General features: G+C 37.7%; 5 protein-coding genes, 1 long non-coding RNA gene and 1 other non-coding gene across 9 annotated transcripts; 4 read left to right on the forward strand and 3 right to left on the reverse strand.

The window, feature by feature from the left end:
- Positions 1-3,024: 3,024 nt before the first annotated feature.
- LOC125494960 (uncharacterized) lies at positions 3,025-5,153 on the forward strand. 3 transcript variants are annotated; one of them, XM_048638952.2, is made up of 5 exons: positions 3,025-3,308; positions 3,420-3,467; positions 3,568-3,650; positions 3,735-4,000; positions 4,142-5,153. In XM_048638952.2, exons 1-5 carry the CDS (start codon positions 3,290-3,292, stop codon positions 4,335-4,337), a joined length of 612 nt encoding a protein of 203 aa, XP_048494909.1. In that variant the 5' UTR covers positions 3,025-3,289; the 3' UTR covers positions 4,338-5,153. The 3 variants fall into 3 exon arrangements, 1 of the variants encoding a protein (XP_048494909.1); XR_007271240.2 differs by lacking the exon at positions 3,025-3,308 and having other exon boundaries at positions 3,316-3,467; positions 3,568-3,842; positions 3,925-4,000; XR_007271241.2 differs by lacking the exon at positions 3,025-3,308 and having other exon boundaries at positions 3,316-3,467; positions 3,925-4,000.
- Positions 5,154-7,454: 2,301 nt separating this feature from the next.
- Positions 7,455-8,861, forward strand: LOC125494961 (uncharacterized). The gene is made up of 2 exons (XM_057392588.1): positions 7,455-8,441; positions 8,533-8,861. The coding sequence occupies exons 1-2, from the start codon at positions 8,148-8,150 to the stop codon at positions 8,638-8,640; spliced, it is 402 nt and encodes a 133-aa protein (XP_057248571.1). The 5' UTR covers positions 7,455-8,147; the 3' UTR covers positions 8,641-8,861.
- Positions 8,862-18,526: 9,665 nt separating this feature from the next.
- Positions 18,527-20,137, reverse strand: LOC130590367 (uncharacterized). The gene is made up of 2 exons (XR_008968061.1): positions 20,016-20,137; positions 18,527-18,842 (listed from the first exon to the last, which is right to left on the reverse strand). It is a non-coding gene; the product is annotated as an uncharacterized LOC130590367 (long non-coding RNA).
- Positions 20,138-24,720: 4,583 nt separating this feature from the next.
- LOC130590494 (uncharacterized) lies at positions 24,721-25,360 on the reverse strand. The gene is made up of 2 exons (XM_057392954.1): positions 24,831-25,360; positions 24,721-24,742 (listed from the first exon to the last, which is right to left on the reverse strand). Exons 1-2 carry the CDS (start codon positions 25,358-25,360, stop codon positions 24,721-24,723), a joined length of 552 nt encoding a protein of 183 aa, XP_057248937.1.
- Positions 25,361-25,936: 576 nt separating this feature from the next.
- Positions 25,937-26,043, forward strand: LOC125495405 (small nucleolar RNA R71). The gene has a single exon (XR_007272042.2). It is a non-coding gene; the product is annotated as a small nucleolar RNA R71 (small nucleolar RNA).
- Positions 26,044-31,141: 5,098 nt separating this feature from the next.
- Positions 31,142-44,911, forward strand: LOC104886918 (chalcone--flavanone isomerase). Its single transcript, XM_010671471.3, has 4 exons — positions 31,142-31,303; positions 40,608-40,772; positions 44,138-44,361; positions 44,478-44,911. The coding sequence occupies exons 1-4, from the start codon at positions 31,207-31,209 to the stop codon at positions 44,688-44,690; spliced, it is 699 nt and encodes a 232-aa protein (XP_010669773.2). The 5' UTR covers positions 31,142-31,206; the 3' UTR covers positions 44,691-44,911.
- A 7,216-nt stretch (positions 44,912-52,127) lies between these two features.
- On the reverse strand, positions 52,128-55,495 carry LOC125494810 (uncharacterized). The gene is made up of 6 exons (XM_048638632.1): positions 54,187-55,495; positions 53,964-54,076; positions 53,649-53,858; positions 53,157-53,282; positions 52,944-53,021; positions 52,128-52,829 (listed from the first exon to the last, which is right to left on the reverse strand). The coding sequence occupies exons 1-6, from the start codon at positions 55,493-55,495 to the stop codon at positions 52,128-52,130; spliced, it is 2,538 nt and encodes an 845-aa protein (XP_048494589.1).
- Between the last annotated feature and the right edge of the window lie 16,361 nt (positions 55,496-71,856).

Here is a 71,856-nt window from a genome sequence, read left to right on the forward strand (position 1 = left end):
AATATTGAATCACCCAATGTCAAGAATCAAGATTCCATCATGTAAGTATGACGGCAGCTCAGACCTAGACGATTATATCGCAGCCTATCAAGGGCACATGTTCAGGTAGATGTATCTGGTGCAAGGTAGTCCCATCCACTATGACTGGGATTGCTCAGATATGGTTCAAGAGTTTGAAGCCGGGTTTTATTACAACTTTCTCTCAATTATCTTCTACCTTCAGCACTCATTTCGTAAGCAACATACGCCGTGACCGCACTACAGGTGAACTGCTCTCTGTTAAGCAAGGAGAAACCGAAAGTCTTCGCGACTTCATTGGTCGCTTTAATGTGGAAGCAGTATCCATCCCAAAGCTTCAACAGGATGTGGCAGTCTTAGCCTTGATGACAGGACTAAGAGAGGGATCTCCCTTTCGGAGCTATTTGGGTCGTAAAAGCTTCACGTCCCTAGGGCCTGTGCTGGGAAAGGCAAATGACTTCATCAAGGGCGAGGAATTCGACAAGGCCGCGAGCAGTCAGCATCGCGAGTCTGAGAAGAAAAAAGAGGAAAAGGAGAGAAAAGAGAAGGGCCGCGAGAGTGACCGCGTCCGAGACGAAAGAAGACAGGAAATAAATGTGGTTCAGAGAGGTTGTGACTGCGAAAGAACTGATTGGGAAAATAGAGATTATGAAAGATATGATCGTGAAAGAGGCAATGACCGCGAGAGAAACGCTCGGGAAAAGAATGAGTGCAGGGAGAAATTTGATGCGTAAACTCAATTGACAAATGGCAGCGACCAAAGCAAATGTTCCACAAGAACCGCGACAAGACCAAGTGGTGTGATTTTCATGGAGATCACGGACATTTGACTGAAGATTGTCGGCATCTGAAGGATAATTTGGAGGACTTACTGAGAAGAGGATATTTCAGCCAGTATAAGGCTCAGACGCGGAATGAAGATCTGGTCAAGCCAACTAACCAGAACGTTTAATCGAGGATCAGCGAGATCCATGTGATAAGTGGCGGTCCCATTCATGGGGGAAGTGTGAACGGAGCAAAGGCAAGCTTGAAAGAATTCAGGCATCAGATTAATTTTAACGAAGGTATGCAGTGGAGGAGACCGCCAACAATGCCAGCAATGTCCTTTACTGTAGAGGACGCGGAGCATGTTGTTTATCCCCATGATGACCCTCTGGTGGTCACATTAAAAGTATCAAAGTGCTTGATTCATAGGATCCTGGTTGAAAGAGGAAGTTCCGCAAACATATTGTACTTATCAACCTTTGAGAAGCTGATGATAGGACAGGAACATTTGAAGCCCGTCCGGTACCCAGTGATAGGTTTCACAGGAGCATCTGTGACTCACGAGGGCTTGGTAACCTAGCTTGTTGGACCGAGTTGGAGACAATGCTGAAGCCCGAAATGTAATGACGGAGTTCCTAGTGGTTGATGTATCGGGAGCCTGTAACGCAATCATTGGGCATCCTTTCATTCACGACGTACAGGGAGTCGTCTCTACATATCACCTAACTATGTTGTACGTCTCTAATTTGGGGACGACAGCAAAGTTGAGGGGGAAATCAGGAAGCAGCAAAATTATGCTACTTAACAACACTTAAGAAACCAGAAAAAAGAATGCCAGTGGAAGAAATGAACCCACCAACAAGAAAGCAAAGGCGGACGCAGAGGAGAGCTTCGGCAAATGAAGCAGAGACCGAAAAGGAAGAAGAAATGATGGTATTTCTACGGAAGAGTTGGAGGCCAGGCCTGAGGATACGCCAAGGCCCTAACCAGACAGAGAAACAAAGCAGGAGATGCTTGCGGAAGATCCAACGAGAACAGTGGTTGTCGAAACAGACATGGACCCAAAGGTCAGGGTCAACCTGGTGACTCTCCTAAGAGAAAACGCGGACGTCTTTGCGTTTTTGGCGGATGAGATGCCAGGGATAGATCCGGATGTGATGGTACATCGCCTGAATGTGGACGACATTATGCGCCCTATCAAGCAAAAGAAGAGAAATTTATCTGCTGAAAAGAACAAAGTCGTGAAGGAAGAAGTAGATAAACTGCTGGCAGCAGACTTCATTGATCCCTGCGATTACCTGGAAAGATTGGCCAATGTGGTCATGGTAAGAAAGGTTAACGGATAATAGAGGATGCATGTAGACTTCACGGATCTCAACAGAGCGTTCCCAAAAGATTGCTATCCATTACGGAGAATAGACCAGATAGTAGATTCTACTAGCGGTCATGCATTATTGAGCTTTATGGACGATTCTTGGGCTATCATCAGATAAGCCTATTAGAGGCCGATAGGAAGAAAACAACATTTATCATAGACTGTGGAGTATACAATTACAAGGCGATGCTATTTGGACTTTGCAATGTTGGGGCAACGTACCAGAAGTTGGTAGATAAAGTGTTCGCGGATCAGAGGGGGAGAAACATCGAAGCTTATGTTGACGACTCCATTGTCAAAAGGAAATATCAGATGAAACTAAACCCTAAGAAGTGCGTCTTTGGGGAAAAGGCAGGAAAATTCTTAGGCCTCCTTGTAAGCAAAAGAGCGATTGACACAAATCTAGAAAAAATTCAAGCTATTATAAGCCTACCTGACCCAAGGAGTGTTAAAGACATTCAAAGGCTGATAGAGAGGATGGCATCCCTCACTTGATTCATTTCTAAATCAGCCAATAAGGCCCTGCCCTTCTTCGCATTATTAAGAAGAAATAGGAAATTTGAGTGGGGGAGAGGAGCACACTAGTGTAAAAAACAGCTTTTGCTACTTATCAAATGTTTTGGTTGAATAATCAACCCGAGCATTTGTGATAATTTTAGTAAAAAAAATTCACAAATGCTCGTGTTGATTAATCAACCAGAGCATTTGATGTCAAATGCTCTGGTTGACTAATCAACACGAGCATTTGTACATAAATGCTCCGGTTAGTCAACGGAGCACATAGATTGTTAAGCGCGACTTTTTTTTGTTGACATTTCCCCGCTAATTTAATCAAATATTAGTCGACCCTATAGATCAGTTTTAGTCCCTACTCCCTCCCTCAGTCCCTCTCCTAAGTCGCCCGCTCTCTCACTCACTCAGCCGTCCTCCGTCCGTCTTCCCTCCCTCTCTCCCAAGTCCTTCGCTTTCTCCGCCACTCAGCCGTCCTCCGTTTTCCACCATTTCTGTTTGGTCGACATATTAGGGCTCAAAATCTTCTGTTTGGTCGACATATTAGGGCTCAAGTCGACTTCTGTTGGGTCGATAAATTAGGGTTCCATCGTCGACTTCTGTTCGGTTAATGCTTGTTGGATGATTCGTTATCATTTCGGTTTCTGTTTCTTCTCTTTTGGATGATTGATTTTCGATTGTTGAATCTTCAAAATCGGAGGTAAGAAGAATGCTAAATGAAACTTTTTTGTTGATTTTTGTGGTTGCACAGAATATGCTTGGAATTGCGCGCAGAAAAGTTGTTCGTGGTGGTGTCTCAGTAATTTCGACTAAATCTCTCAACTTTCGCGTTGATTGATTGTATTATGTGTATGTGAAATGACATTGATGAATCATTTTTGTTGCTATTTTTCGTTCAGGTGTTAGGTCACCAAATTTGAAGGAATTCAGGAGCATCTGCAGCTCTTTTGGATCTAATGTTTATGCGACAACTGGAAAAGAGGTAATTTTTAGCTACTAAGTTTCTTCGGCTACCCTCAATTCTCTCTCCTCCTCCTCCACTGACGCCTCACGCCGCCAACCGAAGAATGTTGACATCGGAGCTCGCGCGCGCCATCTGTGCTCTCACCTTGTCCGGCGTCGCTGGATCCGTAACTTACTCCTTAACAATTTCCAAGTTCAGCTCGTTTTCTATGTAACTCCTTCCGAAGCCCTACAAAAGTTCAATTTTAATCCTTCTCCTATTAAGTTTCAATTAGGTGGTTTGGTTCTTGAAGGTAGCGTTCATCAGCCTGCTTCTTCGCCTGAAATGGAGTTCGTCATCACCGATCTTATGACCGATATTCTTGTTAGGTATTTGCTATGCAATTAATTGTGTTTGTTTCATTTTTGCTGCTAATTTTTGTTTCGTAATTTGGCACCTGTTTTTTCGATTGTTGAATGTGAATAAATGTGAATTAATTGTGTTTGTTTCATTTGTTTCCTTTGATGCAGTTGCCGAAGTTCTTCCTGCTCTAGTGCAGCAGCAATTCTTCCTGCTCTAGTGCAGCAGCAGTTCTTTCCTTGGAGATTATCATCCTTCAACTCGCATTGCTTTTCTCGAGTTTGTTATGGTAACTACTGCACCTCTTCTCTTGCTGGTTTTTCCAGTAGCACAGGGAGGCATAATACTAACATCTATGATGCATGAGTGATGATGAAAGCACCGTTGTATGATTATATATCTGCATTTCTAACGATTGTGTTATAGTAGTGTGAGTCACCATCATTGCATTTGTAATGGGCTTAAAGTCTATTAATATATAGCACACTTGTGGGAAACAACCTAACTCAAAGTATGAATCTGAATTCATCATTTTTATTGTTATCGCTAAACCTTTCATCAGTTGCTGTCACTATTGTTTCTGACTTCATGAAGAATGTTTGTTATTAATGTGAACTTGTATATGGTCTAGGAACTTAAAAAAGTATATATAATGTTTCTCAGACGCAAGAAAGTAATCATAGTTCTTTCTACCCATCTCAAAGCTCCACCTCAAATTTGGAGCTTTGAAGTTGGCAAGGGAACCAAGTGCAAAACCTGGAATGCAGAGAAAGCAGAGGGACAACAAGCACAGAGACAACAGGAGATAGGAAAGCAAAGTGAAGCAGGTTTTTACATTGATGGTGTTGGCCAAAAGCTACAAAGGGCCCTTGCACTGTTTATATAATAAACTTCAGGCATAGTAGAAATGAATAATGGCACTACTCCCTTTTATAAAGGTAATAGATATACTAAAATACAAGATGAACAAAAGTTCTAGAAGAGTTTATGATTGGGAAAATTCTAGAAAGAAACAGCTGACAGAACCAAAGCATGTAAACAAAGAAAAGCTGCATCTCTTTCTAAACTGTATAAACCCCAAAAGAGGCATAAATAGGCCCATATTGTAAGTGCTCTCTATATAAACTAACATAATATGCCGAATGTGAACAAGCTTATATATCTTCGCTTCCATCATTGAGAGCCATCAGGAAAAGAATCCAATGCATCTTGCTTCCCATTGAAGTAATACTCGACAACGGCTTTCATTCTTGGCAGTTTGTCAGGATGGTAATTAATATGGATGATCACAGGTTTCAACTTCTTCAGTTAGGGTCTTTTCTTACCGTCCTAAATAAAACTTTACTGTTCATGAAAGAATAGAAATCCATAGTCCTCTTAGAAGCATGAAGCCCTTCATACCCTGGATGTGAAGGATAAAAGAGGAACTCATTAATAACTGCTTGGTCCCATGCTTTTTCCTTGGAAAGCCTATCAGCAACACGATCCAAAAGCTCAATGGAAGGAATTGTTGGTCTCATGTAAAAGAACCCATAACTATAAACCCAAATCCTCATAGTGTGGGCATAGTGAGCCCAATCCATCGCAAGTCACTAATATGTTCAATGATGATGTTTCATTTTTCTGTCAGGCTATAGCGGAGATTGCCAAGGCAGCTAAGCAGAGGCTTATATGTTACCTGTTCAAGCAGAATCCTTTTTGGCATATATTGATTCTAAAGCATCTGATGTGAAAAGCAACTTGGACATCATACTATAAGTGCTGGAGCTGCAGGTATTTGAAAATCTTTCTGCTTTGCCCGGTTCCAGAATATCCGCTGCCTCTCGCCATCCTTCTGAGTTTCATACCTGTGATGCATGTGGCAGAGATTTATGGAATCTTTTCTTTAAATTGATCAAAGAGGACTGCTATTTCGAGTTTTCAATATTTTATTCTGTCAATGGTGTTTATTGCAGATTAACAGTGGGCTTGTCTCTCATCCCAGATTTTTGCATTCCAATGCTACACTAAATCCTCATTTTTCCTTTTCTGGGTAAACTTTTTATTCTTTACACATTTGTAAATTTTAATTGTTTGTTTCCCTTGTTTTTCTTTACATATTTTGATAGCTTGACATTCATTACCATGGCCTTGAGAGGAAGATACTTACACCACTGTTATTAATGGTATGTCATATTTTCTACCGTGATGTGTACCCTGATGGACAACGTGTCCCAATCTCGGGACTAAGGTTATGTTGTTGTTGGTGATTTTCTGTCGTCTTCTCTCTACTACCTCCTCCCCTGCTTTCATATAGGAGTAGGACTATATTATATACACATAAACATACTGCATAAGATAGTCACAGAAACAGAGGCATTCAACGTGGGTAGGAGGTGCTTCTCGCTAATCTCTAGACAAACAAACACTCCTACTTGGTGTTTTTGAGGTTTGAGTTCAAACCAAGCAATACACAAACACAAACACAGAAAGAAAGGTAGAAGAAGGAGGTAAAAAGAAAGTTTATTTTGTTTAGCAAAACCCAATGAAGAAAAAGTTTGGGATTTGAGGCAAATGTTATTTCTACTAGACTAAAAATGATGTTTATTTCGAGGCAAAAATACCATTTTTCATCATCTGTTTATTTTTTGTTGCTCCTCCATTTTTTCGTCCACCACATTTTTCTATCTTCTCCTGCTGCAGCAACCAATGAGGAGGCTACAATCCTCTACTCTTGGGCCCACAATAACCACCATGCACAACCACTGCCACCTGAGTTTTCTGATTGGAACTTAGTGGACCCCACACCATGTAAATGGAGCTTCATTACTTGTTCATCACTTGATAATAACTCTGTTATTGAAATTAACATTCAGTCTGTTTCTCTTCAACTTCCTTTTCCTGCAAATTTGTCTTTTTTTCTTCTCTTCAGAAACTTACTATTTATGGGTGTAACTTAACTGGGTCTATCCCTGATGAAGTTGGGGACATTCTGTCTCTTATTTCCATTGATCTTAGCTCAAATTCCTTATCTGGGTCAATCCCGGTTTCGATATCGAAACTAAAAAATCTTCAAGATCTATCACTGAACTCTAATCAGCTCACTGGGAGAATCCCAGCTGATATTAGTGGGTGTTTAAGTTTAAGAAACTTGTTTCAGTGGTAATTTACCTCCTGAGCTGGGTAAAATTAGTAGTCTTGAAGTGATTAGAGTTGGAGGTAATAAAGACATTGTGGGAAAAATCCCAGATGAATTTGGTGATTTGAGTATTCTTACTGTATTGGGTGTTGCTGATACTGCAGTTTCAGGATCATTACCTTCTAATTTGGCAATAAGCTCTATGGAGAGATTCCAAGCGATTTGTGCAAGATCGAGTCTCTTGAAATTGCACTCAACCTGAGTGGAAATATGCTTTCTGGTCCAATCCCATCACAGTTATCAGCACTAAACAAGCTCTCCGTTTTAGACCTTTCACATAAGCTCAGCGGAGTCCTAAGCCCATTTATTGGCCTGGATAACCTTGTCTCTCTCAATATATCCTATAACAAGTTCACTGGATTCCTCCCCGATAACAAGCTCTTCCGGCAGCTTCCTTTAGCATCTATGGAAGGCAATGAAGGGCTGTGCTCGGTCAGGAAAGACTCGTGTTTCACGAGCAGTGGTGTTGGCTCGGAACTTTCAGATTCCAAGAATGAAGTAAAGAAAGCTAGAATTCTTAAAATAGCCATTGCTTTGCTTATTGTTATGACAGTTGCAATGGTGATAATGGGGATTTTTGCTGTGGTTCGAGCACGAAGAACCGTAAAGGATGAACAGGATTTGGAGTTGGGTCATATTTTCGCCCGAGATTGAGACACATTGTCCCCTTTCCCCCTCCTGAGATAGGAGATAATCACCACCAACAACATAACCTTAGTCCCACCTTGTTTCGGGGTCACCTATAATGAATTGTCAAAAGAATTTGTCTCCGTAACAAATGAAACATGAAAAGTAAAAAAATAAGTCATAGAAGTAAACAAAGAAAAATTATATTTTCTTTGTTTCAATTGGCTTTTTTATTTTGTTTTTGGTTTTTTTAGTATTTGTTGTTCTACTGTTCTCATTCTTCCTTTTTGCTGGCCACCGTTTTGTTTTGTAAATGGTAATTTGTTATGTAGCTGAACTTCTGCTCTTGCCTATAGTATTCAGATAAGGGCATGAAGTCGGTTAATAAAAGTCGACATTTTCAAATTAATGCTTTCCAGCAGCAGCTTGGGCAATTGGTCAGGATTTCAGAACATTCTTCTTCAAGTATTGATATTAGAAGAGATGGAGATGATTCAGCAGTGTCATCTGTACAGGCTCCTGAAACTATCAAGATCAACTCGCTAACCAAATATAGAAGTAGGCGTAAAGTGGACAAATCTCATATTCAAAGGTCGAACTTTTTTGGTAATGAACAATCTAACGCATCTGGGCTGCTATACCATGATAAAACAGTTTACCTCAAGGTGTAGCATTCTTCCTAAAAAACCTTTACCAAATAGCCTATTCTTTGGAACATCAGAGCTGTTGACAGAGCGATCTTTTATATGATTGCAGGAAAGGCTTTGTAGTTGCGTAATTAATGACTACATGATGCATGAATTGCTGTGCTATTCTCTGAATTATGTAGTATATATTGGATGTACTCTAGGTGTGGAGGTGTAGAAGATGCTCGAAAAATTATAAAGAAATCTGGGATATCCAATCTCAATGTGATAGCATTCACAGCTTTGATGGATGGCTATGTGAAGCTTGGTGATGTTAGTCCTGCAAGAGAGATATTTGACTCGTTAAAAGACCGCGATGTGGTTGCTTGGACAGCAATTATAGTAGGCTATGAGTAGAATTAGGGGCTGCAATTATTAGCTAGTTGTTTATACTTGTGTAATGGCATATTAATTTTTTATTTGATTAATAAAATTTCACTTTATATCCTTTTTATTTGTTCTTTTGATTTTTATAAAAGTAGTTTTAGGGGCTGCCACACTAAAAGCTACTTGTACTAAGTACCTGCTAGAGCCGTACAATTTTTTTTTAGAAAAAAAAACTATCAAATGCTCCGGTTGTTAAGAAAAAACCGAAGCATTTGACAAACAAATGCCCAGGTTTTTCCTAAACAACCGGAGCATTTGACTGTCAAATGCTCCGGTTTTTTAAACAACCGGAGCATTTGAGTTACAAAATGCTCCGGGGAAAACCGGAGCATTTGTAAAATGCTCAAATGCTCGTATGGCGTTTGCTACGCGCTAAATACGGAGCATTTAATGGGTTTTCAACCGGAGCATTTGATGTTTTTTCTACTAGTGGCAAAGCAAAGCATTCCTGACCGTGAAAGAGCACTTAAAGAGCTTGCTCACCATCACGAGGCCAGAAACTGGAGACACATTGCAAATATACATCTCGGCCTCGCCAAGGACGGTCACGACCGTCTTGTTGGTAGGAAAGTAAAAAAGACAACAGCCAATATATTTCATCAGCCACATTCTTAACGGTCCTGAGAGCCGTTACCAGGTGGTGGAAAAAATGTCTTTGGCCGTAATTATCGCTGCCAGGAAGCTCAGACCGTATTTCGACTGCCATCCCATCCAATTCCTTACAAATCAGCCGCTGGAGAAGGCTTTGCAGAAGATGGATAGCTTGGGTGCCTATTAAAATGGGCCGTCGAGCTATCTGAGTATGATATACAGTACAAGCCCAGGTCCGCCATCAAGGCACAGGCCCTCGCAGACTTTATTGTAGAGGCTTCATAGGAAGAAGCAGAGCAAAAGAAGAGCTGACTGCTAGAGGTAGATGGATCCTCCGCTGTTAGCGGATCCGGAACAGGAATTGTAATGACTAGTCCAGAAGGGAACATCTACCAGTACGCCATCAAGTTCGCATTCTCAGCATCGAACAATGAAGCAATCGCTGGTTTAAGAATGTGTCTGGCAGCAGGCGTAAAAAACGTACTCTTGAAGACAGATTCACAGTTGGTCAATGGCCAGTTAAAAGGAGAATTTGAAGTCCGAGAGGTCAACATGGTGAAATACGTGGAGAAGGCTAAAGAACTGATTGCCCAGCTAAATCACTTTGAAGTACAGGCGATACCACGAGCTGAGAACACAAAAGCGGACGCTCTGTCTAAGCTGGCCAGTTCTGACTCGTTCAGCATAGAAAAAACGGTCACGATAGATGTACTAAAAGAGAAAAGCATCGCGGAACATCCTATGGCCGTCAATACCATACACCAGCAAGGGGAATGGTTCACAGAGATAGTTAAATACAAGCTGACGAGATTGCTTCCGGATGACCAGAGGGCCGCTAAAAAATTGCAAAGGCAGGCAAACTGGTATGTGATATAACAAAACGAATTATACAAAAAATCCTTTAGCTTGCCATTTCTGTTTCCCATTCCCATTTCCATCTCTCAATATCGAAAACATTCTTTCTTGAAATTTACGGGTCCACAACATTGTTGTTCAGGACAGGTCGCGAGATCATAACTTGGGAACGTCCAACAAAGAGACAACAAGGTCGACCTACTCCTGGACTCGTTAAACTCATCCTCACCTTTTCAGACGAATCCTCTAACTCTTCTGAATCATCATCTGAAATGGGGGACAATAATGAATAGATCAGTGCCATTATGGCTCAACTTCAACTGATGAACTCTCGTCTTGAGGAACAAGACAAAGGGATTAAGCCACTAAGAGATAATCTAACTGAAGACGAAGAACATGGCGACACTCCACCACCACCACCTCAAATCAAGTCTGAGACGAATTTAAGGTCTGAAAACTCGAGCAATTGATCTAGTCAATTTCTACACTCGAGAGTCAGGCTCATGGCCATGACACCATTGATCCTGAACTGAGGAAAAAGCTCCCTGAAAAGATACCATTAGGCGACCTTCCAGAATTCAAGGGGGTTGAAGACCCAAATGATCATTTGAGAGATTTCTCCATCTCTATGGTTCTCAATGGCATGAGCAAGGACCTATTTCCACTACTACAAATACACCCTATGGAGTCACCCTTTTAGAGTCGCCTTATAATAACAGGCGACACGTAAGGTTTTGGAGTCACCTATTAAAACACGGGCAACACATAAGGTTCAATTTAGATAAGCATAAAAAACAAAAAGAATTTATATAGTAGGTTTCTCGTGTCGCTTTCTATATAATATTCCACACGGTAGGTTTATGTGTCCCACATTTAATAGCAGGCGAGATCTTAGGTGATTTGTCGAAAATGAAAATTTGTTGAACGCAGTACCTATCGTGTCACTTAATAACTAAGAGGCGACGTGATAGGTTTTGGTCTCGAATTTTAAATAAGAGGCGACTCTATAAGTTGTAATATGAAATTTTTTCGAAAACCCGCTCACTTAAATTATGCGAGCCCACATAATTACATTGTATTTTTTAGAAGTTACATTGTATTTTTTTATTGATGTAAAAGAATAAACAATAAAGGGGAGTAACCAAAAAACAAGTAGTAAAGAAAAAAAAGATATAACTAGTAAAGTAAATACCCCAATTCCCTAAAAAAGTAAATAATAATCCAATCTTGTTCAAACTCCTCCAACTCATCTTCTTCGAGCTCTTAGAGCATCCTTAGTGATGATTTGGAAAAAAGATCAAGGGATGACTGGGGGAAAAAATGCATGGGGTGAGTGAAAAGATGATCAGGCATGGGAGTGGGACCCACTGCATGATCATCATTTTTTATATTTCTTTTGGTTCTCTGCGCAGGAAAATGCAGCATTTTGCGGCGCAGAAAACAAAAAAAATTGGTTTATGACATGCTGCAGCTGGTAGCTCATACACGTATCAGCGCCAGTTGCAACGTTACATTTGTCATCCTTTACACGTGTTTTATTCCTATTGGGCAATTAAAATATCACCGTTGTAAAATTTGCAACGGTTATATTTTTAAAAATATAAATAAATAAAAATATTACAAACGACTCTATTTTTTCGAGATCTATAAATAGAGGCCCATTTTGCTATATTTTGGACACACTTAATTTTCTCCATCTTCACTAATTTCTTCTATTTGCTCTAATTTAATTCATTAACTCTTTTTCCATTGCTCTTTATTGTCAAATTCTTATAATTATGGATCCTAATCATCCAAATTATATAAGGAATCAACCCCAAAACTGCTCAAAAAACCAAAATGCCTAGGCAACAAAATCGCCTAATTAGCCCTCAAAATCAGTCAAATTATCGCCAACCCTCTCAAAATCAGCCAAATTATCGTCAACCCTCTTAGATAAATATCAATCAAAGGGGTGAAAATTCTTAAAATTATTCTCCTCAATATGATAACCTTTACCATGAATCTCCATCTGAAAATGCCAACCTTTCATATCATCAACCTGATCCTAATTATGGATTTTCTCAACACCAAGAAGATTCATCTCCAAACAATGATGTTGATGATGATGATGGTCAATACCAATTACCAAGAAGGTCATGATGGTGACGGTGTTGGTCAATTCCAAGAAGATGATGATGCTGATGGTTTTGATGACTTTGTTCAGCCAACTCGATCATTTTCGCAATTACTATCAGCTAACCAATCTCAGCAACCACCGCAAACACAACCCGCTCAATCACAAAACTCAGTTATCCCAGAAGCAATTTATGGTGGTAAGAGGGTTTAGGATCATGTTGAAGATGAAAATCTTATCTTCGCATTTAGGAACACTTCTCTTGATAAGGTGAATGGGACGAGCCAAAAGAAGGTGCCTTATGGGTAAAAGTTTGGGAAGCTTTCATGGTAGGAAGAATAGCAACCCAACATAAATTGCTCCAAGAAATGTGGATATGGTAAAAGGTCATTGGAGTAGACTTGCTCCACAGGTTTTAAGGTGGGCCGCATTTTATGATGAAGTTCTTGCAAGAAAGAAGAGTGGTCAAAACAATAATGATGTTCTGAGAGAAGCTCATTTATTGCATAATAGGAAACATGGTAGGTTCATCCTCGAATATGCTTGGAAATTTTTGAGGAAGTTTCGGAAATAGAGGTCAATAGTTATAAAATCAATGGAAACTCCACATGGTCGCCCAAATAATCCACAAGAAATGTGGATTCATCTGGAAGCAGAAGTAGCAGTAAAAGGCCGAGAGTTGATGGAAGAGACTTAATGCCTGACACACCTACCAGTGGTGAAGGAGGTGCAGTGGACCCACGTTCCTTTCGTGTTAAGAAAGCGAAAAGTCTAAGCTCAAAGGGGTGTCTGATCAGACAATTATACTAAGTGTTTTAATTCATTTAATGAACGATTTCGGATCCATTCAGAGGGTAGGGGTGCAAACGTTGAAAGAGAAGACAAAAGGTTGGAGGTTCAAATAAGGAAGGTTGCTGCAAAGGAACAAGAAATAAAAGCGTTGCAAACTAGGATGTTTGAGTTTAGTTTATGCTTAGTTTAGTTTATGTTTACATTCCAATTTAGTTTATGTTTAAATTTAAATTTGAGTTGATGTTTATGTTTATGTAAAAGTCAACATTTGTATGTTTAAGTTTAATTAATAAAAAAAAGTTTAAAAATGTACTTGTGTAAATTTTAAGCTTTACTTTATTATGTGAATTGACATCTGAATACAGCTTTTTACATAATTGTAAAGCTTTTTACATTATTGTACTGCTTTTGACACTATTGTTTTGCTTTTTACATGATTGTACTATTTTTAACATTATTCACTAGTACATAATCGATAATTTGCGTTGTATGCGAGGCGCCCATTTGCGTCGGACATGGGTCCGATGCCACAGGCCTCGACGCAAATTAAAAGAGATGATCTGCATCGGACTAAGACTCGACGTAGATCGTAAGACATTTGTGTCGGACATAAGTGATGTGCGACGTAGATGACCCTTGAGCCAAAGCACCACCAGCTGCATTTGCATCGCACTGTATGCAATGTGCGACGCAAATCAACTAAAAAAATAGAATCTGCGTCGCACGGTATCTAATGTGCGACGCAAATTGTTAATTTTATTACAACAAAAATCTCGTATCCAAATTAAAAATGAAATACACAGTACATACAAACAAGAAATACAAGAACAAAACCATGAATGCATTAATCTGAGTCGAAACAACGAAAGAAGTACAAGAATGAAATGAGGAACGCCAATTTGAATCAAAATTACAATATCTTTCTAACTAAATCAAATTAAGGAACGAAATATGAAAAATTCAAGAACGTTCTAACTGAATCGAAATAATGAAACAAGTAGAAGAACGTTCTAACGCAAACCACGAATGCTGAAATGAATTAAATCCAAAATTACACAAAATCAAAATGAGGAAATTAAAAAGAAAATCATAAAAAAAGATATAAAATACTCGCTCGCTGTTCACTGTGATTCCATCGACGTTTTCATGGCTTCACCGGAAAAAATTCGCTTCGAAAATTCCGAATCTGGGAATGAAAAAAAATAAACAAAAATAAATTAGATCTAAAAAATGAAAACAAAAACACCGAACATATATTAAACATTCATAAAATCGTAATTTTCAAGTAGGTAAACAAAGAAAAAAGCAAAAATTCAAAAGTGAGATAAAAAATAAAAAATTAACAAAAACGATTACTCTTCGATGTTCGTTGTTTATGGCTCCGCACATAATCTCTTCGCTTAACTCTTGAACTTATCGCAGGTGAACGATTTCTCCCCCTTAGCGAAACGAAAACAACACGAAAATAAATCAAAACGAAAATTATCGCAGGCGAACGAAAAACAGTAGAGAAGAGTTGGAGAGAGAGAGAGAGATAGGAGATAAACGGCGGCTGATGAGAGAATAACAAAATTTGGTTTGAGAGAGAGGAGATAAAACACGGGGAAATTAAAAGTGGGTTGGGCTTGTAATTTGCGTCACACCATGGGCTTCATGTGACGCGCATAGCTTCTGTTATGTGTGTCGCACCATGGGCTTCATGCGACGATCATAGATTTCTTGCGTCGCACGCTAGTTAGATACGACGCACATAGGTCGTCTTTTGCGTCGATTCCCTGTTACGTTCGACGCAACTGAGTCTTCTATGACGTTTTTCATGTTGTGCGACGCAGATGTGAGACGCAAATCGTCTGTTTTCTACTAGTGATTGTTCTGCTTTTAACATTATGGTACTGTTTTTTACATTATTGTTCCGCTTTTAACATTATTGTACTTTTTTTTACATTATTGTTCTGCTTTAAACATTATTGTACTGTTTTTTACATTATTGTTTTGTTTTTTACATTATTGTTCTGTTTTCAACATTATTGTTCTGCTTTTTACATTATTGTACTACTTTTTACATTATTGTTCTGCTTTTAACATTATTGTACTGCTTTTTACATTATTGTTCTGCTTTTATGTATTATTGTACTGCTTTTTACATTATTGTACTTCCATTTACATTATTTTCTGCTATATAACTCAAGCATCCTTGTTCATCATTTTCTCACACCGAACCCAAACACAATATTATTCACCATTTTGTCACACCAAATCTAAACACAAGAATGAACTCCTTCAACTTAAACTTCCCTCCTTCAAGTTCTTTTAATTCCTCTAGTTCTGATAAAAGAAGATCATTGGTAGGTGTGTCGCGCACCTATCAAAAATAATTACCTAACTAACTTCCTAACTATGTAGCAGAGCAAGTCAGGGTCGAATCCACAGGGACAAACGTATCAAACACTAGATATCTTGACTCAATTTAACTAAACGAGTGACAAACAATGATGAAAAGGGTGTTGACTAAGACTAACACTAAACTACGATAATTACTAAGAACACACAAGATATAATCAATTAACTAAAACATCTAGAATTAAGCATCACCACTAGCATGACCAATACATGAATAAATTCCATCCCAAATAACATAATCAAGAATCCAAGAGGAGTAATGCACCCTATAATTACCAAAGATCTCTCCCGAGTACCAATGGCTACTCTAAACAAGCAATCAAACCTATTCCCATAGAATCATGCAAGAAAGAGGCATTAAGCATAGCATCACAATTAAATTCCTAGCAATCCCATCTAACTATTCCCATAGAAGATATTCATACCATTGATTGGATCAACAAAACCATCTAGATTCAATTCCCATTGAAAATAAGATATACGGAGTCAAATCAAAATCACCTATCCCTAGTATGATAATGAGCATAAGAACAATCCAATCAAACAAGAACAATTGATCATATAATTGGGATTAATGGAAGAATTCATATATTAAATCATTGCTAGGGTTTTACTTAACCCTAGATTAATGGACTACTCACACATAATTGAAATAGCAAAACAAATAATGAACAAATTAAAAGACATGATAATAATGAAAGGAAAGAAGAGATTAAGAAAACTTAGTCTTTACTTGAAGGAATCAAAGCGTAGTAATCAATGTTCAACAATGGAGTAAACTCAAAAGCTCTCTAAAAAGTTATAAAATGTATTCTCTAGTAAAAAGGCGTAGTTTTTAACTCTAATAAAATAGTATTTATATGTCTTGCAAATCCGGCGCAACACGCGCTCAAAACAGCCAAAAGATCGTCCCGCCCGACCGGTCGGGCGGATTTCGCCCGTCGGGCGGTCGTCAGGTTATCTTTCCTTCGTCGCGCCTGGCCGGGCGCCTTTCAGCCATATAATCTTCGCCTCGCCCGACCGCCCGGGCGGATTTCGCCCGGTCGGGCCCGCATGTAAAGTTGCCTGGCAGCTCAACTTTCTGAAAATGGCTAAGAAGTTCGCCCGACCGCCCGGGCGGATTTCGCCCGGTCGGGCGCGGGAGCAAATTTCTCTTGGATTCAGCTTCGATTTCTGACTAAGTAAGACTCGCCCGACCACCGGGGCAGATGTCGCCCGGTCGGGCGGTCATCAGGTTTTTAGGCAAATGTGAGATTTTCGCGCGTCCCGACTTCATGTCTCATGTAGCGATGTCAAGGATTAGGAAATGCACCAAAATATGCTTTTCCTACAAATCACTGAAAACACAACACACTACAAGACACACATTAGTACTAAAAAGGGCTCCGAAGAGCGCAATTAATACCAATAATCCATGGGAAATGGGGGTAAAATTCTATATAAAATAGACATATCAAACTCCCCCAAGCTAGACTTTTGCTTGCCCCTAAGCAAAACCTGTCTGAAAATCAACAGTTCAAAGCATCAATAGTAGTTTCACCCCATCATAAAATTCTTGAAATGACAATAGATCGAATCCAAACACACCACAAGTCATAATCGTAAGGTTCGACAAAAACAAATACCAATCAGGGATAAGAATCAATGAGAGGCCACTAAATATGCGCTGCAAATCAATGAGAAGGATCTCACAAGGGGACTCACCACTCATTTGTAAAGCACTCTCCAAGCAGTTAAAATGACTGCTTCTTTCCATCCCCAGTACCCGTCCCTACTCTCACACTCGTGTGTTTGAAGGGTGATATATGGCGCTCAATTGCTCCACTTCACCAAGTTAGTCCATAGGCTTGTATCATCTCTCCACATCAGGTAGTTATACATGCAAACAAATCATATGACTCAATTAAGGTTGTAATGGGGCTTAAGGTGGTAGGTGTGGCAAATATTTGGGAATGTGGTGCTTAAGGTAGTGAAGTATTACTACAACTTTTGAACAAACATCCCACACATCAAATAAATTGCAACACAACTATGACCCATTTTTCTTTCATCTCACCTCCTTTATTCTTCATATAACCCAAGTAATGACTTCCAATATGACATAATTCAAATGAGATCTCTCTCTTAGAATTTTTTTTTTTTTTTTTTTCAATTTGATTTTCATAATTGCTCTTGGAAATCTTACTTGTCATGTTTTTAGGAGTTCTCTACTTTAGCTACTAGCTAATGAGGATAGAGAAGAATTTCTTTTGCACATGTAATCAATCATATTTGTTCTCTTTCTTGCAATCTTTTCATTCATACCAACAACCAATTTCATAATCCACAAGTTAATCAACCAAAAATTCCTAAATACTTCACTACCAATGGTAAAGAGACGTATTTTTGGAAAAATGAGGAGCTCATAATGTAGTTGTCAAAAGAAACAGGCTCAGCTCAGAGTGGTTAACTAGGGGAAATGAATGCAGGGAAGGTTATTTGGTCTTTTGGTGCAAATTCCTACGTGAGTCATAATCATTTTTGTTTAGACATTGTATAACTAATGCATCAATGGAGAGAAAACACAAGTTCTAGCATCCCTCATGAAGTGGGCATACACACAAGAAAAGCATGACGTTAAGGCACAGAAGCTCACAGTTAAGCCTAAACATGCTTGCAGGACATATAGAGTGCCACAATCTTGATTCTTATCATAGATCTAAGTACAGTTATGCCATGCCTTGGTGATCAATCATTGTTTCGTGTCCATCAACAATCCAAAGTCAAAACAGCATTATGATAGCATGGGGCACAGGGAAACAACTATTCAACCTTGACTTTGATTTTTCTCTTTTTTTTTTTTTTTTTTTTTTTTCAGCAGGCTTCACACATCATACATGGTGAAGACAAAACAAACCAAAAAAAAAAAAAAAAAAAAAAAAAAAACACACAAAACACACCAAACACACAAAGAAAACTATGCTAAACTGAACTACAAAAGCTGTAAACTACCTAAGAAGTGATAGAAGATACCATATGTGCAGTGAAGATCCTCCCCCAAGCTGAACTTGGCAATGTCCGCATTGCAACAAGGAGAAGGCAAGGAACACGGCCCTCAGTCGGCCATAGAATCGGAATCAGAATCATCAGCAGCAGGATCCTGAGTACCGGTGCCTGTGCCACTCCCTCCAGCTCCACCATAGGCGGGGTTCCAGGTGTACCAACTGGGGTGGGGACCCGCCTGTGCGATCGTACCAAGCCTGCAATAGTCATCATACATAGGGAACATAGCAAGGCGCTGGTCATCGTAGATGGTGTCTACGCGGCGCTCTAGGCGCTCTAGAGCTTGAGTGTTAGCAGTCATATTCAGTTCCATACGCTGCAACACACTCATCATCCCCTCAAAGTCAGCAGTAGGGGGAGGGGGTTGGGTAGAGGAGGAGGGCATGAAGGAAGAGGAGGGCATGAAGGGGGCGGCCTCTCGCCTACGGTAGACGTGTGGAGGCTCAGGTACGGGACCAGTCTCAGGTGGGTGGGCCGCATCTCCAACAGGAAGGAGATAGGTAGGTAGAGCGGCATTCCCTGTGTGGTCATCCTCTATAAGCGGCTGGGCTAAGGTGGGGTCTGGAAGAAGTATAAGACTGGTTAGCGGCAATCATCCACCTATAATTCCGACCACTAGGGACAATGTACCGGGCAGCATAAGAAGTGGTCAAGGTCAAGGTAAGAAGGCCCCGGAACAGCATTGGCCCGAATCTCAACATGGCCGAAATGACAGGCGATGTGGGTGACTACCCCCAATGACAATAGGTACGGAGGAACGGACACTGCCGTCCTCCTCAAAAGTGGGGTAAGTCGTAGAAATCTTATGCAGATGATGCATAAATGCATACGCAAGATCAAACTGCATAGGCATGGTGACGGGCCACAGATAAGTGCCAAGAGCACTTAGTTCCTCAGTCCTAGAGTGTTGGGTTCCCACCGCCAAAGATAGTACTCCCCAAGAATTTTAACAGGAATCGAATGCTAGGATGATGGACCGACTTAATCTGTAAATGCTGACAGTTGGGTGGTCTAACACCAGTGAGGGCTTCCCAAAGTTGGCCTAGCAGAAATGTCTTCTGGTTTCTTCCTTTCCCCCCTAACGGTCATACCAAATAGTTGGGCAAATTGGCGAGGGTCAGTCCCTATCCACATTGGAAAGCGAAAATACAGGACATGGTCTTTTGAGCGTGTTTTCGAATCTCTAAGGAACTTAGAAATTCTAGGGTCAGGTCCGCATATGTGCCATGGTACAAGGTGAGGAATTGTTCTATTCCCATACCAACAAATAATGTGCGGGTAATTTCAGCAATACCCAAAACATGCAAGAGGTCACTATGAACAAATCGGGTGGGGGCAATCATACGGTGCTTAAGTTTTTGAAAACGCACCTTTTGAGCCTCATCCTTGAAAATTATATGAGGAAAGTCAGGATCTACCTCAATTGCAGTAGGTTGAGAGCCACGTGTACCTCGCGACCCGCCATTAGAGATGATGAAAAACCTGCAAAAACAGAGCAATGGTGGAGAAATTGAGAATTTCACAAAAATTTGAAGGAAATCATCTCATAATGCACCATAAAGTTTGAAAACGCAATTTGCAAGGTTAATCTAGCAAAAATCACCATAAAAATCAAACCTTTACTCAAGAAAAACCCAAAGAGGAGGAGTGAGAAGAAGGAGGAAGAGGAGAGAGAGTGAGGTGGAAAAGTTTGTAAGTAAGATGGGGAATTTGGTGAGGATGAGTGAAAGATTAGAAATTTTGAAGAAATTTGAGAGTGGAGATGGTGAGGAAAGAGAGAATTGGGGTTAGGGTTTTGAGAGGAGAGAGAAAGAGTGAGAGGAAGAAGATGAAGTTAGATGAGGGTTTGAAAGAGAGTGAAGAAAAGAAAAAAATCGTGGGTTTTATCTCGCAAACTGCGTCTCGGCCGACCGGGAGGATTTCGCCCGACCGCCCGGGCGGAAAATTTTCCTTAGAATTTTTCGCGTTCTTGATTTTCTCTTTGGATCTGAGGCTTGCGCGCCCGACCGGGCGGATTTCGCCCGACCGCCCGGGCGGAATTTCTTCCTTAGTCAATTTTCGTGTTTGAATGTCCCAGCTGAAGTTCGCTTGCGCGCCCGCCCGGGCAGATTTCGCCCGACCACCCGGGCGGTGCCCAGTGCAATTATTTTCCGCTTTAGTCCGTTTTTTCTCATGTTCCTGAAGTAGAGTTCCACACTTATGCAAATTTTTCACTCCAAAATCACTCCAAAAAATAAAATAAGAGAAAAATAAAATAAAATAAAATAAAATCAAATTAAAAGAAAAGAAATGAAAAAGTAGGAAATTGGGTTGCCTCCCAATAAGCGCTAGTTTTTAAGGTCATTAGCTCGACCTCCTCTAGTATCACTCAGGTGAAGGGATGGAGAGTATGATGTCAACTTGCTCAGCAATGGGATCTCCAGCTCGGTAATGCTTCAATCGGTGGCCATTGACTTTGAAAGTGTCTCCTTGCCGGTTCCAAAGCTCCACTGAACCTAAGGAAAAACCTTGTAGACCTTGAATGGACCGGACCACCGCGAACGAAGTTTACCAGGAAATAGCTTCAGACGAGAATTAAAAAGAAGAACCAAGTCCCCTTCCTTGAACTCGCGGCGCACAATTCCCTTGTCATGCCATCTCTTAGTCTTCTCCTTGTACAATCTAGAACTCTCATAAGCATCCAGACGAAGCTCATCAAGCTCAGCAAGTTGAAGGAGTCTCTTCTCGCCCACCGTGTGAGAGTCGAAATTGAGGCTCTTAATAGCCCAAAATGCACGATGCTCTAACTCAACAGGGAGATGACATGCTTTCCCATAAACAAGACGATATGGTGTGGTACCTATGGGGGTCTTGAATGCTGTCCTGTAAGCCCATAATGCATCATCAAGTTTAGCAGCCCAATCTTTTCGTGTTCGTGCAACCGTCTTCTCTAGGATAGTTTTGATCTCACGGTTGGAAACCTCCACTTGTCCACTAGTTTGGGGATGATATGAAAGTCCCACTCTATGATGCACCCCATACTTCTTAAGCATAGCTTCAAATTTATTCTCCAGAAAATGCTTACCTCCATCACTAATCAAAACCCGTGGAATGCCAAAGCGAGGAAAAATAGTTTTCTTGAAAAATCTACTAACCACACGAGCATCATTAGTTGGAGAAGCAAGAGCCTCCACCCATTTGGAGACATAGTCCACAGCAACCAGAATATACTTGTTCCCATAAGAAGAAGGGAACGGACCCATGAAGTCTACACCCCACACATCAAAGATCTCCACTTCAAGAATAGCGTTAAGAGGCATCTCATTCCGACGGGAAAGATTTCCCGTTCTTTGACAGCGATCACAAGAATGCACATAATGATGAACATCCTTGAACAAAGTAGGCCAATAAAAACCACATTGAAGAATTTTCGCTGCAGTTTTTAAGTACTAGCATGGCCTCCACAAGGTAAATCATGACAATGAGATATAATAGAGGATACCTCATTTCCAGGAATACACCTTCTAATCACCCCATCTGCGCAAGACTTGTAAAGGAAGGGCTCATCCCAAAAATACCTCCTCACATCCTTAAAGAATTTCTTCTTTTGTTGAGATGAATATCCATGAGGAATAGTGTCACTAGCCAAATAGTTGGCTATATCAGCATACCATGGGATCTCTGCAGTGGCTAAAGCTAGAAGCTGCTCATCAGGAAAAGTATCATCAATTGGAGAGCCTCATCACCCTCAGCATCCATAACAATTCGAGAAAGGTGATCTGCAACAACGTTCTCAACCCCTTCTTGTCTCGAATCTCCAAGTCAAACTCTTGTAACAACAAAATCCACCGAATCAAACGACGGGCTTAGCATCCTTCTTGCTCATCAAATATTTAAGAGCCGCATGATCAGTGTGAATTATCACCTTCGACCCCACCAGATAGGACCGAAATTTCTCCATCGCATACACCACTGCTAACAGTTCCTTCTCAGTTGTGGCATAGTTCATCTGGGCCGGAGTAAGAGTCTTGCTTGTATAGTAGATGGCATGCAGTTTACCATCCTCCCTCTGACCCAATACTGCTCCCACTGCGTAGTCACTAGCATCGCACATAATCTCGAAAGGGAGATTCCAGTCAGGCGATTGAATTATAGGAGCAGAAATAAGAGCCGCTTTTAACCTGTGAAAAGCCTCAGTACAAGCATCAGTAAACACAAAAGGGACATCTTTGCCTAAAAGCTCAGTTAGAGGTCGAGCAATTTTGGAAAAATCTTTTATGAAGCGGCGGTAGAATCCCGCATGACCAAGAAAGCTCCTTACTCCTTTGACAGAGTTAGGAGGTGGTAAACGCTCAATGACCTCTATTTTTGCTTTGTCGACTTCAATGCCCCGATGAGAAACAATATGACCCAAAACAACTCCTTGTTGCACCATAAAATGACATTTTTCCCAGTTGAGAATCAAATTAACTTCTTTGCATCTATGGAGCACCTTTTGTAAATTAGCAAGACAAACGTCAAAAGATGTTCCATAGACGGAGAAGTCATCCATAAATACTTCCATAGAGTTCTCAATAAGACTGGAAAAAATTGCCATCATGCAACGCTGAAAAGTGGCAGGAGCATTACACAGTCCAAATGGCATCCTTCGATATGCAAAGGTGCCATAAGGACATGTGAAGGTAGTCTTTTCCTGGTCACTTGGATGAATAGGAATTTGGAAAAAACCAGAGTATCCATCCAACCAACAGAAAAAGGAGTGTTTTGCCAGTCTTTCTAACATTTGATCAATGAAGGGGAGGGGAAAATGATCCTTGCGGGTGGCCTTATTCAATCGTCTATAATCAATACACATGCGCCACCCTGTCACAGTCCTAGTGGGAACTTGCTCACCCTTATCATTCTTGACAACGGTCATACCTCCTTTCTTAGGGACGACTTGAACAGGGCTAACCCACTTACTATCTGAGATAGGGTAGATTATACCTGCATCAAGCAATTTAAGAACCTCTTTCTTGACTACTTCCATCATATTTGGATTAAGTCTTCGTTGAGATTCTATAGAGGAAGCATGTCGTCCCAAGAATGATTTTGTGCATGCAAAATGAGGGATTAATACCCTTGATATCATCAATGGTGTACCCAATGACATTCTTATATTTCCTTAAAATAACGAGCAATTTTTCAATTTGAATGTCATCAAGCTCAGCATTAACAATAACAGGGTATGTATCATTGGGACCCATGAACACAATTTCAAAGAGAGGGGAGAGGTTTCAGTTCTACCTTAGGAGGCGTAGTACTCTCCTTAGTGTCCTCAGAATGCAGCAATTCCTGGAGAGGCTCTTCAGATTCTTCAGTGGCTCGTGTCTCCTCTAGAAGTCTCTTGTATTCCTTAGTCTCCCAATCTTCCTCATCAGCACTACCCATCAAGACCGTTTGTAGCGAATCATCCAGTTGCAGATTGAAAGCCTCTGCTTCTATCACCTCATCAAGAGCATCCACTCTATAAACAGTTTCTCCCATAGAAGGAGAAGTCATGGAGTTTGTGAGTGTGTACTCCATCTTTTCATCACCTACTTCAAAAGTGATTTTACCCTTCTTCATGTCAATAATGGCTCCAGCAGTGGCCAAAAAGGGTCTTCCAAGAATTATGGGAACTTGTGCATCTTCCTTCATCTCCATGACGACAAAATCACAGGGAATAAAGAATTTACCCACTCGAAGAGGAACATCTTCAAGTATACCAAGTGGAAACTTCACTGTCCTGTCAGCTAGTTGTAGAGAGATGCGTGTGGGTTTTAGTTCGCCCATGTTGAGATAGGCAACGGCGCCAAAATTTGGTAGGCGTGTCGCGCACCTATCAAAAGTAATTACCTAACTAACTTCCTAACTATGTAGCAGAGCAAGTCAGGGTCGAATCCACAGGGACAAACGTATCAAACACTAGCTATCTTGACTCAATTTAACTAAACGAGTGACAAACAATGATGAAAAGGTATTGACTAAGACTAACACTAGCCCCAAGATCACATAGAGCATTCTTGATAGCAATATCTCCAAGCTTGACCGGAATGGAATAGCTGCCCGGATCTCCTAGCTTTTCTGGAAGCGTATTCTGCAAAATAGCACTACACTCAGCAGTTAGTGAAACAGTGACATTTTCTTCAATTTTTCGTTTGTTAGAGAGCATGTCTTTCAAAAACTTAGCGTAAGAAGGCATCTCAGATATGGCATCCAAGAAGGGTATGTTGATGTGTAGCTTCTTCAGGATGTCAAGGAACTTCCCATATTTCTTTTCAAGTTTTGCCTGTGCCAATCTTTGAGGGAACGGAACAGGTGGCTTGTATGGTTTAATAGGAATGACAGTGGGTTCCTCATTCTCAGGCTTCTTAGCTTCATCTTCCAAACCCGTCTTCTCTTGAACTTCCTCACTCAACTCTATAACCTCTTTTGCTGTGTTGTGGTGCTCAGTTGCCCTCCTTGTAGGCTCTTGCAATTCCTTACCGCTCCTCAATGAAATGGCATTGATATGCCCCTTGGGATTTGGTTCAGTTTGCCCAGGAAGTTGGCCTGAAGGTTTAGAGAGGTGGCTTATTTGTTGGGCTAGTTGGGTCATCTGACTCTCCATCAATTTATTATGAGCAGTGATTTGTTGGAGAGAGTTGTTGAAAAATTCATTCTGCTTGGCTTGGTATTCAACTTGCTTAGCCTGAGAGGAAGCTAAATTCTCCATGATATTCTCAAGGTTGGGTCGAGAGGATGATGATGAAGGGTTGAATGGTGGTCTTTGTTGGAAACCAGGTGGCTGGGAGTAGTTGGTGTGTGGAGGTTGAGGTTGGTTATTTTTGTAGGAGAAATTTGGGTGATGCTTCCAACCTGGGTTAAATGTGTTTGAGTATGGGTTGTTTTGTACGTGGCCTTGTATTTGTGTTAAGGAGGGCATTGACATGCTCAGTTCCCGCTCCCGATTATTTATTGACACTCAGTGAAGGAGTGACCTTGCACTTCACAAATCTCACAAATAGGCGCTGCTGGTCCGCTACTCAACTGATCAACTTTAGCTGCCAAAATTGCACAGTGTTAGTTAAAGTAGCAATAGCATCAACCTCATACTTACCTCCCTTTTTAGGGGCTCCACGAGATATACTCCAGTCATTCAGGTAATTGTTGGCAGCCATATCATCCAACAATGTCTTCGCGCGCTTCTGGAGTTTTTGCCATGAAAGTACCGCCAGATGCGGCATCAATAGAACTTCGAACTTCATGCTTCAGACCATTGTAGAATGTCTGAATCAGCAACCACTCAGGAATGCCGTGGTGTGGACACTGCCTTTGCAAAGCCTTGTATCTCTGCCATGCTTCGTAGAGAGACTCCAATTCATGTTGTTGAAAGCCAGATATCTCGTTTCTGAACTTGGAAGTTCTCATAGGAGGGAAGAATTTGTAAAGGAAAGCCTTCTTCAGTTCTGGCCATGTGGCAATCTTCCTCACTTCTTCTTCCTTAAACCATTCCTTTGCTTCGTCCCTGAGAGAAAAAGGAAAAGCACAATACCGAATTAAATCGTCAGAAACATTAGTTAATTTCAAAGTATTGCATTTTTCTAAAAAATTAGCCAAATGATCAGTAGGGCTCTCTTTGGGTGTTCCCGCATAGGAATCCTGTGAGATAAACTGGATGAATTGTGGCTTGAGCTCAAAATGGTTGGCAGCGGTTGTCGGTCTGTTTATGGTGGTGGTGGTCTCATCGGGCATAGCATATTCCCGTAGAGACTTTGGTGGTGCTTCGTCTCCCATTGTTGGTTCTTATTGTTGTTGTCTTCTTCGACTTCCTAATCTCCTTGCTGTAGCTTCGATCTCGCGATCAAGAGTAATCAGATCTTGTGAACCCTTGCTACGAGTGCGCATGCAACAAAAAGACTGAAAGAAAAGAGATCAAACAGCAAATAGAGTGACAATGATCGAACAAAGACAGTTTAGCTAAATAAAATCAAAGATAAACTAATCTAATACCGTTAGTCCCCGGCAACGGCGCCAAAATTTGGTAGGCGTGTCGCGCACCTATCAAAAATAATTACCTAACTAACTTCCTAACTATGTAGCAGAGCAAGTCAGGGTCGAATCCACAGGGACAAACGTATCAAACACTAGATATCTTGACTCAATTTAACTAAACGAGTGACAAACAATGATGAAAAGGGTGTTGAACTAATACTAACGCTAAACTATACATAATTACTAAGAACACACAAGATATAATCAATTAACTAAAACATCTAGAATTAAGCATCACCACTAGCATGACCAATACATGAATAATTTCCATCCCAAATAACATAATCAAGAATCAAGAGGAGTAATGCACCCTATAATTACCAAAGATCTCTCCCGAGTACCAATGGCTACTCTAAACAAGCAATCAAACCTATTCCCATAGAATCATGCAAGAAAGAGGCATTAAGCATAGCATCACAATTAAATTCCTAGCAATCCCATCTAACTATTCCCATAGAAGATATTCATACATTGATTGGATCAACAAAACCATCTAGATTCAATTCCCATTGAAAATAAGATATACGGAGTCAAATCAAAATCACCTATCCCTAGTATGATAATGAGCATAAGAACAATCCAATCAAACAAGAACAATTGATCATATAAATTGGGATTAATGGAAGAATTCATATATTAAATCATTGCTAGGGTTTTACTTAACCCTAGATTAATGGACTACTCACACATAATTGAAATAGCAAAACAAATAATGAACAAATTAAAAGACATGATAATAATGAAAGGAAAGAAGAGATTAAGAAAACTTAGTCTTTACTTGAAGGAATCAAAGCGTAGTAATCAATGTTCAACAATGGAGTAAACTCAAAAGCTTCTAAAAAGTTATAAAATGTATCTCTAGTAAAAAGGCGTAGTTTTTAACTCTAATAAAATAGTATTTATATGTCTTGCAAATCCGGCGCAACACGCGCTCAAAACAGCCAAAAGATCGTCCCGCCCGACCGGTCGGGCGGATTTCACCCGGTCGGGCGGTTGTCAGTTATCATTTTCCTTCGTCGCGCCTGGCCGGGCGCTTTTCAGCATTATAAATCTTCGTCTCGCCCGACCGCCCGGGCGGATGTCGCCCGGTCGGGCCCGCATGTAAAGTTTGCCTGGCAGCTCAACTTTTCTGAAAATGCGCTAAGTAAGGTTCGCCCGACCGCCCGGGCGGATGTCGCCCGGTCGGGCGCGGGAGCAATTTCACTTGGAGTTGCAGCATCCAAATTCTGACTAAGTAAGAATCGCCCGACCACCGGGGCAGATATCGCCCGGTCGGGCGGTCATCCGGTTTTTAGGCAAATGCGAGATTTTCGCGCGTCCCGACTTCATGTCTCATGTAGCGATGTCAAGGATTAGGAATTGCACCAAAATATGCTATTTCCTACAAAAGTCAATCTGAAAACACAACCACACTACAAGACACACATTAGTACTAAAAAGGGCTCCGAAGAGCGCAATTAATACCAATAATCCATGGGAAATGGGGGTAAAATTCTATATAAAATAGACATATCAATCATCCCGAGCAATAATTGATCAAGAAATAATAGATGATTTCTTGACCAATACTGTTCAACCACTTGCTCCAACTCTTATATCAAATGTTACTCCAACACCAAGGAATAGAAGAGCAAAAGTGACTGATGATAATGAGGATCATCAATGGCCTAATCGAGGCAGGGAGGAAGGTCATAAACGATTGTTCAATGATTAATTTGCTGATCAACTAGTCTATTCAGCTCGTTTATTTCGTCGAAGATTTCGAATGCAGCGACATGTCTTTCTTCGAATTATGGAAAGTGTCGTTGCAAGTGATGTATGGTTCACTCAAAAAAGAGATTGTACATGTCAAATAGGTTTATCGCCCCTACAAAAGTGTACTTCTGCTATTCGAATGCTTGCGTACGGGGTGGCGGCGCATTCACTTGACGAGTATGTGCGAATTAGTGAAAGCACTACTCGAATAGCATTGATGAAATTCACAAAGGGTTATCAACCAATTTGGTGCCGAGTAATTGAGACGGCCTACTCAAGACGATTTGGCTAGACTACTTAGATTCGGTGAATAACGCGAATTTCCGGGCATGATCGGCGTCATAGATTGTATGCATTGGGAATGAAAAAGTTATCCGTCGGCATGGAAAGGACAATATCAAGGAAGAGTTGATGTTGCTACTTTAGTTCTTAAAGCTGTTGCTGATCGTGACTTATGGATATGACATTCTTTCTTCGAAATACCAAGTTCGTGCAATGACCTAAATTTTCTTAACCGATCTCCTGTGTTTAAAGATGTTTTAGAAGGTCGAGCACCACCCGTGCAGTTTACGGTTAATGGCAACCAATATGATAAGGGTTATTATCTCACTGATGGTATATATCTGAATTGGGCAACATTCATTCAATCAGTTACATGTCCTCAAACTCGCAAGGACAAGTTTTTTGCTCAACACCAAGAAGGAGCTCGAAAAGATGTAGAGATAGCATTTGGGGTGATGCAATCTTGGATTGCTATAGTTCGTAGACCATCCCTCGCATGGGATGAAGAAACTCTCAATGACATCATGTTGTCTTGCATTATCATGCACAACATGATTGTGGAAGATGAACGAGATATATATGGACACTACACAGATACTACTGAATTCACTACTAACACAAGTAATAATGGGACGAATTTGAATATTATCATGATCAGCTCGTAGATATCAACTGTTATATGACGAATAGAGATACAATTGAAGATCAATATGTGCATCAATCCTTGAAATGTGATTTGGTTGCCAATATATGGCAGAAGTTTGGTCCTAACGCTAATTAAGAGTATTTTATGTATTTCGTTCTTAATTAAGTTTTATGTATTTCGTTCTTAGTTAATTGTACTTTTTCTTAATTAAGTTTGTAATTGTCGCACCAATGTCGCATTTAATGTATTTGGTTCTTAAAATTATATTAAAAATGTTAATTGTGCCTCATAAATTAATTAGTTGATCGTTAATTATGTATGCATAACATAATGGCAGCTAATTTCGTATTCAATTACTTAATAAAAACGCTAATTATGTAGATGACTTAATTATTAAAATGATAATTATAATTTTAAAATTATGAATTTAATAAATTAATAATAAAATATTAATAGTAACACTTATTTCATATCATTAAAAGAGTAAATAATAAAAATATTGTATGATGGTGGTTGGGTGATGAGAGAGAAAAAGTAGTTGGATAGGGTCAAAAAATAAGAGAGGAAAAACTAGTTGGAATGATTTTTTTTTTTGTTCATTGGTGAGAAAATAAGTAGGAAAAGACTGGGATGTTATTTTAATAGAGAGAAAGTTAGGAGTGAAATGATTTTTATTTACTCATCATTAACGGTGCTCTTACGGCTTGTTTAATAGTTGGTAATAAATGGTGGTAATGGGAATGAATTTGTGGGTAAATTTGTGAAAAATATTATTGTCCATTTTCATGGTAATGCTAATTTATCCTAAATTGTTCACTTTCCTTCTTGAATTTTCATTCCCATCCAATACCACCTTGTAGGTGGTAATGAGTGGTAATGAAAATTGCTTCCCTTGGAGACAAAAACACAACTTTATGGGTGAGATTGCTTGCTTATGGAGAAAAAATGCCTCTCCATGGAGATTTTAAGGGTGGTTCGCTAATAAAATTACACTTAAAATTAATTCCTATTACCACAATTTATTAACGACTACCAAACGGGACGTTAGGGTTTGATCTTTGTCTTCTTCAAACTCCCCACTGCATTCGCCGCACCGCAGCGTCGTCTTCACCAGCGAACCTCCGCGTCGTCGTCACACTCACCCAATACACTCGCCGACGCACCATACTCGGGTAAGAAAACCTTTCTTTCGTTCTTTCTCCTCTTCTTCAATGTTGTTGTTGATGAGTCGCTACTGTTGTCTCGGACTAAATTTCTATTAACAAAAACATAGTTGGAGATGTCTTATTGATGCGCCATGCTCGTATTCGCAGCCGGATTCCAAGCGGTCTCGCCTGCGCCTCTAGCGTATCGCCTGCTTCGCTTAGACGCCTTGTCGTTGGAGGCCGAATTCGATTGTGATTTGAGCATCAATGCACCAAATCACCAATAAATCATGAAAGTCATAGCCTCGATCTATTTATGTTAACATTATTCATAATCTATCTATAATTTTCTATATGATGTTAATTTCACAAAAAAACAAATTTTAGAGCTTCTTTGACTTTTGCAAGTATGTAAGTGAATCGGTGATCAGTGATGAGATATTATGGCTTACGTGCATGCAGGACAGAGAGGGTGATAGAGGTAGGTTTGATTGTTGGTTGCTACGAGAAGGTGATAGAGGTAGGTGCAAGAATTTACGTTAGGTAGGTGAGATAACATTACAATTGGAAGTTAGAATTTATTGAGTGAGCTTGCATCTTTAATTATATGTAGGGACTTAATGCTACTTCTTATTTAAAGCTAGTAGTAGTACTCTTGTGAGGTAAAACAAAAGCGTTCAATCAATTGGTCTTTCACGAATGGCTCCTGTGATGGAATTGCGTGTGGAAGATTACGTGTTCCCACCGATGGTCAAGGCTCCCGGATCCGATAAGAACTTCTTTCTCGGAGGCGCAGGTAAGCATCTCTATCCTTGTGCAGTTGTGCTACTATCGACCATGATATGACCTACATCGATCTGATTTTCTTTTTGAACATTTAGTCGTTTACTGTTGTCACTTTGCTATGTAGATAAGAGAGAGGAATGATATACACAAATAAAGATTAATCAAACTTATGGCTTATATTTCTTGCTTCTCAAATGACTTGAAACAAAGGTATTTAAATAAACTAAGCAACAACTACAACTCTTAAACTTGAGCAGTTAATGTTACATGTGTGGGAGATATAACTCCCCCACTACTCTTAACTTAGTGTATCAATACAATGCAAAAACATCCACTAACAATAACTCGTCGTTTTGTCGGAAAGAGCGTTTATGGAAAATCTAGAAAAGCGACGAACCCGAGACGTCGTAACAGGATGACAGCGACGGTGATGATTGTAATGGTCATTGTTGTTGTAGATGTTATGTCGCTCGAAATAGTCAAATAGATTGGATTCTTTGAAGGTGAGTTATGGGGTGATTTGGAATTCATCGAAGAATTTTACGGGGAAGAGAAAGGTGGAAATCAAGAAGAAAGAAAAAAAAAACAAGGATTGCTTTTTTTTTTTTTTTTTTTTTTTTTTTGCTTTTATTTATTTTTAAAAAAATGAATTTATGTTTTCTTGGGTAAGATTTCACTTTTCAGAGGGGGTGAAGAAGGAGAAGAGCAGAGGAATTAGGAAGGAAGAACCGAATAAATGGGATTCTAGTTTATGTTAGTTTTTTTTTTTTTTTGGCAACTTTTTTATATTCGGGTCTTATGTCATTTTTATCCAAATCTATGACAGAACGACATCAAATATGAAATCTATTAGAAATTATATGATATGGATGAAAATTTGATATGAAAATATAAGACAAAATCATATCAAAATATAATTCAAATGACATAAAATAAAAGATCAAACGATATCCAATTCATGAATGTTACTAGTATAGTCTATGTCATTTTTCACTAGTAGAATAAAGGTTAATTGCGGCAATTTTACCAATACGCAACAATAAACATCGTCAAAAGAAAAAGAAAAATCGAAAATTAACCTATTGTTGCGGTTGTGGGTGGAAATCGCAGCAATAACGTGAATTTTTTCAAAATTCATTGATTGATTTGACCAGATCTATTGTTCCGGTTCCAACCCATCATATCCGCAGTAATAGATTAAAATATTATTTTTTTAATAATATTTTAATCTATTGCTGCGATTTCTACAATAAACCGCAACAATAGAGTCATTAGGTTTTTTTTAATCTTTTAGCAATAAGGTATTAGGCGCCGTTTCATTCACTTCACCCCTCATTAATCTGCACCCTCCGCTCACATTATCACGCTAACCCCCTCCCTCCCTCCTCTTTCTCTTCTCTCCCTCTCTAGATCTCATTCATCCTCTATCAGTTCACACTTCGTAGAAGGAGGTCGACCAATTCTTGCCTCACTCTCCTCCTCGAGCTTCCTTCTCTTTATTCATCAGCCTTTCCTCGTCGTTCGTCAGTCTTTCTTCGTCGTTCATCGTCCTTTCTTCGTCGTTCGTTTGTCTTTCATTGTCCCTCTAACCGTCACCAGACGAAGACGATAACTCCATTGTCGTTTGAATCGTCATCGGACGAAGAAGAAGACGACCTTTCTTCGTTCGACCTCGTCACCGGACGTGTTCACCAGTCGAATTATGTTAGATATGATGTTAGTCGTTTCGTATTTCTTAGTTTCTTCATTTTGTTATTTTTGATTTAGATATGCTGTTTAGGATTCGTATTTTTTTGGAAAAATGGAGACTAATATCCTACCTTTACCACTTCTGCTATAAACAATCCCACCTCTTCGAAATTTGGAAACAATCCCTCCCATCTTCTCAAAACAATCATTTTTACCTTTAACTTGTTTAACAGGTTATATACTTTGTTTTATTTTTCTTTTGTCCTTTATTCTCTCTCTTTCCACTTTATCTTTCCACCTTATATCCTTATTTCATGACAACCCCTCGATCACCACCATGGGCACCACCACCACCCCCTGTTGCCTCCATCACCACCATGGCCACCACCACCACCCCCTGCCGCCTCCACACACAATAACACCCACAACAAAAACCCTCATCCACCTCGAAAACCCCCTACCCGAAATCCTCCACCTTGAAACCTCTACCCCGAAAACAACCCCTTCCCCTACCCCGAAAACAACCCCCTCCCCTACCCCGAAAACAACCCCCCTCCCTTATCCCCCACATCAGACGAAATTCGGACCTCTCCTTTTTCCTCTGCCGGTGTTGCCGTTGCCAAATTTACCTTCAAATAAAAACATCACACCCCTAGAGTCCAAAATCCACATCAACAAGTACATTTTGTCAATAAAGCTTCCGAAATTGTATTTAGATAATGTAAACACATTGAAGTAATTGACCTATAATAAGACGATAGCATGCATTGAACACTGAAGCTCAAAAGGACAATATTTATGTTTTTTGATTACAAAAAGTGGAAGCTTTAATTTTACCACAAACCACCAAGGATGGTCGCCACGTGTACCCTTTTGCTGAAAACACATGATCATGAACAATTATAGTTTGAAGATCCAAAAATAATTATAGCAACCACATAATAAACATGATTGTCATTTTCACGTCTCATCAAAAAACCATCAAGTAGCTTGACTTTATGTCAATCAGAATGAATAATTACTCCAATCAAACTCAAGCAAAAGACAATACCAAGTAACACGGTAGAGAGGTGAGGAGAGAAGAGGGGCGAGGGAGGCAAGAGGGGTGCAGGGGCCTGCGGGAGGTGTAGGGAGGAGTGGGGGCTGGCGCGACATGGATGTGGGGAGGTAGGTGGTGTGGTTGGGGGAGGATTACCTGTTAAAAGGGGGGTGAACTTGTTTTTTCCGGTTACTAAATGAAAAAGGCCTGTTTTGAGAAGATGTGGGTCAAAGGTGGGATTGTTTTCAGATTTCAAAGAGGTGTGATTGTTTTCAGCATAAGTGGCAAAGGTGGGATTATTAGTTTCGATTTTTCCATTTTTTTGTTTTTACCTTTTTTTGAACGAATTCTAATCGTGGCTGGGTCGTCATTGGTCGTGGTGGGTCGTCGTGGCTCGTGCCTTGGGTTGTCGTGGCTGTGGCTATTGTAACTTTTTTTATTTGATTTTTTTTTCCAAATTTTTGTATGTAATTAGTTTCAATTTGTCCTTTAGTTAGTTTCATTTCCTCATTCTATTTTCTGATTTCTTTTATTTTATCTTTTGTATATTATAATTGTTTTATTTTCATTATTTATGATTATATACTCAATACATGGATTCAATGTGTTGCGCCAGTGAGTTTTAGTTACTTTATGTTTTTATTGCATTTTAACATTGAAAATAGTATGATTTTTTTTTGGTAAGTAAGATTAATATTAACAAACACCAAAGAACGAAAAACAAGGAATCTAGACAGGCTTAAATACCCATGACTAGACGTGACGAGTTTTTACAAAGAATTTATCCAATCATAATCGGTAGAATTATATGCTTGACTATATACTTAATCTCTTGATGAGTAGCTTTGTTTATGGACATAACCACCTTGTCCTGGTGGGCGGTATTCCCAGTTTACCAAATTCAGTACTCATCAAGAGATTTTCAATATAAGTTTCACCCATCTGCATGTTTGTAGAATCCCTTGCTTTGTTGTACCAAGTAACCCCTAGCCATCTCATGATTTCTTCCATACACATTTTACCGAAATGGTTGTCAAAAATAAATGCTTGAAATTGTCAGGACCCTAGTTACACAGCAAACAAACATCATCATCACAGAGATTCATCATTTTCAGCCTCTGCTCAGTCTTCAGCCTACCTTGCATAGCCATCCAAAGAATAAGTTTATGCTTAGGCTGAGCATATCTATTCCACACAAATCTACTCCAATCAAACATTTCTCTCCTACCCCAATAACAGTTTATAATGCTTGTTGATGTTGTGCAAAGAACTCATCGTCCACTATACACCTTGGAATTTTCTGTTCATCTCATTCTTAGCTTGGCATATGTATTTTCAAGCCACTAGAGGTACCAGGGGCTACATATGTTTCCTAGTTGTCCTCACCAATATGAACACCAATCACCCATCTAACCCAAAGATTTTCCTTCTTTTGAGCCACGACCCAAGCCAACTTCCACACTACGGCTATATTCCGTAGACCTGTATCTTTAAAACCCAATCCACCTACCGACTTAGAGAAACATAATCTACTCTACGCCACAGTCCCAACCTTGCCATCATTATGTGTCCCTGTCCATAAAAAATTGCCATCATTAACCTCCTTGAGAACTCCTTTTGGGATGATGAACAACTGTCCCTAGTAGGTGTGGATGTTCATTAGAACACTGTTGATCAATTGTGTTCTGGCAACAAAGGAATGATTCCTAGTGCTTCAGATTCTGATTATATGCACCATTCTGTCAATCAAAGCTTGACAATAATTAGTTTAGAGTTTTCTATAGATATAGGAACCCCTATGTACCTGAATGGTAGTCTGCCAGCCTTGAATCCACTCACATCATTTACTCTTTGAATCACCTCTTCAAACATGCCTACATAATTTTTATGCTTGTTTACTTCAAGGCCAGAAGCATAAGAGAACATTTGGAACCCTTGGAGTAATGTGTAAATAGAGCTAAAATCAGCATTACAGAATAGTAACAAGTCATCTGAAAAGCAAAGGTGATTCAGCTTCAGCTCTTTGTGCTGTAGCCTAAAATACAATGGCTATAAGTAAGGACACATGGCTCCATCACAACCCTACACGTGGCACTTTGTTGCTGCTAGTAAAGTACATGACCCAAAAAGGTGCATGGCCTAAAGTACACCTTTCTGAATAAAGAGAGTTGTACTAGCCCTCCTTCTGGCCCAATCTGTACTTAGGCCCAGCAATGTCAAAGGACATTTTTATGGAATGGATGATGTGTACTGGAATGATCACCACATGTCATAACACTATTGCTTAGCCAATCAGATGCTCTTAAATTAGGGTGACATCAAGGTAAAGCAGTCATTTCAGACACTATAAATAATCCTTGAAATCAGGGGAAAGGTACATTTTTCAGAGCAGTGTATTGTTATTCTGCCATAAATTCTCTCTCTCTACTTTATCTTTATAAAAGTTTTCCTTTCTAATCTTGATACCTGACTTAATCTTTGGAGGGGGAAATACCACCCAAACCACCAGGGTGGGTCCCTTTTTGTAGGTCTGAAGGAGGATCTCAGGTTCGGGTTTTGGGTCCAGGCATTGTTGCACAAGTCTCTTACTGTAGAACCTACTGTTGGGGATATTAGTATTTATTTAAGAGTTTAGCACTACGTAACATTTTGCATTTCGCATGATATTTGATCCTTCAAGCTCAACAATGTACTTTAAAATTATGTCTAAGTAGTCTATGCCAAGGGAAAAAAGCAAAGGGGACATTGGATCCCCTTGCCCGAGTCCCCTTTGAGATCCAAAAATTCCAGTAGGAGCCCCATTCATCATGACAAAAAATGTAGGGGTTTTAATACAAACCATTATAAGCTCCTTGAACTTCTGAGGAAACCCAACATAATCAAGCATTTGCTCAATAAATTGATTAACAGTATCATAGGCCTTTTTAAGGTCCAGTTTCATCATGCAATTGGTCCTTGTAGACTTCCTCTTGTAGCGTTTAATAAGATCTTGATAGATCATGACATTGTGGAGAATACTTCTCCATGACACAAAAGTCCGCTTACTGGCAGAGACTATATCAGGAAGAACTTGATTCAATCTCTTAATTAACAGCTCTGTAATGCACTTATAAAGAACATTACAGCAGGCTATATGCTATATTCAGATACATTCTCAGGGCATCTCACTTTAGGAATCAGAGTGAGTGTAGTAACATTTACAGCTTTTAGTAATCTGTGTGTTTTAAAGAAATCAAGACTGCATCACACACTTCATCCCCTATCACCTCCCAATAGTGCTTATAAAAGGCGCCCTTAAACCCATCACTCCTTGGGGCCTTGTCATCAGGTATGCTAAAAATTAACTCTTTTTACATCATCCTTTGTGAATTTAGTCTGTAACATGCTCAGCTTGTGACAAACTATTATCCCCTTTGATCAAATGCATAGCATCCTACAAAGCAGCCCTAGTTTTCACAACAACAACTTCAATGTCACCAATGCCCTTTTTATTCAGCTCCTTCAGAGCTTGCTTGACCATCTTCAATTTCTGAAAACTCTGTAAATGGGACAACCCTTGACCTGCTGTCTCCATACATCTCTCACAGTCTTAATCACAGAGCCATGATGGCACCACATGTTGTGAAATTTTAATGATTTTTCACATTGCAATCAGAATAGACACACAAAAGCATAGGGATGTGATCATAATCGCCTTCAAGAAGAAAACTGACCTCAACTAGCTCAAATAAATCCACCCATTCTTGGTTTGCTAACACCCTGTCTATCTTGGAATAGACCTTCCTATCCCCTTCTTATTTATTGTTCCATGTAAATAACCTTCCATTCGCCTTTACATCACTAATTTGACAGTAACTCATGCACTCCAACATAAGGGCAATCTCAGTAATTCTAACAGAAGCAGTACTACTCAAAGCATTAAAATCCCCTAGCAGCACCCAAGGCATATTACTCTCAGCAACAATCATTTACAATCCCTCCCACAACTTGTGCCTATTATGGCTATCATTAAACCCAAAGCAGAAAGTACATCTGAAACTCAATCCAGAACTATAGAAAATAATACAATGAATGTACTGGCTATTCACATGCTTAATGTTCAAAGTAAAAAGCGTTAGGACAGCACCCAATGACTATTCTACCATTTTCATGAGAAGATAAATTGTGAGTGAAGCAGCAATCAAGACAAATTTTAGAGTCAAGTTTGCCTAAATTATGAGCTTTCAGCCTTACTTGTTTCAAAGAGGCTAAATAATTTAACAATATGAGAATGAAGAAAATTCCTCACCTCACCTTGTTTATTACAATTGTTTAAGCCTCTTACATTCCAAGCAAGATTGTTATCCATCATGACTAGGGGATGCTATCGCCTCACCTTTATCCACCATTTACACATGCTCATCAAGCATCCTGGTTCACCCTAGCCATAATGCCACCATCATCCTTACCACTGCCAACTCTATTCTGCCCTAGATCCTCCTGCACCTCAGCCTCATCATTTACCGGAACTGTATCTTCAATTGATATATTGAAAGAGTTATGAACAAGTATTGTAGTTGCTTTCTCAAGAGCAGAAACATTTAGCCCTGCCAACCATCTGAAAACCTTCATTATCCACAACCTTGTTCTTTTGAACCCAAACTTTCTTCACGCCATTCTTCCTGCATTATTCATCAGTATGCCCCAGAGCATTTTGAGCACTTAAATGGTCGCATACTCAAGTACCTTCTCAGTCATACATCCATATTCATTGCAAAACGTGATTGAACCAGGTAATTCATGTTGTATTTCAACTTTAATCAACACCCTGGCAGCAAACTGAAGCTTCTCTTTCTCATTAGTGGCTTGGTTCATCTCCCCCCAATACCTGAAAGGAAGATTAGGAAATTCACCCATATTGGCACCAGTTTAACTACATCCTTATCAATCACCATGTCAAGTTCCCACCATAGTATGAAGATTTTAATTCTAAAGATTTTTGTTTTATAAAAAGTGCACCTCTTGCTGCAATTTTGGCCTAAACCGGAGCAATAGGTGCACCTTTTAAATATTAAGAAAAAAACATATTTTTGTGATTTTGGGAAGAAACCACAACAATAACTTGACGTATTGTTGCGGTTAAAAACCCCAGCAATATGTGTGGCCTAAATTGCGGCGCGGCTAAAACCTCAACAATTGGCCACTTAATGACCGCCACAATAAACAATTATTCTACTAGTGTTTATTGGAGTGCTTGTCATTATATACTTGTTACACACAAGGCGCATACTCATCTATTAATAAAAATTCTTCTCAGCCAAATAACTTTTCAATTTATGAAAATTAAACTCTTGTATTGAAAATTTCAAAATTTCGACTTCAAAATCTCACTAATATATAGGAAAAAAATATAATTATGTTCGATCGTGTTAGATTTGTTACAATATGTATTCTCGAATCAACTTTTCATAATTTTGTTATACATCATTAGAGATATTTATGATGACATGAATGGAAAATTGTGTAAAAAGTTGTCAAATGACCAACTTAAGAAAAAGTTTAAACTGATTGTTAAAGCACCATGAATAGTTTTATACTCTATCACGCTCCCTCACGCGAGAGCAATTGAGCTTGAAGTATGGATGCAACACATACCTCTCCTTCATACCTGGCGCAAGATATTTTTTCTTAGAAAAGAGGACCTGATAAGATCTAAACCCATTACCTTATTGTTATGCTGACTCTGATACCTTGTTAAAAAACCAACTCAACCAAGAGTTTAAACTAATGGTTAAAGTCCCATGGATTGTTTTGTACTCTATCAAAAGCAAACAAGAACAATTTACGAAAACAGAGGAGTATTATTATTACTCATTGTCTTATTTAATTTTAGTTTTTTTTTCTCCTTTATTTATTTGGAATGAGATCATTCATTATTGTTTTCTACTCCATGCAAATTGTATGTCGTAACCTTAAAGTGTTCTATAGTCTTTCTACTGCTTTTAGCGCGCTTATCCTAGATTTCCATATCATGACTACTTTTGCTACTAGTCTAGTCATGTACCAATATGTAGCCTCTTTTGTATCTATTTTCACCCAGTTAGGGTGTATGGTTTAGTAATATAATTTCACTTTGTTATGTTAAAAAAAATACTCCATGCAAATTTTCTTTTCTTTCATATGACACGCTAAATAATTCTTCCTCCTCCATCATGACCATGATCATCATTATTAAATTCAAATCATAAAACATTTCGAAAATATATACATATGTATATATATAAAGATGAATCAAATAGAATCTTGTATAATTATATTTTTTTTATATGAATAAAAGATGATCGAAATAAAGTATTTGAATAATATTTCAAGTCAACTTTTGGTGACTTAGGGATTGTGATTTGAGCACCAATGGCACCAAATCACCAATATATGGTGAAAGCCATAGCCTAGATCTATTTATGTTAACATTATTCGTAATCTATCTATAATTTTCTATATGATGATTTCAAAAACAACAAGTTTTAGAGCTTCTCTGAGACTCTAACTTTTGCAAGTATGTGAGTCGGTGATCAGTGATGAGATATTGTGGCTTACGTGCATGCAGGAGAGAGAGGGCGATCGGACTTAGAAGGGAAGTACGTGAAGTATACGGCAATAGGGGTATATTTGGAGGAAGACAAAGCAACCTCATCATTAGCTGCTAAATGGAAGGGCAAAAGTGCCATTGAGCTAGCAGATTCTGTAGACTTTTTCCGTGACATTATTACAGGTAATAATCTAATCCTCTACGTTACGCACATAATTAAGAAAACCTATATATTTGAATTGCATATTTTCCGTTTTATCTTTATTATATAAGCTAAAAGGGAACTATGGTGTCCTCTAATGAAATGTCTTTTTGATCCTAAATTTATATTTAATTAAATATTTAAATTTTGTATAATTATGTCATTTCCTAATTTAAAGATGGGTCAAATTTTCCAATAATAAACTAAATAAGCATTAACAAATTAACTTGACATAATGAGAAAAATGCTTACTCAATAAAAAAATTACAAGTTTAATTTGACTATAAAACTTGACATCTAAATGTTTATCTCAATTTCTATATATAAACTTTATAGACTACAATAGTTTGTATAACAATAATTATAAATCACACTTCTATAATTATATTTTGATGAAATTTATTAAGAATATACTCAAACAATCGATGCACACAACGCGTGCATAGAACACTAACACTGAGGTAGTGATATTTGTCTTACTTGTCTACACTTTTGATATATTTCCTATTCGCTAATCTATCTATCTCTATTATATAAGTCAAGGGGGAGATATGGTGTCCCCCAATGAAATGTGTTTTTTGTCCTTAGTTAAATATATACTAGTTCAATATCTAGATTTTGTACAATCATAACCTTTCTTAATTTAAAGATGGGTCAAATTTTCAATAATAAACTAAATAAGCATTAACAAAGTAGCTTGACATAATGAGAAAAATGGTTACTCAATAAAAAAAACTACTATGATTATATTTTGAAGAAATTTACTAAGAATAGATCCAAACAATCGACGCACGCATCGTGTGTATAGTAGACTAATCTCTATTACATAAGGGAAGGGGGAGCAACGGTGTCCTCTTTTGAACTGACTATTTTACCCCCTTCCCTCTTCTAAATTACAAAAGGAATCTCAATACCAAAATGGGGGTCAAACAAAGCCACCGGAAATCAATTTTCAACAATCACTCAGAATCACTTATATGAGGAAACTTTACAAATCACTCATACAATTGAGAAAATCACGTTGTAAAAATCACACAAACCACTCAAATGATCAGGAAACTTTACAAAAACTTTTGCTCAAAACTTTTGTAGAATATCCATGTTCAGAAATAAATTTTGAATAACAAAACATTATCAAACCTTTTTGCGAACAACTTTTGCAAAAATCCATTTTTAGAAAAAAAATTTACATTAATTTGCAAAAACCATTTCATGCGAAATCAGATTGTGTATGAAAAAATTGAAATTTCATTTCACCTATAATTGAAACTCAAAGTGTTCAAATTTAGAAAAAAGGAGAAAAATTAAAAATGACCATTTCATGCGTAATCAGGTTGTGTATGAAAATTCCATTCAAATATAATTAAGACTCAAAGTGTGAACATTTAGAAAAGGAGAAAAGTTAAAATGATGAAATTTCTTAAAATATCAATTTGTAAAATCAGAATTTAGAAGTTAGACAAGGAAAAAAACTGAAATTGTATTATACTTTTCGGTTACAATTTTGGGACCATAGAGAAATTACTGAAATCCATATCCAAAACTATTATAAATTACAAAAATGAATAAAACCATAAAAAAAGAACATGACGATATTTAGTAAAGAACATAAAAAACATGCGCATATAAGACTTGAGAAACAAAAAATTATTCAAAATCACAAAAATGAATAACAACATAAAAAGAACATGGAAGAATCTTATTCACAAAATGGAGGTGAACTTAAATACTAACTTGCATTTTTCAGTTTATTTACTACTTAGTATTAGGCCTAAAAATATCATCGCACGCATTGCGTGCACAAAAGGTTAGTACTAATATATTAAAAGGTGTACCTAATAAAGTATATGTTGTCGCGGAACCCTCTTATTCACTAAAAACATGCGTAGGGTGAACAGCTGCACAGGGTCCCAAGATATAAGGGCCCAATTCTGTTAGTTTCCACCTAAAAAAAATCTCATTCTAATTACAAATTTAAAAAGATTAATTTCCATTTGGTGTTTTCTTCTTCTCCTATTCTCCAAAAAAGCCCCATTGATAACTCTTCTGTTTCTTGAACTCACAAAAAAAATTAATCTTTGTAATTTATTTTAGAACAGGGTTCCTACTATTATGAGACGGTCTTGAAGGAATACATACTACAAAAATTGGTATAGTAAGATTGAAGATGCGACCAATACATTGTAAAGTTGAAGTCTTACTATCTCAACCGACTATTAAATGTGCTCTTTACTCAATATATATATATATATATATATATATATATATATATATATATATATATAATATATATATATATAGAGAGAGAGAGAGAGAGAGAAGTGAGTTCATATATAATGCATACTTATTATGAGAAATGAGAATGAATTTTATCATGCTATAACTCTTATGAATAATGTGATGTAACTCTAATGAAAAGTGATGTAACTCCAAAAGCAAAATATTTGAATTTTCAAAATTCACAAAAAACAAAAAAAATTTGAATTCAAATTTTTTTAGAGGGATATAAATCTAATGAACAAGTGTTGTAACTCTAATCCAATCGTGTGGTTGAGATACATTCTCATTTCTCATGTAAGGAACATTCTCATGTGATCTTGCCTCTATATATATATATATATATAGGGGCAAGATCATATGAGAATGCTCCTTACATGAGAAATGAGAATGAATCTCAACCACACGATTGGATTAGAATTACAACACTTATTCATTAGAGTTATATCCTAAAAAAATTTGGAGCCAAAAAAAAAAGTTTGAATTTTGAATTTTTGTTTCTAATGTACTTTTTTTTTTTTTGAGTTACATCACTTTTTCATTAGAGTTACATCACTTATTCATAAAAGTTATAACGCGTAAATATCATTCTCATTTCTCATGTAAGTATGCATTCTCATATGAACTCACTTCTATATATATATATATATATATATATATTATATATATATATATATATATATATATATGGAATGAATATGAGGTCTAAACTTAAAAGTATTATTCTAAGTCAAAATTCGGAGCATCGCTGGAGCCACACAGTAGTTTGTAAGTTAAATGTTGTACATTTTAACCAAAACATTTCACCAATATACGATTAGTAAAAAATGAAACATGTACAATTTTGTTCGAGTCATCTTGACATTCAATCTACAACTTTTTATATTTTCTACCAATAAAAGATTTAAGATTCTCCTAATTTGAATATGCATTGAATCTTTCATCTTTGAAATTTGACTGTCTATTACTCGGTTTACATATAAAAAGTCTTTAAGATCATAGAACGATTCAGCTAAACAGCAAACTACTTCATGATGCAATTGAAAGTGCCTTCTGTTTTTCCTCTTAGGTCCATTTGAGAAGTTCACCCAGATCACCATGATTCAGCCGCTGACAGGACAACAATACTCTGTAAACATGGCACGAACTTTTGTCGAACGTTGGAAAGACATCGGAATTTACACTGACGAAGAAGCCAAGGCAGTTCAGATATATCTCGAGGCCTTCGATGACAAGAAATTTTCGCCTGGGGAAAGTATTCTGTTTACACAATCACCTGATGGAAAATTTACGGTTAGTATACTTCTCTTCAAAAGCACTAGTTTGCATTTACATTGTTTGGGAAGATGAATTGACATTGTTTTTTTTTTTTTTTTTTGTCCATTTTATCTGTCAATGATTTACTCTAGATTGCATTTTCTGAGCATAATGCCATTCCAAAAGATGGGGTCGCAGTGATACAGAACAAAACCTTGCCAGAAGAGATACTGAATTCGATCATTGGTGAAACTGGAGTTTGCCCCCAAGCAAGGCAGATATTAGCTGAAAGGATTTCAGAATTGTTGAATAAAGAGGTGTTAGCCGGGGAAAGTGAAGTGGCAGCCAGAATTGAGAAGCTCTAGACATCGTAAGGTTTGAAAGCATAGACCGGCTGAAATGGTGCTAAGACAAGAGAACAAAAACACTTAAAGATGCATTTGGAATAACATAGTTTGGTAAGGAATAAGCATTGTTTTGAAAATTTTATTGTAGTCTAATTTCTTGAACTATGTAAACTTATTTCATGCTGTTAGACATACCAATTATGCATACAATGTGTAATGGGACTACATTAGTTACAACATATCGGAAGTTACATGTATTTAGACCTGTTCCATTAGTCGGGTTGGGTTAATACTTCATGAGCCAAGGATAAGGTAGGCCAAGACCTGTTTAGAGTAGTACGACCCAACCCAATTATTTTGACTCAAAATAAATGAAATTTACAAAGTTACTCATTGATTCATTTCCAAGAATTATATGGAGTATAATTCATAATTAGGACTCCGATTGAAGTAGTGTATACTTTCCTAAACAATAACAAAGGTAGACACATCCTCTCATAATTTATCACCTGCACCGAAAATTAGAGGTAAAGTTCTTGTTGACCTTACACAACCTTTTATTCCTGAGTGCTATATGTCGTTGTATGATAATCCAGTAGTATGGGTCTACTTTAGATATGAAGGGGTTTTTAGATTCTGCAAAAATGTGGAAGGGATGGGCATTGCATAATTGGCTGCCTTGATTCAGATGAAGAAGCTAAGCTGCGTATTTGAAGTTGTATGGCAGCCTTAGAAGCGTCATGTGAGTTCTTTATGGCCATGTAAGTCATCCTTTTTACACAAACTTCATAGAGGGACTAACTGGCAGACAACGCTATAGTACACCTAAGGTTGAGTTATATAAAAGATTCACTCCTGAAGATTATTCGTTACGAAATCCGAATAGATCTAGCTCGGATAGTGATGGTACGATGGTTGGAGGGGGAGCCCAAGTGATAACACTAATCTACTAGTCTCTGAAGATGTGTTCTTCTCATGAGAGGAGGAATTTCCTTCAAAGAGAGATTCACCACCCCCCGCCCTGCCAATCTGATGCATATTAACATGCAAGCTCATTTTGAAGCAAATGGCATTCCATTAGACTATAACAATATGGTTTGTTCACCAGAAAGAAGGTATGATCTCTCTAACGATCCTTATGCTCAATTTTATCCATCTGTATCTCACAATATCCCTCATAAACCCACCATCATTCACAACTACTCCACACATCAACCAAACCTAAACACAAACAACTTTGAAACTGGTGAGAGTTGTCGTCAACCAAGAACATTATTTCACACTTTGAGAATTATTGAATGGGCTAACTAACATCACTTTAATGAAGGTCAAACCACAACACAACAAGAAACAGGTTTATTAGGGGATATAGTAATGCAACGAGTTGATCCCACCTTTGGCTCATCACTTACACCACCTCTTCAATCACGTCATCACCACCTTCAACTTGTTAATCCATCAACGATCTCTCAGTTAGCAAGTATACTGCCAGCCTCAAGTACTTTTGCTTAAGCAACGCAAATACTTCGTAGTTCCTTCACAACTTTTCACCCACTAGAGTACACCCAACGAACTCGGGCTTCTCACACTCTCCCAACTCTAACATTTCCACCTTCACTACTTCATCTCAAAGGCAGAATAGTCCACCAGCTAGGGAGAAGGACCCTCCTGATTCACCTGAATCCCCTCGACCTACCTTTCAGATAATGGGAAACAATGATATAGGAAGTACATGTACTAATTTATGGCCATGCAAGAGGCTGAACGTAGGACAGCTCCAATTATCATAATTATTTGATGATTTAGAGAGTCTCAATGTCCAAAACTACTTGACTTCAGACTGGTATCTGAAGCGACGTCGACTCAAATGGGAGAGATGGGAGAGAAAAGGATGCTTTCGAGTGTGGAATATATGGAAGCAAAAAATGGTGGGTGGATCTCAAAAGCAATTACTGATGTTGCTATGGCGGATGATCTTGGAGTGGAGGTGGAAGATGACATTAGCTCAAAATGGATGGGGAAGCGTGCTGCTCCGAAGACTGATGTGGGTATGGTGGCAAAAAACAACGCAGTTTGATGATAAATACGGCTCAAAATGACATGATTGAAATGCAATTCTCTTTGGCTCTCTCTTTGGCTCCAAATGGTGTAGAGGCTGACACTTTTTAGCCTCCACAAGTTAAATGAAGTTCACCTCATGGAATGCTAGGGGATTGAATGACGACCACTGCCTAGTCCCTAATTAAGTGGCTATTATCTAGGCATCATCCTATGTTTTTTATTCATCTCTAAACCTAAATGTGATGTTAGTAGTTTAGATGTAAAGTTTAGGTGTGTCTCTCCAGATTTTATGTTTCGTGATGATGCTACAGGGCAAAGGGAGACTTTTTATCACGGGTTGGTATAATAGTCATGTAGTTGGCCTTGCTTCCTCTCCAAATCTTCTTCTTTAAGATGTAACAGAAGTGAATGGTAAGAAATGCAATGTGTGTTTTGTGTATGGTGCGCCTCAATTCCAAGATAGAAGTAGGGTGTGGGTACAATTATATGATCTGCTTGTCAGCTACTCAAACTGCATTCTTGTTGGTGATTTCGACCAACGGGAATTATATGAAGACAAATTGGGGGCAATGACACAATCAGGGGATGGGGGGACTTCATGAAAGGGTGTATCTCCTTGTCTTTAGTTGAAATTGGTTTTGTGGGTAGCCAGTTCACATGGACAAACAAACAGATATATAACAATCTAATCATGGAAAGATTGGATAGAGGGTATTGTACCCTTGAATGTGATGAAATGTACCATAATAGAATAATTATTCATGAACCGATTCTTTATTATGATCATTCTGCAATCATCTATGACACTAATCAAGTGATCAGGAAAAATCGGCGACCATACCAACTTGAAAACTGGTGCTTAAACTCTCCGGAAATAAGATACTTCATTCTAAGGTTGTGGCCAACATATATAGCAGGATCTTCAGCATTTTCTATTACAAAAAAAAAAACAACTAGTGGGAAAACAGATAAAACTTTAGTGTTGAGCTCATAGAAAGTTTTAAGGCATCAATTGGAAGGAAATTTGTGATAAGTTGAGTAATCAAGGTTTGGACACTTATACCTTCTTTCAAGCCCAAAATTATCTTCACTTTATGCAAGAGGCAATTCGACATCTACAGGAAGATTATATATTTTGGTAACAAATGATGAAATTAATGTGGTCTTTGTTTTGTAATGTTCCTTCTAAGTTCTTATACTTGAGATAGAAAAAGAAAGCCACAAAAAAAAAAAAAAAAAAATCACTCATATTCAACAACAAGATGGCACTGGGATCATTGACCCCTCCGAAATTAAGAATGAAATCCTTAACTGTTTCCAGACCAATCTACAAAATGATATTCCTGCCAATGAGTTAGAAGAGCTAGATATGGTCCTTAGAGAGCTCGACATTGAGCCCATGAGTAGCCATAACTACCATGTTGTTTCCAAACCATTCTCTGAAATTGAAATCAAGGAATTTATATTTGCTGGCGTAGGTCAGTGCAAGTCACCTGGTATGGATGGGTTCACAACAGAATTCTTCAAACAACATTGGGATATTATCGGGAAAGATGTCATCCGAGGTGTCCAACACTTTTTTTTTGGTAGTGGTAACATGCATAAAACTCGGAATCAAACTAAGCTCGTCTTAATTCCAAAGATTGATTGTCCAACGAACCCTAATCACCTTCGTCCCATTAGCCTATGCGACGCAATTTATAAGTGTATTTCCAAATGCTTAGTTGGTTGTCTAAGAGTTATTCTTCCATCTTTTATTAGTAAGTAACAACATGCTTTTGTTCCAGGTTGTTTTGATGAGTGATAAAACTCTCATTTCTCATGAACTTATTCATTACGTTAACCAAAGAAAACAAAACTCTAACACCTTTGCTGCCATAAAAATTAACATGAGTAAAGCTTACGATAGGGTACATTGGCATTTTATTACTACAGTGCTTCACGTCTATGGGTTTCCTCCATTTTGGATTAACTAGATTTATCAATGTATGTCCACTATTTCTTACTACTTACTCCTTACTCATTAATGGCCAAATGTTAGAGAGTTTCAATCCTAAATGTGGGTTTATGCAAGGAGACCCTTTGTCTCCTTACCTTTTTCTCTTTTGCATGGAGATTTTTTCACAAATGTTGTCCTTAGGCCAGGATTTTGGTGATTTCAATGGCATTAGTATTAGTAGAAGAGCGCCAAAAAATAATCATCTTTTTTTCGCGGATGATGCTCTTTTTGTTTAGGAATAACGCTACGGCTTGCTCCTCAATTTCAAAGATAGTTTCCAAGTTTTTTTTCCATATCGGGGGAACAAATAAAATTTTCAAAATCTTTCATTAAATTTAATCCTAACAATCTGATTCTCAAAGGATGTTGTTTAAGGAAATTTTTGTTGTTACTCCTGCACACAATATTGGTACCCACTTGGGCGTTCCTATTGACATTACATAGTCAAAATCCCCAACAATTGAGATTTGCGGTTGACAAAGTGTAATAAAAATTCATGATTGGAATTGTTTACCGCTGCTTTTACCTCTAAGATCATTCTCATTAATACTATATTGGTGGCTTCCACTTCACATGTTATGGACAATCTTCCTCTTCCGATGGGTATAACTACAAAAATTGAATCCTTACTTCACTTTTTTGTTAAGGCTAACAAGGGTCATAAAGGAATTTCTTGGGTCAAGAAGGACATTTTGCTCTTTCCAAAAGGTTTGAGTGGTGTTGGGATCCGATCTCTAGCACTTTTGAACTATTGTCTTCTGATGAAACAAGTGTTGATGATGTAAAAACAACCTCAGTTGCTTATTTCCAAAGTCTTTCGCACTAGATGTCCAAGTTTAATGATCAGTGGGCGTACTATCTCCTTCCCTTCACCGATGTCCTGGGGACTGAGGGGTCTTCGAAAGGCCGAGATTAAGTTGTTTAATGGGTGTGCGTGGAAAATTAGAAATGGTAGAAGAATGAAAGCTTTCTCCAGTCATTGGGTTAATGCTGAAATTCCAACTCCACATTCAGATATTGCCTTGGCTCATGCTTGTAATATGAAAGTTTCCTAGTTGATTAATATTAGCGCTCACTCTAATAACCAGGATATGGTGAGGAATTATTTTATTTTCAATGATGCCAGGAGTATCCTTGGTGTGGAACATCCCATGCTCGATGGAGATGATATTCTCTTTTGAAAAGGCACTACTTCAGGTAAATTCACTACCAAAAGTGCTTATGTAATGCTATCTATGAACACTACTACTACTTTTCCAAGTACGTTTGGTGCTAACCAAAATGGCAACATCTTCAAAGTTCTCTGTCACCTTCCTCTAGCCCCTAATTGGAAAGCCTTTCTTTGGAAGCTCATTCTTAACAGACTGCCTACGAGAGAAAATCTCTTCGTGGGAGGTATGCTTTCTGAGCCTCAATGCTATGAATGTGGTAATAATGTGGAAACTCAAAATCATATTTTCAGAAAATGTGTCGTGGCTACTTCAATTTGGAATCAAAGTACACTTTTGAATACAACAATTCCATATGATCCTGATAATCAGATGCTTGGATCATAAGTCATATCCTGCTATTCAAAAGCGAGGATGGTGTTGATAGTGAGAGAATATAACAACTAACTATTTCTCTTTGGAGTCTTTGGATGCATCGCAACAAAAATTTCTTTCACCCTCACATTTGGATCTCATTATTAACCAAAAAGTACATACTATAACCAATCACATATTAAATAGAGCACTCAATAGCAACTTTCCATGTTAGCTTTTCTTCACTCGTCAGAACAAGATCATGACCATCATCCGGAGTTTTATGGCGCAAATCTTGTCAGACCTTTTCAAGAGAGGCCTATCAAGGAAATTTTAATTGATGAGGCTTGGTCAACTAGAAATAAGACTATGGGTATTGGTTGATGCCTTAAGGGGAGTGATCCCCTAATAACCCTCTATCCTTTGGTGGGAACTTATGGGATAACCCAGTCAGCTCTACATGCGGAGGCCATCGCTTGTCTACATGCCATGAAGTGGGCACTTCAACATCAACTCACACATGTCTCCTTTCTTACCGACTCTACTAACCTTGTGTCTCTTTTGCAGGAACAAACTATTTCACATATTAATCTCAAATGGACTATAAAACAAATTAAAAGAGTTTCTTATGGTTTCAACTGGTGCATGGTTCTTAAGGTCAAACTAGATGCGGTTTCTGAAGTGGACAAGGTTGCTAACCAATGTTTAGCAACCATGATTTCCTTTTCTATTTAGTTTAGTTTTTTTGTTTATTCTCCCTATGTAAAAAGAAAACCATCCTAAAGAGTAAAGCCAATATATCAATCGACTCACCGCCATGCTTAAATTATGAAGGTTGGACGTTCTAAGTGTATGTACAATGGGGTTCTCCAACTTCAACTACCTCTCCATGGAGAGAAAAATGGGGAGCCACCTCTTACCTAACAATGGGCCTATTGGGTGTTTTGGTTGCGATCGACCAACATAAGCTAAAAACGGTAGGAAATTTGACAACATGTAGATAGTGCACATGTATGTACCATTTTACCATCCATACGAGTTAAGACAAGGTCAAATAAGAACAAACAAGTGACCATGAATATAAAACTAGCATGCAAACAAACATAAATTTTAATTAAAAGAACATTAAATCCAATCAATGGAACATCTTCAATTTTAATAAAAGAACTATCTTTCATGTTCTTTTAAGTTATTTAAACTAGTATTTACCCCGGGCGATGCCCTGGGTCTTTTATAATAATTAAATATGTTCTTTATAAATTTCATATTTGATCTATCAGTTTTTCGTAATATTTTGTCTACTACAAAATTTTAAAATGGACGTTATGGCATGATAAGTTGTTCAAAAAAAAAAAACTTCTGAGGAATTGGGGATAAAAATAAAAATTTCAATGTGAATTGCGTAAATAAATGTTATTACTTAATAAATGGGTTAAAGATAAAAAAAAGCCTGTCTACATGTTTTTATAATTACATATAATTATGAGACTTTATTGTGTTTTATTTTGAAACTATAAGCATTGAAATTGTATTGGATGAGTGGTTAAACTCTTACATTTCATTTCAAGGGCTGTGAGTTCAAATCCTAGTAATTACAAACTGGTAATATTTTTGATTGAGAGTATAAGCATGTGTATTAGGATCTTGCGAATAAGAACGCCTTTTAATATGTTTGTATATATGGTTCATTTTAAAAGAATAACTAGTTATTAGGCCTGGACTATGCCTCGAGTAAGAAAAAAAGTTCATTTTTTTTTTGGTAAGTAAGTAAGAAATATATTGAACTCAACCAACATGTACAAGCTACAGCTAGGTAGCAACATCTACCAGCTTTAAAGGCTACAAAAAATGGCCTGCCAATCCACCTATCTTCTACAAACTATACAACCATTGTATATCCTCATCTGCTATGTGCCTAGGTAGTCTAGTTTTAACCCTACACTTCACACTACTCTGAATTACATTAATTGTTCTATCTATAGTATGTATATTACAATTCCATAGAGCATTATTCCTTTCTGACCAAATCATATACACAGTAGCCATAATACTTGTAATGACCACCTGTTTCCTGAATTTACTGCCCTTATATCTTCGAAACACCCAGCCGATTAATTGTGGTAAATTTCGAGCCATGGTCTCGATCCCCAACCAGCTTAGTATCCTCAATAAGCACTGCTTACTAAATACACAATCAAAAAACAAATGATCATGTTCTTCCTTTCCATTCTCACATAGTAAGCAGATATCATTCTGATAACTACCCATAGCAACCAATCTATTCCTTGTCATTAGCCTCCTTTTCATGGCCAGCCATCCCACAAAGCAATGCTTAGGGATATTATGGTGATCCCATATAGCTTTACACCAGCGTAAACTCTCCCCTGTGTTCTGGAGCTTCCTATAGGTCTCAGCAGTTGTGCACTTGACTCTATCAAACCAATCACTCCCACATACTCCCAGAATCACTTGCTTTGCCTTACAGATATGTTTCACAGCCCAACTAGCTGAGTTAGGTGCAGTATAGCTTACCCATTCCTGCTGCTTAATATACTTATCATGAATCCACTTTACCTAGAGGTTATCAGCTTTTTTTGTGATATCCCACACCAACTTACCTATTATAGCAATATTCCAAGACACTAAATTCCTAAAGCCAAGTCCTTCATTCCTCTTAGGTTTGCAAACCTCAGTCCAGTTTACATATCCTGGCTTAGGACTATTACAAGTGCCAGTCCAAAGGAAAGCTCTACAAATAGCATTCACCTGCTTCAAGACATTTTTAGGGAGAATAAAAATTTGAGACCAATAAACATTGATACTCAGCAGAACATCATTCACCAATTGACTTCTTCCAGCAAAAGAAATATGTCTAGAGCTCTAAGTCCTAATTCTCATCACCATTTTCTCAATTAACTTCTCACACTCTGCAACATTCAGCTTAGTTGTGCTAATTGGGACACCCAAATATCTGAAAGGTAACCTTCCATGTTTGAACCCAGAACTTTCCATGATTCTTCTATTCTCCTGCTCAGACAGCCCACAACTATAAAAAAATCAGACTTTTGAGGGTTAGCTTTGAGTCCTGAGGTGGCAGCAAACAATTGGATGCCTTGCAACATCAATTGTACAGATTGAAAGTCCCCTTTACAAAACAATATCACATCATCAACAAAAGCTAAATGATTGAGAGCCATAGATTTACACCTAGGATGAAACTGGAACCCAGGTAGCTTGCCAATGAAGGTCATAGTTCTACTAAAATATTCCATACAGAGTACAAACAAGAGGGGAGATATTGGATCCCCCTGTCTGATTCCCCTCTTAGAGCTAAAAAAACCCTGTAGAGCTTCCATTTATCATAAGAGAGAAAGTAGGACTCTCCACACACACCATAATCAGCTTCACAAACCTACTAGGGAATCCTAGTTTTAATAAGATTTCCTCAAGAAATGCCCAGTTTACAGTATCATATGCCTTTTGAATATCAATCTTCATGAGGCAACATTTCTGCTTTTGTCTAGGCTTGTACATCTTCACAATATCCTGACATAGAAGCACATTATGTAGGATACTTCTCTGGGCCACAAAGGCTCCTTGATTCTGGGAAATTAATCCAGGTAAAACCAGCTTGATCTTTTCACATAGCAGTTTAGTAATGCACTTATATATCACAGAACAACATGAGATAGGTCTAAAGTCACTCACATGGGTGGGACTTTTCATCTTTGGGATTAAAGTTAATGAAGCAACATTAATGGCCTTCAGCAGCTTCCCAGTAGAGAAAAAGTCCAGTACTGCATCAGCCACTTCCTCACCCACTATGTCCCAGCAATGTTTAAAAAAGAAGCTATTAAACCCATCCATTCCAGGTGATTTGTCATTAGGAATAGATGCATCACTCTTTTAACATCTTGCCTAGTGAAATTACAACTCAATAGCCTTTGTTGTTCTGGAGTTAACACAGGCCCTTCTGCTATGATTCGGCTCTTCACTGCACATCTATTGTCCAATGATTCACCAAGTAATTCCTGGTAATATTGGACAAAGGCCTCCTTAACCCCTTTCTCCTCATTCTGCCAGCTCCCATGTTTATCCTGAATAGCATACACTCTATTCCTGGATCTTCTAGCTTTTATTGATTGATGAAACATCTTGGTGTTATCATCCCCCTTATCAATCCACATCTCTTTTGTTTTCTGCTTTAAGAAGCTTAAGTATCTACCCTGGGCCTGTTTATATTGCTCAGTAGCTTGCTTTTCATCAGTAATCATATTAGCATCCCTACCATGAACATGCACTTTATCCTGAGCTGTAATCATTCTCTGGTAAGCTTGAATTGCCCTGGCCTGGATGTCTGAAAACCCATGTTGATTCCTTAACTTCAAAGCTTCCTTAAGCCTTTTTAGTTTCTGAATGACCTTAAACATTTTACACCCTCTCACCACACCTTCCCATCTCCTTTTCACTTCCTCCATGAAACCATCTCCTTGAACCCACATATTGAAAAACCGAAATGGTTTCTTCCCCCCACACCCTTGATGAACACTAACAATTCCAGGGCAATGATCATATTCCCCTTCATGGAGGAAAGTAACCACAACATTGTCAAAGTTCTCCAGCCAAGTTGTATTAGCCATAACCCTATCAATCTTAGAAAATACTCTATTCTCCCCTTCCTGCTTATTATTCCAAGTATAAAACCTACCAGCTTGTTTTATATCCCCCAATCCACACTTCTCAACACACTCCCTGAAGTCTTTTACTTCTGATAACCTCACTGGAGACCCAATTCGTTCATCCAGATTCAAAACAACATTAAAATCTCCCAAAATGACCCAAGGGTCATTAGTGGAGATCTGATTAATGGACTTCCACATATCTTCTCTTTCATGGCTATCATTTGAACCATAAACAAATGTACAATAAAACCAAGGCACATTCCCCACAAGATCCACCTTCAAGTGTACTATTTGAGAAGTCATGAGCTCAATTGAAACCATAAAAGCTTCAGGAAGCCAAGCAATAACAATCCTTCCTCTATCAATGATGCTATTGTTTGAGGCGAAACACCAACCAGGGCATAACGTTTGGTAAAGATTCCGTAGTTTTGGAATCTTTACTTTAGTTTCCAGTAGGCCAAAGAGGGCTATTTGATGCTTGGAGATAAAATTCCTTACCTCCACCTGCTTATTTCCCCTATTTAACCCCCTAGTATTCCATACCAGAATTCTATCCATGACCCTCAGGGGCCTTTAACCCCTGCACCATATGCCCATCTTCATTTGCAACAGAGTTACCTACTGCATAGAATAATTCTTCTATTGTAGCCTCAGTTAATGCCTCATATCTATTACTCACTAGAGTGCTGGAACCTTACACCTTCTCACCCCTGTCCTTCTGACCCCCAGCAATAATTGGTCCTTGTCTGTATACCAGTCTGAGGAGCCACATCAAGACCTTGTTTCTTAACCCATATCTTCTTTATCACCTTAGGCTTCACACATTGTTCCCTATTATGACCATACCCCTTGCAACCACTGCACTTAATGGGTTTCCAACCATAATACACCTTATGCTCAATTACATACCCTTTCTCATTCCTGAACTGAACCACTTCAGGAAACATTTGATCAACTAAGACTTCCACTAAAACTCTAGCAAACATCAAATTTGCTATCTCTAGAGTAACCTCATCTACTCTAACAAACTTCCCTATTGATTCCACAATCTTGGTTAAACATTTATCTCCCCAGTATTTCACCTCTAATCCATGCAATTCAATCCAAATAGGCACCCTCTCCACCTTTTTCTCGCTCCAGTCAACATCAGGTTTCCATGGATGAACTATTACAGGTTTTCCATCAAAGAACTGAAAGTCCATGGCTAAAATTCTCTCATGATCCTCCTGATTCCTCAATCTTACCAAGAAGATGCCATTCCCAATCCTACCAATCCTATCAATTCGATTTTTGCCCCACATTCTCATCAAGAATCATTCCATGACACTTTGAGGTGGACTAGCCCCCAATATATAGCAAACAATTGAATTACTCCAGAAATGAACTTCATCTTGAATATCCTCCATGTCAATGCATGGAATATCATTATCATTCTCCTTACAAACACCAGCAATACTATACATAACATTCAAATCATCCTTAGGAATATGTGAATTAACATTCGTTTTCTGCAAACTAGAATGATTTTCAACATTTACAGCTGAATTATGATCTACATTCTTGATCGCCTCACTATTGATCACATTTAACCATTTCGAAAATAGATTCTTATCCTACGATTGTTTTTTCAAAGCAATTAGAGAAGATTTTGGGGTTAGAATTTCACCTTCCTCATCACTAGATTCCGTACTCTGAACTTCCAAGATTTTCGCGCCAAGAACTTCATCTATAGATCTTGTCTCCCTTGAATCCTCTGAATTCAGACCTTTCTTCTTAACCTTCTCCTTGCTCTGTGCTTTCGAATTTTTCGACCCTCGAGGTCTGCCCATGGCTACCAGTTGAACTGTAAAAACGCGGGAGAGAGAACTTCAAAAGCTAGAGAGAGAAAGTTTTTATCGCTTTAAAAAGGTTCATTTATTAATATTGTACTTTAAAACTTATAACATAATACAACTTAGTCTAGTGATTAAAACTTTAGTATATGAATTTGAGGTCACGACATCAAAACCTGTATTATGCAATTTCTAATTTTTTTTATCGTACATGGATTACATAAAATAAAACTCCCCAGGAAGAGAGCCACGTGACACAATTCCTTGCTTAGGAACGCTTTTTAATATATTTACTAGTTCGGTTTTTTCACCAAATACCCCTGACAAAAAATTAATTCGCCAAATACTACCCCAGCTTTTTTCAAAATTCACCAGATACCCCTAACTTTAAAAAAATTTCACCAAATACACCAAATTTTTAAATAAATGACAAATAATACCCTTAATGACTAACGGCGGTTAACTCCGTTAGTCATTACTGTTAATTAACCCTAAAAAACTATAATTAACCTAAAAACCCTAAATACCCTAAAAAACCTAACTAACCTAACCCCCTCTCTCTCCCCTAACCCTAAAAAACTCCATCGCGCCTACCCTTCCCCGTCCACGAACCACCGTCGCACCGCCAATGATTGTAGCGAACTCTGAATTCGCGCGAATTTCCGACCTTTCTCTCTCTTCCAATGAACCAGAAAACAACAGCAGCAGCTGGCGGGGCTGACGAGAGTGAGGGAGGGGGAGGGGAGGCGCGAGCGAGGCGAAGGGAGGGGAGGGGGTTGCCGGAAATGGGGTATGCAGGGGTTGCCGATGAGGGGGAGGGGAGGGGAGGGGGTGGGGCTGGGGTTGGGTGGTGGGGCTGGTGCGTTTAGGGTTTGGGGGTAAGGTTGGGGGTTGGGGTTGGGTTAGGGAGAGTATAAGGTTTAATTAGGTTAATTAGGGCTAATTAGATTGACTTAGGGCTAATTAAGTTGACTTATGGCAAACTTGTAAATACAAGCTAATGGAGCACTAACGTCCATTAATAGTAAGGGTATTTGGTGAATTTTTTTGAAAGTTAGGGGTATCTCGTTAAGTTTGAAAAAATCTTGGGTATTTGGTGAATAAATTTTTTTGTCAGGGGTACTTGGTGAAAAAACCGTTACTAGTTATTAGGCCCGGGCTATGCTCCGGGTAAGAAAAAATTTCATTCATTAATATAATACTTTATGATAATAACACTAAATACAACTTAGCCTAGTGGTTAAAACTTTCGTATATGTACTTTAGGTCTCGGCATCAAATCCTATACTATGCAATTTCTTTATTTTTTTTATTGTACATGGATTATATGCACTAAAACTCCCTAGGAAGAGCGCCGCGTGGCACATTTTCTTGTTTTCTCACGCCTTTAAATATATTTATATAGATATAGATGTTACCTTCAACCAATGAGTTCACCAATAAATAACAACATTTCAAATTTTAAATAATCAAACACTAACTCTAATGTTCTTTTGAATTTTTCAAGTTTTCATATCAAAACAACATTCATCGAATAATCGTATTATGTTTAACGAATAAAAAATTTATTTTTTTTTTTTTATATTCGACCCATATCTCATGCTCTTTAAAATTATTCAAAATCCCATTTCAAAATAGCAATATTATAATTTATTACCAATAAACAGACTTAACATTGTAGTAATCAACAATACAACATTTGTTCTTTTATGTACAACATAATGTACAATTACACTGTCTATTGTGCAAGACGTCTGGACTCTATATTCTCAAATGCTAGTGCCACAAGTAGTGAGGCTGAAACAAATCAAGCATTAAGAGAGCTTGACCTACCTGTGTTAAATACATAACAACAGGCAAGTCTAATACAACGTTTTAGTGCTGAGGAAATTAAACATGCTATGTTCTCGATTGCAGATTCTAAGTCTCCATGGTCCGGAGGGTTTTACGGTTGAGTTTTATAAAATTCATTAGGATCTCATTGGTAAGGATATAATTGAAGCCATCAAAGGGTTTTTTCAGAATAGGTTTCTTCTTAGAGCATGGAATAACACTCTACTAGTAATGTTACACAAAGTCCCTAATACGACAAAAGTCTCGCAACTGCGCCCAATTAGCCTCTGTAATACCATATACAAGTGTATAGCAAAGTGTCTAGTGCTTCGAATGAAACCAATCCTATCATCACTGGTCTCCTCATATCACCATATCTTTTTATTTTATGTATGGATATATACTCTCGAATGCTCACTCTAGGGTAGAACCTAAACTTTTTTAAAGGCATTAGAGTGAGCCGTCGCAGCCCTTCGATTTCACATTTGTTTTTTGCTGATGATGCCCTAATTTTATTTAAAGCCTCCCTAGCTGCTTGTAGGTATCTCACTTTCCTTAATAACCGGTTTTGCTTTATTTATGGTTCCAAAAATAAATTTCCATAAATCCTATGTCATGTTTAGTCCTAATACCTCGACACTCTCCCAAACCAAATTTAAGGATATTCTTCATATGGAACATAGTGAGACAGTATCGTCTCATCTTGGAGTTCCTTTGGATATTCAGCAATAAAAAACCAGCCATTTTCACTTTCTTATTGATGTCATATCGCACAAACTTTTAAGCTGGAATAGCCTCCTTCTCTCTATGCCTAATAAGGTGATTCTTATAAATACTGTCCTCATAACTATGATATCCCATATATTATCTTCTTTTGTCGTCCCTATTACTATCACAAATCGCCTTGATGCTATGATCATGGACTTCTTATGATCAAATAAGGATACATTAGGTATCCATTAGGTCAAGTAGGAACGCGTCCATCTACCAAAAGGTTTAGGTGGTTTAGGGATTCGTTCCATCCAAGTTCTTAACCAAGTTTTCCTCATGAAAAAAGTTTGGTACATGTACACAAAACCTACCTGTGTTGATGTCAATATATATATATATATATATATATATATATATATATATATATATATGTTACCAAGCCATCAAACCTCTTGCTCTATCTATTGGTAAATTTGTTCACAAACTAGGTGCACAATGATCTTGGGGCTTCAAAGGCTTACAGTTGGCGGAAGGTCAATTATTTAAGAACTGTCATTGGAAACTTGGTAATGGGAATTCTTTGAAAATCTTCTCCTCTGCTTGGCTCCATGGATGAGTCCCTATTGCAAAGAGCTCAGTTTCCCTTTGTCAGATAACACAATCTATGGTTAGTGACTTTATTGATGTGGAAAACTGCTTTGGTCAGGACTTTTTTCTCCTTCAAAGATAGCCATGATATTCTATCGATGGAGCTACCGGCTCATTCTAATGGAAATTTCATGGTTTGGGCTCATCACCCATCGGGCCAATATACTTCAAAAACAGGCTATGCTTGTCTACTTCAGAAGCAGTCACGCAACCCTCGTTCTCTAAGAGAGGAGAATAAAAAGGTGTTTAAAATTCTATGGCATCTTCCTATTCTACCAAAATGGAAATTTTTAATCTGGCGTGTTTTACTAGATAGGTTACCTACAAAAGAACAGCTAGTCAAACGAAGCGTGCCAGTTAACCCAACTTGTGATCTTTGCACCAAGAAAACTGAAATGTTAAAGCACTTGTTTCAAGATTGCCCTATAGCTCATAACACTTGGCAACAATGTCATTTTCCTCTTCAGAACTCACATAGTAGCCCAATTACTTGCTCTGATTGGGTTGCTACACATATCCTGCTACGACATAGCAAGGATGGACCATAAGGTTCAACACTTAAGAGGTTCATTTAGACTCTTTGGAGTATTTGGTTGCATAGAAATGAGCGCATCTTTCGCAATATGGGCCCTGATGTTATTCGCATTGTTCGACAACTTCAGGACCTTGCTGAGGTTGACTCTCAACTTGCAACACTACTTTGTTTTAATAACCTACGTTTTCTTCATCCACCAGAACAAGCTATGCATTTTCCACCAGGTTTTCTCAGGGTACATCTATGGGCAACCAAATCTACCCGGCCACAATATGTAATCATTCTTCGATGCTGCCTGGAAGAAAGAAACAAGAGTTATGGGTTGTGCTTGGACTTTACATTTTCCAGCTGTACCATTACAGTTAGTTGCTAATAGCGGGGGTAATTATGGTCTTGCTACCTCGGCCCTCCATGCTGAATGCCAAATGTTCATTCTTGCTTTGCATTGGGCTGTTTTACACAATTTGCGGCATATTACAAAAAATGCGGGTCTTGGGTCCTGCTCATCTTTTTCTCCATCTCTGTTAGAAGCTTGGAAAAACCCAGAATTTTGAAGGCTTTATCCATCTTCTTCTTCTCCATCAGGTTCGTTTTCTTCAACTCTTCTCTTGCGAAAGTTTAATTTTCTTTTCAGTGAATTATTTGGAAACATGTTATGGGTTTTAGTCTCCATGTTAGACAATACTTTGACGAAAGTAATATTCTTTGTGTTAAATATTTAAATTATTGAGCGTAATTTACTGAAAATATTAGATGTTTAAATTTTCTTGAAAGTTACTTTGATTGTGGAAGTAAATGTTTGATTGTGGTGCATAATTTACTGAAATTGATTGTGGTGTTGGGTTTTTGTTGTTGTTATTGATGTTTGGAATAGGTTGATAGTTGAATATTAGACACTTTAATGGAGTCAGCCACATTGAGGTTTTAGCATGGTGGACTCTTTAAAACTCAGAAAAATGGGTTAGTGTATTTAGGAGGGGAAGGCAAAACATTTGAGGTAGATCCAGATGAACTTTGTTGGTGGTGGATTGAGAAACTAGCAAAGAAATGTGGGAGTTATAAGAAGATTTGTGAAGTGCACTATCTACTTCCTGGGCTAAGTCTGGAGGAAGGGTTGAGAAGAGTTTATGATGATAATGAAGTTAGAGAGATGACTGCAGTTTTGGTTAAAAAAGGGTTCCTTGACATGTATGTGGTTCATGGTCTTGATGATCCAGATTTGTTGCCTTCTGCACTTGAGTACCACACAGTTGTTGAAGTGAGTGTTGATGTTGAAGGTTGTTCACTAAGGAGAACTAAGAAGTTTACCCCAAAGAGAGCACCTAATAAGGAAGCTAAAGGGGGGAGGAAAAGGGAAAAGGAGGTGATGTTAATAGAAAACCCCCCTGATTTTCCCAAATATGGGGGAGATAAAACATCTTGCACGGCGAATGATGTTGCCATGTCAGCAGATGTGGGCCCCCCAGAATCTGTCTTCAATTTATCACCTACCCAGAAGAACCTCCTTTCACCAGCTATAATAACAAACCTAACAATCCAACCCTTCCACAAAATATCATTCCACCAGAAGCCAAAAATAACACCCCACCAATAACATCACCAACACAATCCAAAAACACACAACCATCTTCTTCTCTTGCATAGACCAACAACAACCCACCAACTTCTACTGCTGCACAAACAAGCAACACCCCACCAGCTTCTACTGCTGCACACTCCAACATCACACCACTAGATTCTTTTCTTGCACAGACCAACAACAACCCACCACTTTCTTCTCCTGCACAAACTAACAAAACTCCACCACCAACATATTTGGGGCTTGGTGTAAAAATGTGCCTGAAGGTTATGAATGGGAAGATCCCAGACCAGATAGTCCACTTGGATGGCAGGAATTGATTATTGGTGATTATGAAAGTGAAGAAAAGGATAGTGATTCAGATTATGAAGTAGAACTTGATAGTGATTTTGAGGCTGAGAATGGAGGTGGTCTTGGTGCGACTGGCCCTAATTGTGAAGATGCAGAGCAACTAGAAAGTGAGCAACTATAGGATGAGCAAGTAGAGGATGAGGGTGAGTTTGATGAGCAAGAGGACTTGTTTGTAGATGAGTTTGTGGAATTTGAAGGAGATATTGAAGACAGTGATGATGAGTGCAGAGTTGCTATCAATATGGGGAGAGAGAGTAATGACAATCTACTAAAAGTTGCACAAGAACTACAAAAAGATGCAGCTCACTACAAAAAAAACTACATATAGAGGCAATCCAAAATTGCATCTAAATATATATTTGTAGCCTCTAATGGTGTTTAGAAACAATTTTTTGGTTGCCTCTAATTAGTCCGTCGCTAATTATAGGTTGCCCCTAATGCCACGTTTTAGAGGCAGACAAGTTATGGTGCTGCTAAAGACTCTTATGTTTAGAGACAACCATATGCATGTCGCTAATTATAGGTTGCCCCTAATGCCACGTTTTAGAGGCAGACAAATTATGGTATCTGCTAAAGACTCTTAAGTTTAGAGGCAAACATATGACTGTCGCTAATTATAGGTTGCCCCTAATGCGTCATTTAGAGGCAGACAAGTTATGGTGCGGCTAAAGACTGATATGTTTAGAGGCAACCATATGTTTGTCGCTAATAATAGGTTGCCCCTAATGCCACCTTTTGAGGCACACAAGTTACAGTTCTGCCAAAGCCTCTTACGTTTAGAGGCAACCATATGTCTGTCGCTAATTATAGGTTGCCCCTAATGCCACCTTTTTGGGGCACACAAGTTATATTGCTGATAAGACCACTTATATTTAGAGGCACCATAAATCCATCTCTAATTATATGTTGCCTCTAATGCAACCATAAGTTAGTCGCTAAAGGATGTTTTTAGGTGCAACTTTTGACATTTTTATTAAAACTATTAGGGGCAACTACACATTTTACAGTCAGATTTATGAATTAATACATATATATGCTATATTAATACTAAAAGTAAACAAACAAAACAATTTAATGAATCAATAAAAAGCTACTATATAGATAAAAAATAATTGTCATTTATATAAACACCTTAATCAACTAACATGTCTAGTTGGTTGTTCACAATTGTTACAGTAAAAAGAAATTGGAAACTACAAGAGAGAAAAAAAAAAGATATCTAATAGTTTGAATAGTGTCATTCCATTTTTCAATTGCCTTAGTCTTTGTTAGTGTCATGCTATTTTCTTCCTCATATTATTCTTCAATTGTTTGAATAGTTGGATTCCGCAAGCACCTGCAACACATGCATATAGTAAATATTAGTTTAATAACAAATATTAGTTTAACAAAGCTGTAATAACTTGTACAAAAATTGGCTTAGCCGGTAGTAGTAGCACGCAATGGCACGATAACTTGCAGCGGAAACAACTAAATAGCATAGCAACTGCTGCAATAACACAAGATTAAGTACATGAACAACAATGATCGTGCAAAAACAAACATGAGCAAGTCAGCAGCACAAACCTTTCCAGATTGACTAAAAATACTTATTTAACAGCATCAAAGCCACAACTAGAAGGATTCAGGTAGCAATTTTATTCACCATTATTTATAACCGTTATAGTAACTATAAATATCTATTCATGATATCTTGAATTTTGAACTTCATTGAAATAATTAGAAACTTACATGAAAACCACCTTATTTTCCTTAATTTGACAGCTCCAATATGACACCATGAACAAATATCTGCACCAAAAGATTGAAAAAAAGAAAAGACATTTGTTACCCAAAGATAAGATCAAAAAAATTTAACATCATAAATGCATATAAGATAAGCATAACTCTATACCACTTAATCTAACAGTGGAAACCTGTTTTTATACTCTATACCAAAATCACACAGCAAAATTAGAGAACTAAAGTCAACTGAGAGGTACTAACCTTAACAATTTGCAGCTGCGCGAAAATTAATCATCTAAACAGCTTCGATGGGCTAAATCGATAATCTAAACAAAAGGATAGCCGTTTAAGAAGGGAGAAAGAGCTGAATGTGACTGCAGGATCAAATAAATAAGCAAAAAAATTAAAGTAGTGAGCAATGGCCGCAACAGAACAATCAACAATTCTTCCTTCAAGCCAATAGCTTTTTGATCAGGCTGAAAACAAAAAAAAAAAACATTAGTAAAAAGTTGTAAAATGATTAAGATATCTAGCACTTAATTCACTACTGATGAAAATTGATTCTAACCTGCCTTATATTCATTGGTCTCTCACCCAGTGATGAGAAAATATGGGCAAGCTCTGCCTCAGCATCAGCAATTGCCTGCCGTAACTGAGCCCGAGTTTGGTAAGCTTGATCAACCTTGCTCGTGTAGATTTCCAGACACTCTTGCTCAATTTCCAAAAGCATGGTGTCCCTTCCACTCTCAGATTCACCCACTTCGTCCCATATTTCCTAATTTATAAGGAAGTCAACAATAGAAAGACCAACAAAGAAGGTGATTGCAGAGACAAGTTTATGCTTATTTCTGTATTCAAAACCACCTCGATACAGAAAAGCTCCTTATCCAACAATTCGATCGATTCACCTATAAACACGAGAAATTGGTGAGGGAAATGAAGGATTAGGGTTTTGAATTTGGGGGAAATAGAGGAGAGAGAAAGAATATCTTGAGTTTTTGCGTTAGTGACGAGATTTTACGCCGTCGGTGATAAAGTGATGTTGAAGACCGATGTGAAAACGGCGTTGCTGAGCAAAGCCGAGAGTCAGAGAGAGAGAATGAGGGACAACTCAGAAGACGGCTGGGCTGGGAATTGGGGGGAAATGAAATGAGGGACTAGGGTTTTTCTTTCAATTCTCAAACGAAGTGTTTTTGAAATTTCCTTTTTTTTTTCAAAAGTGTTTTTGAAATTTCAGTTGTACAGCAATAATCTAAATTTGAATTTATTTGGGACTCTTCCTTATTATTATTATTATTATTATTATTATTATTATTATTATTATTATTATTATTATTATTATTATTATTATTATTATTATTATTATTATTATTATTATTATTATTACTACTACTTATTATAATAATTATTATTATTACTTATTATTATCATCATTATTATTATGTAATAATAATATTATTATTATTGTTATAAAAGAAAAATGTACAAGTTGTTATTATTAAGTTGAACAAATGCAACCTAAGGGTGCATTCTTTTCAACGTATATAAGCACTATAATGCTTATTTTGAAAATGATTAGATTAAAATTGATCAAACTAGCTAAGATTAGAAAATTTGAAATCATATGCTCCCTCTATTCCATAATTTTTTGTGCATTTCACTGTTCATACGCTTCTCAACGCACATTTTATGTCATAAATATCTGTGATTACATATTTGTAAAAATTATTGCAATTGGATATTAATATTATACTCATTAAGACAATTCAAACAAGACCCCACATGACTATATTTACTTTTATATGTTGATCAATATATAGAAGATTATCTCTGCATGTGAATAGTGTAAATAACTCAAATGCACTAAAAATTATGGAACGGAGAGAGTAATAATATTAAGTTTAGATAAGAAAAAATCAAATCGAATCACATCGGATTCGACTAATTATAACTTTAAAACCAACGAAGTATAATAAGAAGAATTCATATTAGATCAGGAAAATTTATATCATATAAGAAAATTTACACCAACCCAATTGTTAGTTGCAGATGATCGCCACTGTCAACAGCGAATCGTAAACAAATCAGATTATCCAAATAAAACTCAAATATGAACCCACATCCTGTATAACATAATGTAAATTGAATATAATCCAGAAAATTCGAAGTAGTCAAAGCCAAAATTCGAACTAACTCGAAGCAGAATTTTACCCCTAAACCCCTCAAAATTCAAAGCCCCAAACCCACATAATTTAAGATCCCAAATTTTGAACTTAATCCAGAAAATTCGAAGATAAAAAAAGTTGAGATGCACCAAATTGGAGAAAAAGAACTTACCGAAATCGCAATGAAGGAGATGGTGAAGCGAGAGAGATGAAGGGCAACGAAGGGAGGAGTGAAGGTGAGGTGAGAGAAAGAGATTGAAAGAGAGAATAGTGTCGGTGTGAGGGTGAGTATTTTGATATGTATGTGAGGTGAGAGAAAGCGAGTGAAAATGTGAGGTAATGAGGTATATCCCGCTATGAGTGTCGTAGATTTAGAGGTTTCAATTCAAATCAATCAAGTATGGACTTCTAGATTCACAATCCCTTGCTAAACCTAGTAGTCATAATCCAATTTAGACCTAATTTTAGGTTGATTACTCCTATCCTTATGAATATTGGAAATCAAATGTCACAATCAATCAATTAACTCTTATCAAGTACTCATCATGCAATCATTGCAATACTTTGACTTCTTTTACTTACACTAGCAAAGGAAGCTACTCACTCATGGCTAAAATTTATATTCAAAAGAGAATATCCTAGGATTAACCTAGAAATTGAGATGAACAAGCAAAAGAACGATTAAACTAGCAATTAATGGAAATTGAAAGCAAGAGCATGAAATTGAAACTAAATCTAACATGAATTGAGGAAACTAAAAGCAAAACATGAATTAAAAGACAAGTAATTGAAAGAACAAAGAAAAATTGAACTAAAGCATGAAATCAAAGGGAAAGCTTTAAAAGATGAGACAAGAGTGAGAAATTCTTATTAAAAGGGAATAAGGGAAATAAAAGAATAAAAACAAAAATAAAATGAAAAAGAGAAATAAGAAGTAAAAGAAAAAGAAAAGGAAAAAGAAATTACGGAAAACAAAGCCACGTCATTCAGCTTGCTCTCTATTAGAGATGGTTGTTTACCCCGGACCCTGTCCAAACCCTACCCTACCCTACCTTACCCTAATTTAAGGGTATGGGTCTTGATTTTTTTACCCTATGGGTATGAGTTATGACTATGGGTAGGGTATGGGTCAAATAGCTATCGGGTAGAGTAAGGGTAAGGGTCCACTCCTCTCATACCCAGACCCTACCAAAACCTTACCCACATACTCAGTTAAAAAATTATATATGTATTTTGTTTAAAATTTTGAATATATAGGAAGAAGATCATGTGAAAATCGTGAAAACTATGAAAAGCAAATTAAAAGGTGTACATATGATGTTCAAAGGGGAATTTATTTTTCATTAATGATTTTGTCGTAAATATTAACAACTTTATTTCGAAAAGATACACCTTCAATTGTAACATTTACCCATTCAATTTCAAAATATATCATTTTTAGTTCTAATATAAACTAATATATGAAAAACTCTAAACTTCTAATCTTCTATATACTTTCGTAGAAACAAAAGTTGCCGCTCTACTTTCTCAATTCTCAATCTAACTCTCACTTTTCGATCGTAGTTTTGCAAAAAATCAATATAGAAATGATATTTTGTGATGTATATTGAAGGTTTATTATATTTCGGAAAAAAATTACACTATACTCATTAAGGACCTTAGACCCTACCCATACCCTATCGAACCCTATGGGTACGAGTAATGATGATTGCATAAATTTTGAATGAGTTATCTAAATATATATCATTAGTAATGATTGCATAAAGTTTCTTAGAAACAATATATCGAACATATCTGGGTCAAAAACTATGGATACGTTCTCTTTGCCTGATCTAATCTGATAAGATTTGATAAGACCTGAAATTATTAGAGGCCTTTAATAATATTTGACCGTCATTTCAATAAATTTTAAAAAAAACAAGCGGGAGTTTTTTTTTTTGTGAAAACAAGCGGGAGTTTAAGCACTGTTTTTTTTGGTGAAAAGAGTTTAAGCGCTTTATTTTCAATAACTTTCTAGAACTCGTTTCTTTCCCTCATCATCCAGTCTCAGCTCATCCGGTTCCCCTCTCTCTCCTCTTTGTTCCTCGTCTCTCTCAATCTCTATCTCAACTCACCTCCTTTTTTTTCTCTCATCTCCAAGCAGCGACGAACGTCGTTCCTCCTGTAAGTTTTTTAATTTTGTAATTTCGATTTGTTTGTTGTTTATTTTATAGGGATTTTATTGGTTTGAATTCTCGATTTTTCAGGCTTTTCGTTTGAATTTCTGTTTGTTTGTTGTACAAATTTATTCGATTTATAGGTTTTCGTTTTGCTTCGATTTTACAGGGGTTTGGGGCTTTTCGTTTGAAATTAGGGTTTAATATTCCAGAACTGGGGAATTCGAATTTTTTTTAGAAGTTTGGGGAATTCTATTGAATTTCTTTGGATTTTTTAGATTTCGTTCAATGATTCGAGTTTCTTGAGTTCAAATTTTGTTTTGGGTTCTGAGTTTCTTTCGAAAATTTGCTGTAATTACGATTCGTTTTTGTCTGAATTTCGGCCAAATGATCTGTACAAATAGTTTATGGGTTTATTAATTTCTGGGTCAATTTTATTCTGATTTTGCAGATGAATATTGATGATGATGATGATGAGATGAACGATGAATATGCTGTTGAAGATGAACGATGAGTCGATGACTATGATGATGAAGATGAACGATGATGAGTGATGAAGATTAACGATGATGAGTGATGAAGATGAACGATCATTGATGTTATTTTTTTGCATTTTGACAATTTCGGAAGGAAGTTGCATTTTTATGTTGATGATAGTAATATGTGTGAACTGTAAGGAAAAAAAATGTATTGTTTAAATTAGAATATAAATGCTATTATTGAAAAAATATTAATATTGTGTTTGAATTCCATAAATTATTCTAATCACTAGAGGAAAAAAAAGAAAGGGCTGCGCAGGAAGGACTGCGCTTTTTTTAAAAGCGCAGCGCTACAAGTGAAGGGCTGCGCTTTTTTTAAAAAGCGCAGCCCTACAAAACAGAAGGGCTGCGCTTTTTAAAAAAAGCGCAGCCCTTCATTAGTAGGGTTGCGCTTTTAACAAAAGCGCAGCCCTTCTTATACTCAGAAGGGCTGCGCTTTTCTTAAAAGCGCAGCCCTATTGAAGGAAGGGCTGCGTTTTTTGGGACACGCGCAGCCCTTCATGGTTTTTTTTTTTATTTAGAAAAAAGCGCGGGCTTAAAAAACCAAGTAACTAGGGTTTACTCCCTCATTCTCTCATTCTCTCAGTCTCTCTCGCGCGCCTCTCAGTCTCTCACAAATCTCATTCTCTCTCTCAAGTCTCATTCTCTCTCTCCTCCCTCACAAGTCTCATTCTCTCTCTCCTCCCTCATTCCCAGACTTTCTTTTTTACACTTTGCTTGCGTAGATTGATGAATCTGGAAACTAAAATGTTCGTCGGCTATTTTGCGAAGTTGAAGATCGATGGTTTTCGTTTTCGTCGGCTATTTTTTGTCACAATCACAATTGTGAAGTTGAACAAAATAGCCGACGAAGATGAAAGCTGATGTTCGTCGGGCTATGTTTTTTGTCACAATCACAATCATCGTCTGAAATCACAATCATCGTCGGCTATTTTGTTCGTCGGCTATGTTGTGAAGTTCTCTCTCAATGTTCGTCGCTGATTTCATCTCCTCTCTCAAAATATGTCGCTCGTTGTGATTCCAGATCTGAGTTTTTTCGTTTTTTAATCTAATTGTGATTTCAGATCTCGTTGTAATTTTTTCATTTTTTAGATATGTAATCACTCTCAATTTTCGTTTTCTATTTTTCGTTTTTACTGTTAGTTCATTTTCTTAATTTCTTTATTGTTTTTCGTCCCTTGTTTTTCAATTTTCGTTCGTTTTTTTATTTTCCTTCTCTCTATTTTCTGATTTCATTATACTTTTTTAGTTTCAGATCTGATTTCATTATATTTTTTGTTTTTTAGTTTATTTAATTTCGTTTTTTAGTTTAGATGCAATAATATCATATTTTTTTTCGATTTTTAGGGTTTAAGTTATAATGTTGTAAGTGTGGATTATGGTGTGTAGGCAATTTCCAGTTGAACAATTTTTGTTGCCTTTGTTTAGTTCGTTGCTGTTTCATTATACTTTCTATTTTGTTTATTTGTATGATAGTTCTGTTGAAATGTGCAATTCTTATAGAAAAACTTGGTTAATTGTAGCTTCAAACGAGTTGATGGTGCTTTTTGCTTTGCTGTAAGATATATTTTTGTTTTAGATTGTTTAAACAATATGAGTAGATATATCTAGTAGTAAAAAAATGCAAAAAAAAAAAAAAAATTTTTATTTTTTTTTTTTGGGTCAGAAGGGCTGCGCTTTTTAGGTAAAAGCGCAGCCCTTCGTTGTGAAGGGCTGCGCTTTACTAGCGCAGCCCTACTTGAATAGTGAAGGGCTGCGATGGAAAGGGCTGCCCTCAAAAAGCGCAGCCCTACATGCCATTTTCAGCGCAGCCCTACTGCTTTTTTCCACTAGTGAATTTAGTTTTCTTTATTCATGTGACGTTAAATACATGGCTTTATAGACAACAAAATACATGTGACGTTAAATACATGGCTTTATAGACAACTAACTATAGTTGATGCTGAAAAAATGGCTTTAGAGACAACTAAATTCATGTGACGCTAAATACATGGCTTTAGAGACAACTAACTACAATTGATGCTAAAAAAATGGCTTTAGAGACAACTAAATTCATGTGACGCTAAATACATGGCTTTAGAGACAACTAACTACAGTTGATGCTGAAAAAAATAGCTTTAGAGACAACTAATGTCATGTGACGCTAAATACATGGCTTTAGAGACAACTAACTACAGTGATGCTAAAAAAAAATGGCTTTTGAGACAATTAAATTCATGTGATGCTAAAAATATGGATTTAGAGACAACCAATATTCATGTGATGCTAAAAACATGGTTTTAGAGGCAACTAACATTCGTCTGATACTAAAATGTATCTTTAGAGGCACCAGAATATACTTGACACTAAAAACCATATAATTAGAGGCAACCATGTTTATGTGATGGTAAAAGGGGGTTTTGGAGGCAAGTCGGCCAAATGATGTGCCTCTATAGCCAATTTTTTTTGTAGTGGCTGAAGGTAAACTAGGAGTACAAGAAGAAGGGGTTGTATTTGGTCCATAAGCTGAGGAACAAAATAATGAAGTGTTGTCTGAATATGAAGATTTAGAGAATGACTTAGACACTCTACCTGATAGAGGAGAGAAGGACACACCAGCTATTAGGAAGGCCAGTAGGGGGATTTTGGTTAGGCAAAACATAGAATTTTCAACCTTTTAAGGGAAGGTTGGACAAAGACTTGGCACAAGATCTGATTTAAAGAAGGTTGTTGCTAAGTATGCTATTGTGTAGTGTAGAAATCTGAGCTTAAACATTAGTAATAAAAACAGGGGTCAAAGAGTAGGTGTTAGGTGTTAGGTGTATCAAGGGGTGTCCTTTTAATTCTTGGGATAGTAGAAGGGCCA

The sequence above is a fragment of the Beta vulgaris genome, chromosome 2 (genome assembly GCF_026745355.1).
Source record: "Beta vulgaris subsp. vulgaris cultivar EL10 chromosome 2, EL10.2, whole genome shotgun sequence".
Lineage (NCBI taxonomy): Eukaryota > Viridiplantae > Streptophyta > Magnoliopsida > Caryophyllales > Amaranthaceae > Beta > Beta vulgaris.

Excerpts from the sequence above, each read along its gene's own strand:
- LOC125494960 (XM_048638952.2), top strand. Across the intron at positions 3,468-3,567 it reads TTGTTCGTGGTGGTGTCTCA|GTGTTAGGTCACCAAATTTG; the intron begins GTAATTTCGACT and ends TTTTTCGTTCAG. Across the intron at positions 4,001-4,141 it reads ATGACCGATATTCTTGTTAG|TTGCCGAAGTTCTTCCTGCT; the intron begins GTATTTGCTATG and ends CCTTTGATGCAG.
- LOC125494961 (XM_057392588.1), top strand. The coding sequence starts at position 8,148 with ATGAAGTCGGTTAATAAAAGTCGACATTTTCAAATTAATGCTTTCCAG. Across the intron at positions 8,442-8,532 it reads ATAAAACAGTTTACCTCAAG|GAAAGGCTTTGTAGTTGCGT; the intron begins GTGTAGCATTCT and ends ATATGATTGCAG.
- LOC130590494 (XM_057392954.1), bottom strand. The coding sequence starts at position 25,360 with ATGGAGAATTTAGCTTCCTCTCAGGCTAAGCAAGTTGAATACCAAGCC. Across the intron at positions 24,743-24,830 it reads GAGATGCCTTCTTACGCTAA|AATACGCTTCCAGAAAAGCT; the intron begins GTTTTTGAAAGA and ends GCTATTTTGCAG.
- LOC104886918 (XM_010671471.3), top strand. The coding sequence starts at position 31,207 with ATGGCTCCTGTGATGGAATTGCGTGTGGAAGATTACGTGTTCCCACCG. Across the intron at positions 31,304-40,607 it reads CTTCTTTCTCGGAGGCGCAG|GAGAGAGAGGGCGATCGGAC; the intron begins GTAAGCATCTCT and ends ACGTGCATGCAG. Across the intron at positions 44,362-44,477 it reads CACCTGATGGAAAATTTACG|ATTGCATTTTCTGAGCATAA; the intron begins GTTAGTATACTT and ends GATTTACTCTAG.
- LOC125494810 (XM_048638632.1), bottom strand. The coding sequence starts at position 55,495 with ATGGATAGAATTCTGGTATGGAATACTAGGGGGTTAAATAGGGGAAAT. Across the intron at positions 53,859-53,963 it reads AGATGAAAAGTCCCACCCAT|AATCAAGGAGCCTTTGTGGC; the intron begins GTGAGTGACTTT and ends TTAATTTCCCAG. Across the intron at positions 52,830-52,943 it reads GATATGTAAACTGGACTGAG|GTAAAGTGGATTCATGATAA; the intron begins GTTTGCAAACCT and ends GATAACCTCTAG.